Source organism: Trematomus bernacchii, unplaced genomic scaffold (assembly GCF_902827165.1).
Source record: "Trematomus bernacchii unplaced genomic scaffold, fTreBer1.1, whole genome shotgun sequence".
NCBI lineage: Eukaryota > Metazoa > Chordata > Actinopteri > Perciformes > Nototheniidae > Trematomus > Trematomus bernacchii.
Window position 1 is genome coordinate 375,406 of NW_022987723.1, and position 72,089 is coordinate 447,494.

The 72,089-nt window shown below is 40.4% G+C and overlaps 2 protein-coding genes across 3 annotated transcripts in view; both read right to left on the minus strand.

The window, feature by feature from the left end:
• Window positions 1-913: 913 nt before the first annotated feature.
• Window positions 914-47,809, minus strand: galnt16 (UDP-N-acetyl-alpha-D-galactosamine:polypeptide N-acetylgalactosaminyltransferase 16). Its single transcript, XM_034144400.1, has 15 exons — window positions 47,478-47,809; window positions 35,386-35,564; window positions 33,905-34,003; window positions 33,743-33,810; window positions 25,830-25,895; window positions 21,148-21,269; window positions 17,118-17,205; window positions 16,703-16,787; window positions 14,346-14,449; window positions 13,522-13,648; window positions 11,983-12,075; window positions 11,440-11,523; window positions 9,399-9,522; window positions 7,748-7,864; window positions 914-1,628 (listed from the first exon to the last, which is right to left on the minus strand). Exons 1-15 carry the CDS (start codon window positions 47,673-47,675, stop codon window positions 1,485-1,487), a joined length of 1,698 nt encoding a protein of 565 aa, XP_034000291.1. The 5' UTR covers window positions 47,676-47,809; the 3' UTR covers window positions 914-1,484.
• A 7,335-nt stretch (window positions 47,810-55,144) lies between these two features.
• vps39 (VPS39 subunit of HOPS complex) overlaps window positions 55,145-72,089 on the minus strand; it is a 44,420-nt gene continuing 27,475 nt past the window's right edge. For both annotated transcript variants that reach the window (XM_034144402.1, XM_034144401.1), the window contains exons 20-24: window positions 70,156-70,201; window positions 68,760-68,909; window positions 60,006-60,140; window positions 59,822-59,913; window positions 55,145-57,388 (exon numbers count right to left, since the gene is read on the minus strand). In XM_034144402.1, the coding sequence (XP_034000293.1) occupies window positions 57,307-57,388; window positions 59,822-59,913; window positions 60,006-60,140; window positions 68,760-68,909; window positions 70,156-70,201 (505 nt within the window). In that variant the 3' untranslated portion in view covers window positions 55,145-57,306. The remainder of the gene's footprint in view (window positions 57,389-59,821; window positions 59,914-60,005; window positions 60,141-68,759; window positions 68,910-70,155; window positions 70,202-72,089) is intronic.

Below are 72,089 nucleotides of genomic sequence, written 5' to 3' on the forward strand. Positions count from 1 at the left end.
AGGTGTATATCAGTATGTAGTGTCTCTACTTTAAAGAGTCCTCTCCTGCTGATGTTCAGGTGTATATCAGAATGTAGTCCCTCTACTTTAAAGAGTCCTCTCCTGCTGATGTTCAGGTGTATATCAATATGTAGTGTCTCTACTTAAAGAGTCCTTTCTTGCTGATGTTCAGGTGTATATCAGTATGTAGTGTCTCTACTTTAAAGAGTCCTCTCCTGCTGATGTTCAGGTGTATATCAGTATGTAGTGTCTCTACTTTAAAGAGTCCTCTCCTGCTGATGTTCAGGTGTATATCAGAATGTAGTGTCTCTACTTTAAAGAGTCCTCTCCTGCTGATGTTCAGGTGTATATCATAATGTAGTGTCTCTACTTTAAAGAGTCCTCTTCTGCTAATGTTCAGGTGTATATCAGTATGTAGTGTTTCTACTTTAAAGAGTCCTCTCCTGCTGATGTTCAGGTGTATATCAGTATGTAGTCTCTACTTTAAAGAGTCCTCTCCTGCTGATGTTCAGGTGTATATCAGTATGTAGTGTCTCTACTTTAAAGAGTCCTCTCCTGCTGATGTTCAGGTGTATATCAGTATGTAGTGTCTCTACTTTAAAGAGTCCTCTCCTGCTGATGTTCAGGTGTATATCAGTATGTAGTGTCTCTACTTTAAAGAGTCCTCTCCTGCTGATGTTCAGGTGTATATCAGAATGTAGTGTCTCTACTTTAAAGAGTCCTCTCCTGCTGATGTGCAGGTGTATATCGGTTTGTTTGGTATATTGTGTTGGATGAAATACGTTTCTATGGTGCTTATATTGGTTTATTGCATGGTACATCTCCAGGGGTTATACCCAATGTATAATCCCCAACATTGTACACCAAACAGCAAAACAATTCAAATGTATTTGGTGAAGAACCAGATCAATACTTCCTTTGTTACCACCATTTTATTTTTCAAACAACATATAGAGTACTGACACCAAAACCGAGCTCCAAATATTTACATGAAACTTTGACAGGAAAGAAAAACAACATTCTTTGGGTCTGACCATGCAAAACTATAAATAATGTTTCCTGACGGTGCTCTGCATGGTGCTTTAAAGAAACAAAAAGAGATCTGTAGTCAGTGTAGAGATTTGGCTAAACGTAACGCTGCCACAGAGAGAGCAGCGACTCCACCTCCACACACACTTCTGCTACATCAGTGTGTGTGGAGACCCTCACTACTCGTAAGCAAACTGCTGACCAGGATAGATACAGAACTGAAAAAGAAAGTGAGATGTGCAACCGTGAAGAGTTTAAGATTACGTAGAAGAAGAAATCCTCGAAGGATGGTACACAAAAAGACCCCGGGAAGGTCTTTAAAATGTCTTTACGCTCCGATACGCAGGATTCAGATCACAGAGTTCAGATTTCCTCCTTTGATCCCGAAGAGCTGCAGATGTGAGTCCTCCTGCTCCAGAATCCTCCCGTTTCTCCCCTCTCCCCTCTCCCCCCTCTCAGGAGATAATCTGAGGCTCCCAGGTCTGACTGGCCAGCTGGGGGCGACACTGGGTGATGATGGGGGGGCCGGCGGGGGCCTGGCTGTCCAAGCAGAGCCCCCCCACCATGTGCTGCAGAGCCGTGCCTTTGGGCTTCCACTTCTGCAGGAAAAAAGACAACAAAAACAGAAATGAACGACTGCATTCAATAGTTATCAAATCTAACTTTTTTTTATGCATTCAGAAAATCCAACAAAGTGTTTCACTAACCCGAAAACAACAAAACAACAAAACAGCAAAAATAATAATAATATTAAAAACATAAAGGTAATAATGACACATGACTTCTTGATTAAAACACTGAATACCAACAAAGGTCATTAAAGGTAGGGTAGGTAAGAATGGAGAAACCAGCTCGAGTGCACTAGAATTTGAAAATACACAACCGCAAAAAATCTGCCCCTTCCTTCAGACTTCCTTACAGAGCCCCTCCTCCAACACACACGAACGTGCACATGACCAATGAGGGCACGAGATAAGTTTGTGCACAGATGGAAGGCTGACAGGCAGGTAGGCCATCCAGTTATTTTAGCCGGGCCGGCTCAGATGATTGGTCGTGCTTTTTACAGCGCCACGGCTTCCACAGATGAATTATTTGAATATATTTATTGTCAAAGCATTTAATATATTCATTGCTATGGGGATGTTAAGAGCATTCCATGGAATATAATAAAAAGTGTTTCTGAAGTGAATTACCTGCCCCTACCTTTAACAGGACTGAGTAAAACAAAAATAGAATAAGAATAAACATTCACCATTTTAATCCTACAGAAGTTCCAAGTTTTATTCCACAATCATTTCTGAGTTTCTTCTTGCAAATGTGTGATCACACTCTAAGATAATTCCTTAGTTTTAATATTATACATATTTGAGTTTTTCTTGTTTATTTAGAAATGTATTCTCAGTAAATGTGTGATTTAAATCTTAGATTATACGCAATTCTTTTAATTTTAAATTGGTAAATTCTTCTCAGTAAATGAACGAATTTCATATTTATTTCTCCATCATTTGTGACTTAAATCTCAGAGTGTGTGAGTCTGCGATCGTACATTTGTAAACATTTTCTTGTGGCATTCACTACTCAGATCTGAAAGAATATCCGTGTTTTTTTCTATAATTTTGTGTTTTCTTTCACTTTAACATTACCACTTACATATCAGGGAATTACTTATTTAGTTTGTGCAAATATATGACCATAATCTCAAAAAATGGTTTTGTTTTAATCTTGTAAACTACAGTTTTTCTCCTAAATGTACTTCTTAAAATTTCAACAAATATCAAAGTATTTTCTTTTAAATTTGTCGCTTACATTTGAAAGGTTTCCTTGCAAATGTATGACTATAACTCATGGAATATTAAAGTTTTAATCTTGTAAATTTCTGAGTTTTTCTTGTAAATGTGCTTCAATACCAGAGACTAGGTTTTTCTCTCATACATTAGCAACGATATCTTTAAAATATCCGGTATTTTATCTGAATATTCCCGCTCTCCTGACTTCTTTACCTTAAATAGCCTTTAGGATTTTTTATGAGTCTCCCTCGTGTCTTGTCACTGCTTGAGTTCAACAGAAACCTGATGCTGAAGTAAAGAAAGAGACAACATGTGCTCCCCATGAACAGCTGGTAGTAAATCACCAGGTATAAAGTGAGGTTTTATTAGCTTGCTGACTAGAAGGTTACATTTGAAGCAACAGCAGAGAGAGAGAGAGAGAGAGAGAGAGAGAGAGAGAGAGAGAGAGAGAGAGCTGAGTTCAGATCTCTGGAGCCACGAGGAGCTTATCAGAGGTCAGAGGTGAACGGGAGGTTAATCTGAAATCCACGAGGAGAGAGAGAGTCCTGCTGAGGGTTAGATACTGCAAACATGCTCTGATACATGTGGGGAGGAAGACATGAAACTCTCAGAGTAAACATGTTAAAGTTTAAGTAGAAGAAAAGGTGGGTTTTGATCTAAAAGTAGGTCCAATTTAACTCAAATTTGAGGAAAATCGGTAGACGAGAAAACACAAATTAAAGCTTTTTCCATCTACTATTGTCATGCAGTGTTGGACAGTAGCTAAGTATAATGTTGTAGTACTCTACTTGAGTATTTACATTTTATGCTACTTTATTCTTCTTATCCACAAGATTTTAGAGGGAAATAATGTACTTCCACTACATTTACGTGATGACTTAAGTTTCTTCGAAGATTGAGATATGACATAAAATGTTCATGTTCAGGCGTATATCAGTATGTAGTGTCTCTACTTTAAAGAGTCCTCTCCTGCTGATGTTCAGGTGTATATCAGTATGTAGTGTCTCTACTTTAAAGAGTCCTCTCCTGCTGATGTTCAGGTGTATATCAGTATGTAGTGTCTCTACTTTAAAGAGTCCTCTCCTGCTGATGTTCAGGTGTATATCAGTATGTAGTGTCTCTACTTTAAAGAGTCCTCTCCTGCTGATGTTCAGGTGTATATCAGTATGTAGTGTCTCTACTTTAAAGAGTCCTCTCCTGCTGATGTTCAGGTGTATATCAGTATGTAGTGTCTCTACTTTAAAGAGTCCTCTCCTGCTGATGTTCAGGTGTATATCAGTATGTAGTGTCTCTACTTTAAAGAGTCCTCTCCTGCTGATGTTCAGGTGTATATCAGTATGTGGTGTCTCTACTTTAAAGAGTCCTCTCCTGCTGATGTTCAGGTGTATATCAGTATGTAGTGTCTCTACTTTAAAGAGTCCTCTCCTGCTGATGTTCCGGTGTATATCAGTATGTAGTGTCTCTACTTTAAAGAGTCCTCTCCTGCTGATGTTCAGGTGTATATCAGTATGTAGTGTCTCTACTTTAAAGAGTCCTCTCCTGCTGATGTTCAGGTGTATATCAGTATGTAGTGTCTCTACTTTAAAGAGTCCTCTCCTGCTGATGTTCAGGTGTATATCAGTATGTAGTGCCTCTACTTTAAGAGTCCTCTCCTGCTGATGTTCAGGTGTATATCAGTATGTAGTGCCTCTACTTAAAGAGTCCTCCTGCTGATGTTCAGGGTATATCAGTATGTAGTGTCTCTACTTTAAAGAGTCCTCTCCTGCTGTTGTTCAGGTGTATATCAGTATGTAGTGTCTCTACTTTAAAGAGTTCCTCTCCTGCTGATGTTCAGGTGTATATCAGTATGTAGTGTCTCTACTTTAAAGAGTCCTCTCCTGCTGATGTTCAGGTGTATATCAGTATGTAGTGTCTCTACTTTAAAGAGTCCTCTCCTGCTGATGTTCAGGTGTATATCAGTATGTAGTGTCTCTACTTTAAAGAGTCCTCTCCTGCTGATGTTCAGGTGTATATCAGTATGTAGTGTCTCTACTGGGACATGTCTCCATTCTTTAATGTTCAAAAAGCTCTTTATTCTTCTCATACTGCCTGTGCTGCAGCTCCTCTTTTCACCCTCTGTCTGAAACCAGAGCCCAGTCTGCTCTGATTGGTTAGCTGGCCGGCTCTGTTGTGATTGGTCAACCGCTTAGAGATGTTTAAGTTTAAATAAGGTTTAACAGTTTTTTGAAGGCACATACAGAGGCCAATATACTTGTGAAGTTTTATAAATCTAATTTACGCCAAATAATTTCCAAGTATTTAATCACACTCTCTGGAGAATGTGATGTTGTGATGAGGATGTTAAACAAGTATAATTTTCAGGAAAATGTAAAGGGATACCATACGTAAAGGTCTTAAAGTGGTTCCAGAGGGAAACAAAGATTTGAAAATAGTTTTTCTCTACGGGATTAAACACTCAGGCCAAATGTCTCCCTCAGTAAGACAAGTCTCTGCTGATGGGAAGGCTGCAAGAAAATAAATGGGAGTCCTGCAGAGAGATGAGGACTGCACACACACACCTTCTCTCTCACACACACACACCCACACACACATGTTTCCAGTTATTAACTCCCTCTGCAGTGTCATTAATCAAGTGCGCAGCCAAAAGGCGTCCACATGGGACGAGTGATTCACAAAGAGGAGAGCTAGAGAGAGGTCTGAAGTCTGAAGTCATGGGAGCGCTTGTTTTACTAAAAACAACTCAAATGCATCAGTAGTGTTTCTACTTTACTTCAGTTTTTCCATTTCATTAAATCAACTTGTTTGATGATCCCTTCATGAAATCCACAAGATACCTGGCTAGTGGCTACATTTACAATTCAGATTGTATTAAAAATCATCTGCTAAACTTTAAAAAATAATGCATATCTAAAAGATGAAACTAGTGGAAAAACTGTTGAGGAACAAAAAGGTAAAATAATCAAAGATATTAAAAAAAGGTACGACCGAACTATGAGTAATTTGTTAAATGCTACTTGATGCAACATTATGAACAATCTAATAATGCCATATATCATAATATTTCATATATGTAGGCGAATTCTGCAGAATGACTACTTGTACTTTTGATACTTCAAGCACACTGTGCTGATAATCCTTCTGTACTTTGACCAAAGTGAGATTTAGAGCACAGACGTGAACGTGGTGCTTTACTCCATCTCGGTCAGCTCTCTGCATGTGTGCCGGCTCCACTTTAATCTGCAGATCCTTCATGTCTGAGTTCAGCTGCTGAGTGGCACATCAAGGATAAATAAAGCCCTTTATTCCAGACTGAAATGTGGAAAATGTGGGACCTCCGGCTGAAGTGACTGATAGTGGAGATTAAAGCAAATTCCTCCTTTCTTTCTTAACCCTTTGGCTGCGTTACACGGCATGTTTTATGGACATTGTTGCACATCCCTTCAAGAGACTATTACTCAAAACTGCATAGCTCTTTCATTTTTCAGATATTTTGTACATTTTTTATAGTATTTTATCTTTTTTTATTGAAATGTTTATTTATGTTTATGTAATTTTTAGTAATACGTGCTTTTATTTTTAAAGGTCCCCTATTATACTGTTTTTCATCAGTATATCACAGGTCTCAGATATATACAGAGCCTGTCTCTGATTGGCTGAAACACCAAACAGATCATTGCAGCATCCCATAATCCCCTCTGTTTCAGCCCTGTTTCAAAAGTGCTGATTCTCTGTCTGTTACTTTAGATGAAAATAAGGAGCCCCTCCCCACGCCCCTCTGAGAGATATTTGGTTACAAAGAACTCAATGGTGCTCTAGGAGGAGATTCAGGTGATAAGGTGGGGGGGGGGGGGGGTTACCTTGGTTGGTGATTGGCTAATGGTTACACAAGACAAAACATCGTTATGACATCATAAAGTGGCCAAACTCTGATCAGCTCATTTTGAGACAGGTTTTTATAAAAATGGATCAGGACAAAAAGAGAGAGAATCTTTGTTCCTCAAACTTTCAGAGTCTCTTTACACAGAGGGGACACATGTTGATGAAGAAGAGACATGAAGAAGAGGGGACACATGTTGATGTAGAAGAGACATGAAGAAGAGGGGACACATGTTGATGTAGAAGAGACATGAAGAAGAGGGGACACATGTTGATGTAGAAGAGACATGAAGAAGAGGGGACACATGGTGATGTAGAAGAGACATGAAGAAGAGGGGACACATGTTGATGTAGAAGAGACATGAAGAAGAGGGGACACATGTTGATGTAGAAGAGACATGAAGAAGAGGGGACACATGGTGATGTAGAAGAGACATGAAGAAGAGGGGACACATGTTGATGTAGAAGAGACATGAAGAAGAGGGGACACATGTTGATGTAGAAGAGACATGAAGAAGAGGGGACACATGTTGATGTAGAAGAGACATGAAGAAGAGGGGACACATGTTGATGTAGAAGAGACATGAAGAAGAGGGGACACATGTTGATGTAGAAGTGACATGAAGAAGAGGGGACACATGTTGATGTAGAAGAGACATGAAGAAGAGGGGACACATGTTGATGTAGAAGAGACATGAAGAAGAGGGGACACATGTTGATGTAGAAGAGACATGAAGAAGAGGGGACACATGTTGATGAAGAAGAGACATGAAGAAGAGGGGACACATGTTGATGTAGAAGAGACATGAAGAAGAGGGGACACATGTTGATGTAGAAGAGACATGAAGAAGAGGGGACACATGTTGATGTAGAAGAGACATGAAGAAGAGGGGACACATGTTGATGTAGAAGAGACATGAAGAAGTGGATTTTGCATAATAGGTGACCTTTAAATGTTATTCCCTCTTACTACATTTATGTTATGCACCAATACTGCAAATCTAATTCCTTATATATTATAACCTTCTTGTAAATAATCATGGTCTCCTTCTCACCTGTCGGGGCTCTTTAGAGCTGCAGCTCTCCATCACGACCTTCGACCCCGCCGTGAAGCCTGAGATGGTGAGGCAGAGGTCCTGCTGTCGGATGTGAGGCTCTATCAGCTCCCATCTCTGAGAAACACACACAAAAACGTAATGATAGTCTCAACTGCAAACCAGTATTCTCCAGATGTCTGCTCCAGCAAACATTAAACAGGACAAACCGGGACATTTTCATCAAAGTTCATTTTATATATTTGGGAACTGCTGCTGCTCCAGATTAGAGTTTGGTTACACAAATGTGCCAAATGATTGCGAGTCCCTGGATGTTGATCAGAGCATTTCCAAATCTTTTGGGGTAGAAATCAAAAGGAAGGGGGTTTAAGTACTTGGATTAAGTTAAAGCAACCTTTATTAATCATACCTTTTAAGTAACCCTCATAGCCCTGTTTATGTTACCTTCACTACCTAAAAAGGACAGAGTTTATATATAGTATTTTCATTACTGGTGTCACTTTGTTTTGAAAAGTGTTGGGTGCACATTACTTTTACCCAATGCAGTGCCTTTTCCAACAGGAATGTTGTTTCCTTTTTTAAATTTCTATTCTAAGTTTGTTAATATAAAATGTGTCACATGTCCAATTACATTACACTTGGGGCCCCAGAAATACACCAACCAAGTGTGAAGGAATGAGCACTTCTCCAGATGTTACATGTTATATTTTTAAGAAATTATACTTTTAAAAACTGACAGGGACAAGTTTGTAATTTCCAAAAGTGGTGAGCACATCTTAAATGACGCCTATGGTCTTTACATTTCGTACACATCGAAGCATTCAAGTATTTGTTCACGGTCAGAGGTGGGAAGTAATGGAGTACAAATACTTCGTTACTGTACTTACTTACAGTAAGTACATGTTTCTGGTATCAGTACTTTACTCCACTACTTATTTTTCTGACGTCTTTTTACTTTGACTTCTTACATTTTGAACCCAAATACCTGTACTTTCTACTTCTTACATTTCTAACACAAATACCTGTACTTTCTACTTCTTACATTTTTAACACAAATACCTGAACTTTCTACTTCTTACATTTTCCAAACAGGCTGGTTCCTTTAGTTTGAATGTGTGTTTGGTGGCGTGATCATTATTATTTAGAGTCATTGCGTGCCTATTGATTTGAACACGATCCGTGTATCCATCATTTCCTGGTCTTCTCTAAAGAAGAGGGACCAATGAAAACGTTGTCATGTTGCCGTTGTTCAGCATGGAAACATTCATTAGCTAACAATGACATTATTGTTCTATTAATATAAAGGGAGGTCAGGTACTCTTTAAAACAGCTGGTAGTTATGGGTACTTTTTACTTAAGTACATTTTGAAGCCCATCCTTCTTTACTTTTACTTGAGTAAATAAGTCGGTACTTCTACTTTTACCAGAGTATTTTTAAACATGAGTATCTGTACTTCTACTTGAGTAAAGGATGTGTGTACTTTTGCCATCACTGCTCACGGTCACATTCAAATCCTCACTTTTGTTTTGGACCCTCTTTCACATCGTCCCTAAGGTATCTATAAAATGACACCTGCGTCATCAGGTACATTTCCTGTATATTTAAAGGTGTAATCTTCCCCACAGCCCCCCCTGGTGGCAGAGTCCTGACCTGTGGCTGCGGCCTGTTGACCCCGAGGCCCCGGCACTCTGCCAGGATGAGGTCGGGCCCCCGGGTCTCCAGACAGAGACCCCCCTGCTTCATCACACTGGAAACCGCATCCTGCTCCGGGACCCTGGGGGCCAAACAGAGGTCTGGTTACCACAGTACAGAACAGATGGAGTTATTGATTGATTTGGTACGGAGTTTCTTATTTTTATTTTTATTTATTTGTATATATATTTGTATTTTTGTATTCTGGATTGTGGGAAACGGTATTTCGATCTCTCTGTCTGTACACACAGACTGGAAGATTGACAATAAAGTTGGCTTTGATTTTGCAGAAATATAACACACAAATAACTCAATATTTAATCGTATCATTTTCAAACATGACTATTTGTTTCTGTATATTTTTTTAACATTAGTGGAAAAACCGGAGCAATAAGTAAATGAATAATGAAAAAAAGATTTAAAATAAATAACAAGTGCAATGTATATATGCAAAAACAAAAAACTACATTTCTTTAATAGTGTTCTTTGTATTTATTATTCCACATTTATATGTTCTTTAATTTACTTCTCTTTTTATTTCAAATGTCTTTATCAACTATTTAATTATTTAATTCATTTCTTCATATATTTCCACATTTTTGCAATGAATTCATTTATTTTTTATGTTAACGTCTTTATTTTTCCACATTTATTTCCTTATCTTTTTACACATTTATAGTTTTTTATTTAAAAAATAAACTATGACCCAATACTTTGTTAAAATGTCAGAGGAAGGGGAGGGGTCTGAGCCGCTGGGATAGACACTGGCCCAATCCCAAACCACGCCCTACACCCTACCCCTACACCCTACCCCTCCGTGACGGAGTGAACTCCGTGGAGTGACACTCGCAGCTCGAGGCTCCCTCCTGTCAGATGGAGGGAGTAAATACAGCGGCAAGCTTTGGGACAAACTCCCCTCTCTCCGGCAGAAACAGGAAATGCCGTAACTGTATGTAACAACGGTTTCAAATCAGCATCTCTTAGACAAAAAATGTAAATGAATAACTAAAATAAAACTCCAAACATCTTTAATTGTGTTACTTTTTTGTAAAGCTCTTTTAGTTTTAAACCTGATGTTTATAAGCTTCTTAGTTTTTGCAACAGTCTGTAAATATACACAACTTTATAATAAAATGCACACATTTACCTTTTTCTAGACTAAACACAGGTATATGATCCTAAATTACAAACATATGAGGTTATCATGAGGTTTTTAACATCGCAATTTATCAGTGGATGTTTGCTGGAACTACTTGTAAACAGCGTGTTTCCTGACGGACACACACAGCGTTGAGCCCGGTCAGGTAGAGACCGGTCTCAAGTCAGCACCGATGCAGACTCGCTGTTTGAGGGCTTGATAGCCCACTCCCCCTCCACACCGCTCCACACTCGTTGGTTTGGAACAGCACTTAATGTGGCGGACCCTCCGCGCGAACGGAGGGGTAGTGTGTAGGGGTAGGGTGTAGGGGGCGGTTTGGAATTGGGCCACTGACACCGCCATCATGTTCCCATCAAATCAGATATATTTAGATCATTGGTTCGGATTTTCGGGGTCAACACAACCCCAAGGATTTGCAAGATATCTTATTAAGTGCGTGGGAATAAGACATTTGGACTTCATTCATGATATAAATAAAAGCCAAGTTTTTTCTAAAAGTGGCTTTTAAACTTATTGATATTTCATCCATAAATAATCAAAGAAACATAGCTTGAAAAGATATAAAAATGTGTACAGAAATATCAAATACAAGGGAAAATAAATAAAAACATTTATAATTAGCATTTGATATTGTGTTATTTGTCTTGAATTGTTTTAATATTTATTTAGACTTTTATTTATTTTTTATTATAAAAATTATTACTTTTAGTTTCTCTTTATATATGCATTTTTGTCCAGTCCATGCACTGCGAATGGACTTGAATTAAAGTAGTAGACATCTGATATCCATATTTAAATATTTAGTAAAACATGAAATCAAATCAGTTCAGGTTGAGTTACCTGAGCTCAGGATAGACGTTCTCCATGTACCAGCGGAACGGTTTGCAGTTTAACTTCCTCCGCAGCGTCAGGCGGTCTGCGATGCTGCACGAAGGAAACACAGGGGGAGGAAGTGACATTAAATACTAAGAATAACATGAATCTGAAGCGACAGACTCAACTAATTTGGTCGAGAACAAACTGTTTTATGATTATTTCTGTCGTACTCCACAACCACTGAGTCTATCTTCAACTTCTCTGCTCTTGTGCTTTGATACAAATAAAGTTGCATTATCTAGAAGTCAAATGACAATATCTGATTTAATTAATGTTTCTATAGAAAAAGCCAATCATATCTCTCTGACACGGTTTTTTGTGTAATGATGAGCATTGTTAGAACTTGTATTTTAATGTCTGCCTGAGTGAAACATTACATTATGTATATAAAACATGATATCTGAGGAGAACAAGGAGACAAAATCAAAGAACGTGTCTGAACAATAAGCGAACAGGCACTCTGTACTGAACGCTGAGAGAGGAAGGTCATATTTAAATAGTACAAACCTGCCGAAAGCCTTTCCCTGAGCAGACGGCCGTGCAGAGTAATAGTACTGTTTGTACTCGTCCATCCAAACCTCTGCAGCACGCCGCGTGTTCCTACACACACACACACACACACACACACACACACACACACACCACACACACACACACACACACACACACACACACACACACACACACACACACACACACACACACACACACACACACACACACACACACACACACATACACACACACACACACACACACACACACACACACACACACACACACACACACACAGTAATGACAGTGCTGATGGCATTCCTACAGGCTTCTCTTAATGACACACACAAACATCTCCATCAGGAATTCAACGCTCCTTTAGAGCTGCATGTGCGGAGGTGAAGACAGACGGGCGGGTGAGAAAGGATTTGCAAACTCCAATAAAATCAAAGGTCATCTCACATTGGCAATTTAGTCAAAACCTTAATTAAAATTCATCAATGCAATTAGCCATTTCTGACAATGTGAATTAAAAAGCCAATTGACATTTCGTTTTGAAACATCAACCTCACTTGATGATATTATATTCAAATTGTAATTGGTATTTGACCATTACAATTTAACATGGATAATGTAACTTGATTTGTCCTTTTTTAGACAGATAATTAAAGTGACATTTTGAATTAGAATGCCACACAATGCCATTTTATTTTCAAATGCCATTATGCAAAAATCTCTAACAATTAAACAAAGTAAAAATGTAATTTTCTAAATAACCTAGATTAATTGTTGACACATTTCATTTTAATTGAGTCTGCCAAATGCTTTCCAACCAGTCTGCTCTGTATTTATTGTGGTAACTTAATAATTAAACAAAAAATAGAAAAAAGATCTTAAAGAAACACATATTTTATTGCATACTAACAAAACACTGTAGGTTAATATCGGTATACCGTTCAAGCATTTTCAAAACCTTTCACAAACCCTGTGATGACTAGTTTTTATACCAATAATAAGTTGTGTTTTTATGTCTGGGTGTTTAAATATGTTCAAAATTCAGTAACCTCATCTGTTGTTTGATTAAAAACTTGTGGAAATATTTCAAAGTTTCTCGGAGACGCTCTTAACTTGACCTGTGCGTGATCATGTGACACTTAAGATTTGAATACTGACTATCAGATGAACCCCTTTAGCGCTGTACTAACAACATGTTGGGAAAATACTGAATGTGCTCTTCCAATATCAGAGTACACATGATAACAAAGGTATCCCAACTGAGTTTTTGAGGAACAATTCAGAATTTTGAGATTTTGAGAAAAAGTCAGAATTTTCAGACAAATTCAGAATTTTGAGATTTTGAGAAAAAGTCAGTATTTTGTACATGACTGGATGTATGATTACCTAGAAGAACTGGTACTCCTGCATCCAGTGACTTGTGTAACTCCCTCTCTTGTATATCAGCATGTGAAGGACACTGTTCAGGAACGAGTGATATATTTCGAACACAACACAAACAGGAAGTCAGGTATCCTAACCGATGGACCCACTCACTTGATGTAGGTGAGAGCGTTGCCTTCTGGGAAGTCGTACGGGTGCCTCTTCCTGAACACGTGGCCCACGCGGCTGCAGGGGAGGATCTCCAGGCTTCCTCCGCACATCCACACCCGGAAAGAGAGCTCTGCAGGCGGACAGAAGCAGAAGCAGGTCAGCATCAGGCAGGTACTTCTGATCCTGCAGCTGGCTGAGTTCACCTGACACACTCTGTATGCAGCAGATGCAACACGCTGTAAATCAGCAGAATGAAAGCTGTCGTAGTGGATAATTTAATGCTTGGCTGCCTTTGCAGATTCCAAGGACACGATTGGTATTTCAGAGAGCGGCAGCTGGACCTCTGCAGCATCCAGAAGCTTCTGCAGAGCCAACACCACTAAAACCCTGACATGAAGACATTAAAATGCCTAACTTTTATAACTTTTATCGGATTCTTTTCAATATGACTCGTGTTTGCATGACAGCCGTGTCATTGGAAACTGCAGCGCATTGACTTTTATTCATTCTTTGTGTTTTAAACTGCTATGAAAGATGTATTTAGATATGTAGAAGTACAAATACATGTACAAATACTCTGTTACAAGTCAAAGTCTGGCAGGGAAAATGTTACTGTAGTAAAAGTATGTAAGAATGATACAAAATATACTCAAAGTTCTCATTGCATGAAAAAGCTTAACTGTTATACTATACTATTATTATATATCATGTATTAATGTTACAGTAGGATTGCACTGTTGTAGCTGTTTGAGGTGGAGCTCATTTTGAATATTACAACTTCCAAAAAGTCCTAAAAACAACGTTGTTATAATAATAATGGATCTCACCAAAGTTCTCCCCCCCCCAGATGTCCATGTGAGTGTCGTACTGTCCCAGGTGGTTGAACCAGCTGCGGTCCATGACGAAGATCCCGCCGGCGATCACTGGAGTCCTGAAGAGAAGAGAGGAGTCATTCCCTTTATATTGTTTTATTTATTTTATAGGTCTTAATCTTTGTATTTGTACTTCTGTTGTACCTATATATTCACTTTGTTCAAGGTTCAAGGTTCAAGGTTCTTTATTGTCAATCTGACATAGCTACAGAGTAATTATGTAGTTGAAAATCTTATGTCACAGGCTTCTCCAACAATGCAACATAATAACATAATAACAATAAGAGCAAGAGCAATACAAAAAGAATAATAGTTATAAAATAAAGTGATGATGTGGAATAGTGCAGTACAAGTCTATATACAAGTTATTGGAATGATATATATATATTAGGTATTAGATACATAATACTGAGTAGCAGATGAATGTTTTGAAGTTGTTTCAACAGTTCAATTTTTTAACAGTCTTTTATGGGGTTTTATATTTTATATTGTTGCATCGACTCAGTCGTCTCGTGTCTTATCTGTCAGAGAGAAAGCATTATTTATTTATTTGTATTTGTATCATCATACATTTGATCTCCTTGTGTCTCTTAACCTGATAACATGTTATATTTTGCTGCATGTACCTTTAAAGTTCTTAACAAACAATCTGAGGGGAACTTCTTGTTGTTTATTTTTAACTTGTGATGTGTCATTTTGTAAAGCACTTTGAGCTGCATGTGTGGTATGAAAAGTGCTATATAAATAAAGCTTTATTATTATTATTATTATTATTATGACATCCAGAGGAGAGGAGTCAATACCTCCCACACACTTACTGCAACTCACTGTCGTATTAAAGGAGGTTTTAGTGCACAAAGAGGAGTTTGGAACGGTTTTTACGAGCCTCAAGATGGCATGGGGATGCAGATAGGATTGCCAGACTTCAATTGATGCTACATAGCTGTAATTCAGGCGCTGCGATTCCTTCCCTGCATCTGATTGGTAGACCTTAAACAAATCAGCTTATTATCTGCTTCACCCTGCCTACCATTTTGTGCTTCCTCTGGTAGCCACTAAATGATCCACCTCCACCCCAGCTCCCGCATTTTTTCAAGCTGTAACTAACTTATCAAATGGCGTTTCTGTTGTCGTCGATGCTGCTCCATTCTGAACCCTATGGGGTCTTCTGAAGCTGCTTTTCCTGTCATAGGTTTTCCAGGTGTGCGCGTGTTCAAGGTCACCTATTATGCTACATCACCATGTGTCCCCTCTGTGTAAAGAGACTCTGAAAGTTTCAGGAACAAAGATTCTCTCTCTTTTTCTCCTGATCCATTTCTATAAAAACCTGTCTGAAAATGAGCTGATCAGATTTTGGCCACTTTATGATGTCATAACGATGTTTTGGCTTCTGTAACCATTAGCCAATCAGCAACCAAGGTAACCCCCCCCCCCCCTTATCACCTGAATCTCCTCCTAGAGCACCATTAGCCGCGTTCACACCGGAGTACTTTTCACCGTACTTTTCGCGTTTAGTTGCGTTAGTACCCCTTATGTCGCGTTCACACCAAAAAGAGCACTTCATCTCGGGAACTTTTACCCCCATTTTTAGTGCCTGCTGTGAGATCGTACTTTCCTGGGGGAAAAAAGTGCCCCAGTTCTGATTGGCTGGGCGAATTGCAAACCACGCCCCGTACAACTCTGAAATGTTTTGTAGAGCCGCCATTTTATTATCCTGGCATTAGCATTATTAGCATTAGCATTCGCCCGGCGCAGAAACGGAGAGAGACTAATTTATGGCAACACAAAAGAAAACATGGGAGCGGTGGAGATGAGGAGGTGTCGGCGTTCTGGCGATTTACTCTGAAGGCTTCAGTAGAAGCTGCTGGGAGTCCCAGCAGCTTCTACTGAAGCCAGTCCCCAACTCCGGGGACTTCCGGCCGGGGACCCCGGGTGGCAGTATACGCCGTGAAGTTGTTTGCGGCCTGCCAGTAAACCCAAAGCAGAAGAAGAAGAAGTGACGTCAGCGGCTCATTTGCGTAATCTTCCCTCAGGGAAAAGTAGTCCGGTGTGAACGCGATCTGTACTAAATGCACTGGGGTAATAAGTGCCGGGGCACTGAGTGACGGCACTAAAAACGGCAAAGTACTTGGTGTGAACGCGGCTAATGTGTTCTTTTTAACCAAATATCTCTCAGATATTTGAGCAGTGCTTATTGGCTCCTACAATTATCCGAATACATCATTGTACACAACACCAGGTTTATGATGATATGTCGAGGTACTGTGGATCTGAACACCACATATAAAGAGGGTTATGAATGTGAAGTGGACCTGATCGCCTGTGTGGGGTCGCTCCTCGCCATCTTCTGCTCGATGGGAATCTGCTCCCATTTGAAGTGAAGACTCCAGTCGAACCCTGAAGATAAAGAGATCCAAACACACACACAAAACATCAGATCTAAGTGTTTAATTCAAAAACACTTTGTCTAGACATGCGATCTAAAGAGGAACACTTTCACATCTTCACAAACTTCCAGACTGACTTTAATCCGTTCAGGAATTTCTCTCATGAGCTTCGAATTATTCTGGCAGGGTGTGGGGAGGAGGGGGCTGTCCCTGAATGCAGCTGTGTGTGTGTGTGTGTGTGTGTGTGTGTGTGTGTGTGTGTGTGTGTGTGTGTGTGTGTGTGTGTGTGTGTGTGTGTGTGTGTGTGTGTGTGTGTGTGTGTGTGTGTGTGTGTTCTGACCTCCTCTCAGGTCAGCAGAGGCAGCCAGATAGGCGAAGTTATCCAGGCTGATGACGTCTATGATGGGGCTGACCACTCGCGTACGATCCTGCAGACACACACACATTATTATTATTAATGATACATAAATCCAACATTTTATATTTAAAGCGTTATACTCTGCGATCATGGACAAAAACAGGTTTAAGTCAGTGTAAATATACATGTGTTATGCTCTATTTAAATGTAAAATCGGATGCCATAGACACTAAACACCTGGCAAATTAATGCGATAATCCAATCAATAATATTATTGTTATTCATTTTTTAGTTAACATAAGAGATTTTTCGCTTTAATTAACCTTTTAAATCTTGTATCTGACAATGGCTCCTTCCAACTCATCACAAAAAAATATCTTAACATGAACCAGCCATATGGTTTATGACGAATAAACACCATTTTACGTAAACTTCCGAGAGTTTTTGTGTGCTTTTTTTCCTCAAAGATTACATTTCAGATAATATTCAAATATGTTTCTTGTATTTATTTTTCTTGCTTCTTCCCACAGTTTTCCGGCAACATGAGTTCCCGATGAATAAACCGTTAAATCACCTCCTGCTGGAGATGCAACACTACCCCTACAGTAAACACAGTGCAGAGTGTGTGTGTGTGTGTTTGTTTATGTGTGTGTGTGTGTGTGGGTGTGTGTGTGTGTTTGTGTGTGTGTGTGTGTGTGTGTGTGTGTGTGTGTGTTTCTGCATCTGTCTGTGATTGTGAGTCAGTGCCAACACTGCTGTTTGCCCATCAGGCATCTGTGTGTGTGTGTGTGTGTGTGTGTGTGTGTGTGTGTGTGTGTGTGTGTGTGTGTGTGTGTGTGTGTGTGTGTGTGTGTGTGTGTGTGTGTGTGTGTGTTTCTGCATCTGTCTGTGATTGTGAGTCAGTGCCAACACTGCTGTTTGCCCATCAGGCATCTGTGTGTGTGTGTGTGTGTGTGTGTGTGTGTGTGTGTGTGTGTGTGTGTGTGTGTGTGTGTGTGTGTGTGTGTGTGTGTGTGTGTGTGTGTGTGTGTGTGTGTGAGAAAGCTTTGCATCAGGACTATCCCACTGACTGTTTCCAATTAGATTTCTGGTGTTCACTGCACCACAGTGTTGGAGAGCGGTTAGGAGTGACGCTCTGCACAGCTTTAAGCGGTAGACATTTATGAGGCGTTTAATGACCCTCTGTGATGATGCATGAAGAGGCTGCACTTCCAGAGTGAATGTCATTGATGATCTCTCAATACTCCACTCCTCTGTTCCTCTTGCTGTTCTCCGTGTCAGGAGTGCCGTCTCTCACATCCGGTTGCTTTTCATTTAGCTGATGAGGCGTTCAAGATCGTTATTCTAATTTGGGATAGTACATTTTTGTGAAACTGCGTGAAAATACTTTTTAATGTCGCCCACGCCTATAACGCATTTGAATATAATTAAATGCAGCATAAAGCACTGTAAATTATAGTCATAATCACTTTTAAATATGCATAATGCTTTCAAACAATAATCCACATTATAATGCCTCATAAAGTCAATTATCATATTACTTAGAGCTGGTCAGTGTCTTTGCAATACAATAATCATCACTAATCATGAATAGTCAACATACTTCATAACTAATAACATTACACACTTTTATCATGTTTTATAATGACTTAAAAAAAGGTCAATTATTAACATACTTAAAAAATGCTGGTAACTCCCTGACATTTAGATGACCGACAACATTTGAATACTGCTTTTACTTGAATGGATCAGCAATATTTGTTTTATATATGATTTAATATTGTAAGGACACAGTAACTGGGGCTTCTTTCAACCATAATTAGTACTTTTGAAACTTTAAAAAGGGGCCTATTCTGCTCATTCTCATGTTCATATTAGTATTTAGGGTCTCTACTGTGACATGTCTCCATACTGGCCGGCTCTGTTGTGATTGGTCAACCGCTGTAAGATGTCCCGCCCATTAGCCTATCCCGTACAATGTGATCGAGCGCATAGTTACGGGGTGTTTCTCAATGTCGAGTGAAGCTGCTCCAGAGCCACTATTTCAAGCATACTACGTCATCGAGTGCCGCCAAAGGACTGTTCCAATGTCCAGCATACTTGGAATTCTACCGAGCCCGGCGTACCTAGTAGCGCGAAATTTCGAGGCTGCACGTGTGTAGACTCCGCGGTCTTAAAATCCCCACAATGCTTTGCGCACGGACCAATTTCCCCAAATCTGTGGCGGAAAATGTAAGGCGGGGCCTCTCATATGACGCACACCTGCACACTTGCTAGCCTGTTCCACTCTTCGTTTTCCGAATGCCAGGAAGGATTCTTGCCTCGCTTCTGAAGCAAGTGGCTCGGAAGACATGTGCTACCAAGCAAGCGTACTCGAGATTGAGAAACACCCACGGTATGTCAGTATGTTCCGGAAAGGAGCGTTCATAAATGCGCGCTCTCTCTGTTAATTAAACTAATGAATTGTGAATAATTAAATAGAAATGCAAGAGAAAGAAGGGAGAGGGTCATCATGCAACTATTTCTGATAAATTATTATTAGCTAAGTGTTTAACTGCTGTAGCTTAATTTATTACGAACATTACAATAATTCTCCACGGTTTAAAAGAAGGTAATGACTTCTAATAAGGTATTAAATGTGAGTGATAGGCTGTAGCGTCCCTGAACTTAAATCTCTAAACCCCCAATATCCGCGACCTGAAAGCTCATTAAAGGTGCTTAATTACACATTCAATTCAAGTGGTTTCATTTGCTCTGAATTGCCAGATGAAGGTGTCATTATGCAGCATTAGGAACGAGGGACAGCGACGGAGCTTCATCAGTATTCCTGCTCTCAGAGGCCGAGCAGCGGGGAATTATCTGTGAAGCCGGACTGGAGGATTGTAATGAAAGCTGCATGAGTCAGACGGCCCGGGGCCAGGAGGAGAGCACACACTCACAAACAAGATGTGCACACACTCACAAACAAGATGTGCACACACTGTGTTCAGACTGATAAATAAAACATTGAGGGGCTTGTACAGCAGAGGCTTCTGGATAGTTGTTGCATTGTTTTTTAGTTTAAAAGCAGGCTTTTGTCATTCAGTAAACAAAGACAGGCTCCCCGTCTCCAGTCTTTATGCTAAGCTGACCATCTCCTGACTGTAGTTCATATTAAAGAAACAGACATAAGAATGGTAATGATCTTCTCATATATCTAACCAGTATATCTCCCATTAAAGAGGCGCTGTTATGTTTGGGGTTTCCCTCTCCTGTAGTGTGTTCTATAGGTTTTAGTGCATGTAAATGGTCTGCAAAGGCTAAAATCCCTGTGTTCCCTCCAGAGGGAGTTTCTCTTGCATATACTTTGTGTACAAGATACAGGCAGAGACTGTGGGCCAAGACGCCCTTGAAAATCCCAGTGAAATTAAAAAAGCTACAGAAAACCCCACCCCCTGATAATTAAACGTGTCTGGTTTCACATTTCATCATGGTAACACTTTTTTGTATTATGAAACATTCATATGCGAACATAAAGTGTCCCTGGGGGGCTGCATAATTTAATTAGGAGGGTGAGGTGAAAGCGGGACAATCTTCCCATGCTGCATTTAAAAAGACTGTTTTTGATTAGAAGTGAATCCAGCATGCAGCCTGCGGCGGGAAGAAGACGCTGCCGCCATGCGACACACGGATCTGTGCAGAGAGACCACAGAACGGGGGGGGAGAAGGGATTTCCAGCAGGGGCAAAGGGGAGTGGGTTTAGTATGACTTCAATCTCAGCTGAACAAATTGAGTGTTTATTTAGCAACATGCTCTGCCAATGTATTACATCACAGCCAATAAAAGTCAAGCATGTAAAATCCCCCGGCGTCTTACATCACAGGCGCTGAAAAGCAACTGTTCCACCTCCAACATATGAGTGTGTGTGTGTGTGTGTGTGTGTGTGTGTTTGTGTGTGTGTGTGTGTATGTGTGTGTGTTGTATTAGGTGTCTAATTGCAGAGTGTGAACGATGGCAGCCTGTGAGTCTGTACCTCCTTCACTCTCTGGATCATCGGCTGCAGCCAATCAGTGTTGACCTCGCAGTGGCTGTCCAGGAAGGTCAAGATTAAGGCTGTGGCCGAGTTGGCTCCTTTCACACGGGATCGGATCAGACCTGAGGAGGGAAACACACGGAGGAAATTACAGAAAAGTCTAAAAAACTGTCAAATATCTCAAAAGAAATTCTCTTTTAAACATAGACGGCTTTACAGAAGATGACAGATTTGACCGGTGAAACAGAAGACAGTACTAGACAGGAATGTACAAACACAATGCATTCAAAAGTATAAAAACATCTATAGAGTGGTTAAGGAATGAGTCCTAAAACCTGGAACTTAGTCAGCTTTCAACAATTCTGCTTCTCTTGACTCCAAGCAAACTGTTTTCTGAATATGTTTTTGGTTGTAAGCCTGAATTAAGATCTGTGGTTAACACAAGCTGAAGAGATTTATATTCTACGACAAAAAAATACGCCAGTAAATACCCCACTGGTGAATTTAAAAACTGTGGTATAAATGTCTAAATGAGACGACTAAACGTCATCATTCCCAACGTTAGCCGCCTTTAGCTTCGCGGTGGTGACGTGAAGTCATGTGACCGTGCTGTAGTTCCTTTATAGCCCAACATTAGCCGCCTTTAGCTTAGCGGTGGTGATGTGAAGTCATGTGACCGTGCTGTAGTTTCTTTATAGCCCAACATTAGCCACCTTTAGCTTAGCGGTGGTGACGTGAAGTCATGTGACCGGGCTGTAGTTCCTTTATAGCCCAACATTAGCCACCTTTAGCTTAGCGGTGGTGACGTGAAGTCATGTGACCGTGCTGTAGTTCCTTTATAGCCTAACGTTAGCTTTTTACTTCAAAAATGATAAAGTGGTATTAATATTTGGAGATGTGGAGAAAACATGTTTGTTTGACACAGATTATTTTTTGCAATATTCTAAAATAAAATGGAAACATCACATTGGCCTTTTGTGGAAGGAACCGGGGAGATGCTAACTTCCAGGTCGGCCTACAAAGAGGCACAAAATACAAATATGAACCTGAAAATGAACAGAATAGGGCCCCTTTGAGTAAAAGGTGAGAGCTTCAAAGCGCATGAATTCTCTAATTCACTATTCTTCTACTGGGTGATGTTTGGGGAATATCTACAATTTGATAACAGTTGTTTTTGCTTCACTGGAGGTAGGGATGAACACATTTATGAGACTCCAGGCGTGAAACTAAAGTATTATTTGTGTCTGGTTATTGAAGCTGCACTCCACTGATTGAACAAGTCATATTCAATTTACTTTTCACAATAACTACTTCTCCTCCATCTTTCATGGATCTGTAGGAGCTTTGTCAAGTTTCAGAAAACTTCTGATTAGTTTTTTTTTATTTATTTGATTGTTTTAAAAAAAAATCAGAGCTGGTTAATTGGATACGTGTGAATTTGTTAACAGAATTAGGCTGGAGCCACACGAGGACGATAACGCAAACGGACCGAAATCGATATCAAAAAAGTCTTCCGTCCACACGCAACAGGCACCAGAAACGTGTCCGTTCACACGAGACCGCTCGAAAGCGCTGGAGACGCTGTAGTACATATGCCAGGCTTGTAAGTGGCGCAGTACTCCTGCCACAAAAGCAGCGAAGAAGACTTCCCGCGCATGGTTGCCCTTCTGTTTATTCTCCGCTGTGGACGCTCTGGCTCTTTTTCTCCCTCCCCGAGGCAAGCGTTTGCTCCTGCTGTAGTTCTCTCCGGTAGTCCACCAGCAGATGACAAACACCCACCTCTCCACCTCTTCCAAGGAACGAGGGGACCGTGCAGCAGAGTTTCAGTTAGATTTTTTTTCGCCGGTCAACATGTCCGTTAAAGTTTAAATCTTCCGGACAAAATTTGAAAAGTGCCGGTCAGAGGTCTTCTTTGTTATTTATTGAGCTTTAAAACAAATTGATAACGACCCTATATAATAATATAAGAATAATAAACGGAGCCTCTCTTTTCCTCCCCCTCTTCTGACAGCCCAGCAGCTGATCTCTGAGCAAGGGGGGGTGGGAGAGGCGGGGCTATTTCATCGTTATCAGGAAATTATCGTATAGGCGTAAACACGGAGCCGTTTGCCCCCCAGAGCGTTTCGTTTGCAGATCTACCCACCTTTGGACCCGTTATCGTTATCGTTTTATGCGTTTCCATGTCGGCCTCGTGTGGCCGAACCGTCTATCTGATAGAGAACTGTAGCGGATACGACCGTTATCGTCCTCGTGTGGCTGGGGCCTTAGTCTCACTTTTCTCCTAACCGTGAAAAAAGTTCTGATTTGAAGCTGTTAAAGGTACTGTAGGGTAGGTACGTTTGAGAAACCGGCTCGAGATACACTTTTTGTTATATTCCATGGAATGCTCTTAACATCCCGATAGCAATGAATATCTTAAGTGCTTTGACAATAAATCCATTAAAAAATGTCATCTGTGGAAGCCGTAATACTGTAAAAAGCACGACCAATCATTTTAGCCGGCCCGGCTGAAATAACTGGATGGCCTACCTGCCTGTCAGCCTTCCATCTGTGCACAAACTTATCTCGTGCCCTCATTGGTCATGTGCGCGTTCGTGTGTGTTGGAGGAGGGGCTCTGTAAGGAAGTGGCAGATTTTTTCCGGTTGTGTATTTTCAAATTCTAGCGCACTCGAGCTGGTTTCTCCAAAATTACCTACCCTACCTTTAATTAAAGCTATTTAAATAGAGAGAACAGAATAGCAACAGCAGGGGGAGGAAAAGCTAAAAAGGTTTTTTTTTCAATCAAAAGTAATCAGCATTTAGCACAGAAAAAGGTAGAGGAGGGTAATTGTTTTTCCTGCAGCATCTACAGTAAATTAAAGAGAGGCATCTGTTTGTTCAGAGTTCATTAAAACAACGGAAACTTTACAGGATAAATGTTTAAATAGCACAAAAAGCAGCCTTGAAGTTTGACTTTGAGATAGTAATTTGTACCTGAGTGTATCCGTATGAAACCTCGAAGAGGAGGTCATGTTTCTCGTGTTAATTACTCAAACAGCTTGCAGCATCAACAGGGATTAATTCACGTTGTATAGAAATATGATTCATCGGGATAGAGCGATTATTTTCTTTTTTTTAATCCAATTCCTCAGAGGTGCACTTTGTAGCGAGGCTCAAACAGCTTTAAACAACAAGTTTAAGGAGGAGGAGAATAAACAGGATTTCACAAACACTTGTATGAAGAAGCTTGACTCCAAACAGCAGTTTATACAAACAGTGAAAGGATAAATAACCCGCAGTACAATGAACACCATGCTGCTAACACATGGAGCCTTTTTCAAACCTTTATTAAAAGGATTAAGCTTTCGTTATAATCAGTTGATTCCATTATGGATTAAAATAACAATGTGTGAGTCATAGTTTATATTGAATACATTAAAGGTCACCTATCATGCTATTTTTAGCATTAACACAGTATTCTTGTGTTGTGTCAGCATGTGGTGGGCAGACCAAAACAAATCAGCGAAGAGCATCAACCTGAGTAAGACGGATTAATGTTAAGACATCAAAACAAATTAGCAGCGCTGCTTCTTTTGGCTTTCAGCTTGGCTGAACTTTGTTGTGGAGGTCGAGGATTTAATCTCATTCAGGGATTAATTTAATCCAATTCAGAAACTGTGGGAGAGGAAAAAAATAACAATGCTCACACGCTTTCTACAGTTTGTGGGTTTTAAAAATGGGATACAACTTTTTAATGCACCTGGCTATAGGAATTCAATGTTCTATAAACGACAATACTTACAGAATTATTCAATAAGTAATATCACTAATTCACTATTTCACTTTTTTAAAACAATTTTTCTTTTTGTATTACTATTTACTATTTACTTGCACTATATATATTTTTTCTGTTTATCTGTGTTTTGTGTTGCTCTGCTGGAGAAGCCTGTGACACAAGATTTTCATCGGCATAACTACACTGTAGCTATGTTCGTATGACTAAATAAAGAACCTTGAACCTCAAGTAATTTAAAGAAATGTATCAAGAAAAATTATATATATTCTCTCTGTCAATCTTCTAAAAATGTGATAATTTGAGGCTTTTATCTATTTCAATGTAATTTTTTTAAGAATAGGCTCATAGATCTTGTCATGGCTATATACGTTTACATTTAGTTTCTTAGTGAGATCTAGTGAGTCCAAATGGTGCCACGTAATGACATCACCGATTTTCTCTGCAACGCTGCTCACAACAGAAACAATGGAGGACTGCGTCGGGTCGATGCTCATGTGGGTTTTAATTGTGCTAAGCCAACGGGTGGACATTAAAAGTATAGTCAAACAAAATAGTATCAACGTATGCTTGGTTAGTGTTTCCGACATTGTATATGTGTGTTTTTGTGTGTTGGTCGCGTCCTAGTCACTTTGCGATCCGCTTTATTTTCTTCGCCATACTCGCCATGATCTGTTATTGCTCAGGTTCATCTCAGAAGTATCTGGTTCTTGCCTAGCAGTTTTTTGGTTCAAACTACAAACCGTTTTTTGGGGCTGAGTGGAATAAGGGTATTTGAGTTGTGATCATATGGCATTTATACCTTTGTGTTGGTTTGCTTGAAAAATAAATAACATATTTGGCACATTTAAGATCTTGCATCACGCCAGTTTTCCTCCCCCTTTGTCTCCCCCGTCCCTCCACACTCACCCTCTCTCCGTTCGTTCCTCAGGCAGCGCACTTTGGGGATCTGAGAGGGCAGCTGGCAGTCCTCAGCTGCAGGAGGAAAAGAGAGGAGAGGAGATGGGATGTTATGGAGAAGCAGAACACACACTGAGAAACACAACCTCCGTCACTTAAAACACACACACTAACACTGTCACTCAAACAGATAGCTGCACAGATACAAACCCTCAGTATAACATAAACAAATCACAAACAGTCCAACAAATAACCAGAAACACACAAAAGCAGTTCTTAGTGACTCAAACAAAAAGGGCTTCATTTCATTGGGAAATCAATCCAGCTTTTTCCCATCCTCCACTCCCTTTTTGTACACAAACAATCTCTTTTTGTTGATGCATACAGTATGGACATCATTACAAACACAGGTACACACACACTTCCTTGAGAGGATTAGCAGTAGCGTAGAGAGTGAGTGTGACCTTGCTGAGGGATTGTAGGTAGACATGTTGTAATGCACCTTGATTACATTTGATGTGCGTACAAACCATATCATAGGGGACGTGTGTGTGAGAGCAAGGGTGTGTTAGCGCTTTAGAGAAGCTCATAAGGACAGCTGGTGGGTGTGTGTGTGTGTGTGTGTGTGTGTATGAGTCTGTTTAGTTAGGAGGAGGGGGGTTTAAAGCAGATGTTTTATACTTGTAGCCAGATTGTGTGTGTGTGTGTGTGTGCGTGTGCGTGTGCGTGTGTGTGTGTGTGTGTGTGTGTGTGTGTGTGTGTGTGTGTGTGTGTACATTATAAAGTCACATGCATTATGTGTGCTACTTATGTCCATGTTTTGAATATATAATATGTTCATGCACAAAAAAAATTACTTAATGAAGAATCATTTAAAAAGTCTGACTCTATGGTGAAAAAAAATTACATATGTAGGTTTATTGTCCGTGTAGCTCCTGTCCCAAAAATCGGAATAAATATCCCTATTTTCCGAAAAATGTACGCATGAATTTGTTCAATTTCACATTTGCATTATTGATCTGGAGTTGCAGATAGACTGGTGTCATTTGTGCCTCTCTCCTGCCAGGACAACAGCATAAAAGTCATTAATTTCTCGTACCCTAACTGCCAAAACATTGCTCCATAGCTCCAGCATGAGGTCTCCTCGTCCTGCTGCTATGAGAGTCACATGCTGCGGTCTGACCTCACAGCAAAGATCACCTAAAGTGAGGACGGTGTGATTAAAGCGATCCTTAACAGGATTACACTCAGGCCGGATCATCCCTCGACATTCTCCTCCTCCTCCTTCAGCCTGCATGACGGGACAAACTGAGCTCACACTCTCACTGACTGACTAAATGTTGATCATACATAAGAAGACGTATGCTGTCAAAAGCTCAAATATAGAAACTGAAACTGTGACACATTTCTGACCTCTCCACATTCAAGCTTTCACTGTAAGATCACTGACTGAGTTTGCAAACACACTTACAGTATATCTCACTATTGTGGCTAATATGACAATACATAGAATTTGATGTGGGTATGAAAAGGGTATTTTAAACAGCACCTTATATATTTGAATATTGCAAATTAGGTGTTATAACGAATGTTTGAATTACCCGATAAAATGTGTGATATGCTATTTTTATGTAGGTTTTAAGAGAACTCTTTGGATATGTATACAACATATTAAGTATATGTGTCTCAAAGGGTTTTGCAGCAGTTCACATTTCTAACATTGTATAATAAGATTTTAAATATTATTAAAACATGGATATAAACTTATTTAAGAGAATTTAAAGTGGACCTATTATGCTATATTGGAAAAATATATTGTAGGGCCATACCTATACAAAACATGTCTGTGAAGTGTTTTGCTTAAAATAGCAAACAGATCCCCCGTTGTAGCCATGCTTCATACTGCTCATACCCCTCTTTGCAGCCCTGTTAGAGAAACGCGGATTTTGGGTCCTTAGCTTAAAAAAAAAGAAAGGAGGAGGCGGAGCTAATGCCTGATCAGAATTCTACCGGAGATAAAGTTAAATTCTGCGTTGATAAAACGCCATCCTGTTATAAATCACATCAAGGATTATTTCTGAAACAGTATGGAGCTCAAATGCTTTTTCTATTGCAGGTTTATCACAAGGTGAGTTCCTTTTTTTATTTCCTGCTTTTTAAACACATGCTCTCTCCAGTACAGGTTAGCTCTGAGTGTTAGCGAGGCTTGCTAATGTAAAGAAAGACGAGATTACGTCCAAAACACGTCAGGCATTGTTTCTGATACCAACTCTCTGTGGGTCCACCGCCGATTTGACGTCATATCGGCAGCAAATCTGTATCCGCTCGTTGTACCCCCGTTTTTAAAAGATTTGGGTACGGAGGAAAAGAGGTTTTATTTTCTGACGCTGCGTGAGTTCCCCGACGCACCGGGGACACATAGTTATGTATAAAAGACATCAAAAAGTGCATTTTGCATGATAGGTCCCCTTTAAGTAAATCTAGTTTGCACGGCTGCATCTAAGGCACATGTGTCAAAATCAAGGCCCGGGGGCCAAATCAGGCCCTTGGTGGATTTAATTTCAGGAGGATAATTTCTAATTACTATTAGATCTGGCCCGCCGGTATATTGCACGCACACCTTCACTCAATCCTGAGGGTTTCCTCAGCTCAGAGCCTGAGCCCAAACATTGATGAACTTGCACCCAAGATGAGATGCCAAGTATCTGGCTTGAACGAGCATCACAGAGCAGCACACTGAGTTTACATGGATGTTTCCTTCTGCACTTTTTCTCTCACGTCAACAGGGCATGTTTGGTTTTCTCTTTGAGGGAAATAGTTTTTTTGAAGCTGCTGTTGGCCTGTGGAAAAATGTAATCATGAGAAATGACTCTGGAAAAGCTGCAGATAGAGCCATAAGAAATTAATACAACTGATTATTTAATGTTTAATGTTGTTTTTATAGGCAATAATTTAAGCTTTGTTAGTTCTAGGTTTAATATGTGCAATAAGTTCATTTCAATAAGTTTTGCAATAAACATTGAACCAGTCCGGCCCTCGACTTGTACCCATTTTTTTATTTTGGCCCACTGTGTATTTGAGTTTGACACCCCTGCTCTAAGGGAATATTATTCAAATCTGAATTGTCACTTGCCAAGAATTATTAGAATATTTGGGGAATTAAGGCAGAAATGTAATATTTGATTCATTTAAATGCAGTCAGTGGTTTACAGTAGAAACATGTCATCATAAAAATCAGATTTTTATATGAATACAATAATTATTTTGTACATTTTTTTAAGGTTTTCAGTGAGGGGGTCCATTTTCATTATATACATAAAAACCTTCTTTAGCATACTAGGTTTTTTACCTCAAAGTATTTCAGTGTGGTTGTATTAACCAAGGTTACAATAGAGGTTGTTTATCTTTCTTTATATATACATAATGCATTAAATAATCATAAAAATAACTATAAAGAATGTCTGCTTTCAGTTTTGATTTGCAAATTGTGGACTAATTAATGGGCTGTGTACAAGCAAACCAAAAGAGAAACACCTCATAAAGGCAAAACAGCCCACATTATTTGGCATATAAAGCAGGCTGTCTCTCCCCTCAGTGTGTGTGCAGTCTGACAGAAAAGAAAACAACATGTTGAGTAACAGCCTGCAGTGATTTGAGGTTTTAGAGAACACGCTGCTCGACCTCCTGCCTTCAAACCACATCTTAAACAGCAATTTTATTCTCCTTTCACTAATAGGAGATTACTGAGACTTTAAATAAAACGCAGCGTTAGAAAGTGGAGAGGAGGAGACCGCAGAGGAGCAGCAGGAGGAAACCAAACCGATAATGAGAGGGTTATCCTCTTCACAGTCAAAACTAGAAACCACAAACTGCAGCAAGCATTTACAGACCTCAGTTGGTTTTGTGGTAAAAACTGAATGGCACATTTATGGAAAGATAGTTAAGATAATCAGGGCCGCCCCTCCCTACAGGCTGCATGGGGCCTCACATTGCGCAGGGGCCTCGGCTTATGAGCTTGGCTTGTGCGCAGTTCGTGCTCATCTCACAATGTTGCTTGTTGGCCAGGGACGGCCCTGAAGATAATGCACACTTCTCACTGGATAACAAGGATGTAATCAAAGCCATAAGAAAGGATAACTTAAAGGCTAAATATCACAAATATATATCTTTTTTAAATGTAATTGTTGTATTTTTATCACAAGGTAAACCACATAATATCTAATGAATTTACATGAGTTTGCAGTTATTATTATTATTACCATTTAAACTGTTTCTATGGATTATGTTTATTTGATTACTCATTATCTGCCTCTGTTGCACGATATAAAGAAAATACATGACATGTGATAACGTTGTTTACTATCAAAAATATGACCTGGATAATTTAACAGATATTAAAGTGTATTCAGTTCTGCCTTTTGGCTGCTTTCAGTACACTGCTAACAACCACTAAATGCCTCTTAAATTGAAGACAAATTAAGGGAGATATTAAATGTTGAAGAAATTCAACATTTAATTTAACAAAAATAATAGATATAGTCTCAGTCGTATCTTAATATCTTTACCTGGTTTTAAAGGACACATGACAGTTAATTTAGATCTAGTTGTTCTATGATTTACCTTGTCCAACTGAGTCATTAAACCCACATCACTGATGAGTTTTATCAACATTTTCATTAGGTATCAAACCTACAATATCGTCACGATGCTGAAAGAGGTCAGTCAGAAATAGTGTGCTATTTGATTTTCTTCCTATCGCTCAACCCTAAAGTAATGCTGAAATGTAAAAGCCATTACAGGGAGGAGGTTAAAGTCTTGCTGCAGGACAAGAAACAGGCGGCCATGTTGGCTCTAAAGTCATCATGGTGCCAGTGCAGCGTCAGTGCAGCAAAGCGTCCGCAGCACAGGGAGAGTAAACAAGCATTAGTGAGATAATAGAGCTCCACTGCTGCTGCCACTGACACACACTGCTAAGAAGTCTGGACACCTCAGAGTGTGTGTGTGAGAGTGTGTGCGTCATGGCCTGAGTACACAGTGAAAGTAGGTCACTGTGCTGTTCCCACACACACACACACACAAGATGCATGTGTTGGTGATTACACACAGAGCTGTGGACAGTGTAAACATGAGCTCATGTAATTCTTCTGCCTAATGCTGACAAAGGGGAATGATTACTGAAAATGTGTTTATCTTCAGTCGTGGTGCGCTACATAAAAAAGCTGCACTTTATGGTGCAATTAACTCTAAAATGTCAAGGTCAATTACACCACTTATCTGCTTTTTGCATACAAAATAATCAGTTCCTCATGGCAGTGGCAGCAGCTCCAGATTTTTCTTGTTGATAATTTTTCAGGGAATACACAGATCAGCAGTTAAGGCTTTAAGATTTTCCGAACAGGGAAATGTACATTTTTAAATAACTATGCATGGAGAGAAGAGAGGAATGAGTACTGAGAATTAAAATGAAGACAACAAAATATATATATTCAATAATAATAATAATATTAAAGGGGACCTATCATGCAAAATGTACTTTTTGATGTCTTTTCTGCATAAAGATGTGTCCCCGGTGTGTCAGGGAACTCACGCAGCGTCAGAAAATAAAACCCTCTCTCTTTTCCTCCGTACCCAAATCTCTAAAAACGGGGCTACAACGGAGCTGATCTAGATTTGCGTCCGATATGACGTAATATCGGAAATGTGGACCCACGGCCCTATCAGAAACGTCGCTATCAGAAACAATGCCCGACTGTTTTGGACGTAATATGGTCGGTGTTTACATTAGCATCGCTAACACTCAGAGCTAACCTGTACTGGAGAGCATGTGTGTGAAGAAGCAGGAAATAAAAAGGAACTCACCTTGTGGTATAACCGGCAAGAGAGAAAGCCTTTGAGCTCCATACTGTTTCAGAAACAATCCTTGATAATCCATGATATGGCGTTTCATCACGGCAGCATTTAGTTTAGACAGTAGCTGCCGGGTCCCGCATGAGCTCAGACCCCTCCTTTTTTATGTTTATCAATTCTTTTTTTTTTTTAAAGCCTTATACCCAAATCATCACTTTTGAAACAGGAAGTGAAATAGAGGGATATGAGGCATGGCTAGAATGGGTGATCTGTTTGGTATTTTGAGCAAAACACTTCATAGACATGTTTTTTATATATTATTATATATCTGAGACCTATGCTATTGCCTAAAAATAGCATGATAGGTGCACTTTAATCATTAATAGATATATAAAATACAAAAAAGATTTAAAAAAAATAATTACATATTAAATTAACTATTTAAAATGTTTTAATCAATATAAATATTACCCTAAAACTGAAATCAAGATGATAAAATATAAAAATGTACATAAATTAAAAAAGTAAAAAACCTATAAATATGGAACATTTTTAAATAATATAAAAATACATAATAGTAGATACTAAAACTATAGATAAAAAAACTGCATATGGAGAAAATTGATACAATTGATACAATGTTTTCTAAATCAACAGCAGATTGCTGTGTTGTGTTTCCATCCCTCAGCGGCATCACTGATCATCACAAAAGACCAAATCCTCAGGAAAATCTCAACTCCAAAATTCAATCTGATTTCCTGTGATATCCGACATCAGTGTGACTCACTTTCAAAGCCACTCCTGTCTCTTGACATTATCCTCGCCCTACATTTTCTCCTTTTTTTTTTGGCTTTCTCATGTGCTGGAAAATTCCTTTGACATTTGCATCACACGTATTCACAGCAGAATGAAGAGCTTTATACAAAGGGCTGCAGACAAGATTTGGGAAAAGCTGAAGTTTAAAGATCCCCTATTATAATCTTCTTCAACATTATACTACAGGTTTCAGATATATACAGAACCTGTCTCTGATTGTCTGAAACACCAAAACAGATCATTGCAGCATCCCATAATCCCCTCTGTTTCAGCCCTGTTCCAAAAGTGCTGATTCTGTGTCTGTAGCTTTAAATGCTAATGAGCTGCTGCTGGCCACGCCCCTCTGAGAGATGATTGGTTTAAAAATAACACAATGGTGCTCTAGGAGGATATTCAGGTGATAAGGTGGGTTAATGGCTAATGGTTGCCTAAGTATTTTTTAACACGGGTCAATTTTACCCGCAGCTGTTTTTTGATCGTATGTAACTTTTTTTCAATAAAATATTAAAGTCTCCCAGTCCGTGACTTTTCCTGAAAGTGTGTTATGTAGCACCCTCTGTTGTTAACAATTGTCAATATGAAGTCAGATTGAAAAAAATCGCCAGCGGGTAATATTTACCTCATAGAAAATGCAGCGTAAACATGACGTGTTGCTATAGCAACGCCTTTTGTCTACTGTGGTTCCTTATAGATAGAGAGATAGATTGAGAGAGAGATAGATAGATAGATAGATAGAGAGAGAGAGAGAGATAGAGAGAGAGAGATAGAGAGATAGACCGATAGATAGTTATAGATAGACAGAGAGAGAGATAGATAGATAGAGAGATTTGTACCTAAACAAAACACAAGTCTAACACCAAGCGTTTAAATCAGCACTGGTAGCGATATTTTATACTTCATGCTATCTGCACAAACTATATCATATGAAAAGTTGAGAGTCCACAGATTCTATTGGTATAAGTTTCATCCCTGTGCGATCAAAACTCACTGTTCTACATGATAAATAAAATAACATTGTACCTTGAAAATCAATAGCGGGTCAATTTGACCCGTTGCCGGTTTTAGGTATACAGCGACCTCTGGCGGTTCTAGTGTTAAAGGAGTATTTTTTTACATTAGCATTCCTAATCTTGAAAATATACACATTAGTTAAAATTAAGCATTTTCCAAGCCCGAGAATTAGGAAAATTAAGCATTTTCTCAACCCCGCAACTACATTTCTAACCACAGCATTAACCAGCAATGAAAAAGAAACTCACGGTCATCGCTGAAGTCGTCTATCAGGATGATTTCTTGAATCAGAGAATAAGGACTTCGCATCAGGACACTGGGAGGGAGGAAACAGAGGGACGTGGGTCAGAAAAAATAAGTCGGTTTCATTCCTCCGGATTTATGGTGCTGCTTATGTTCGACCTCATTACCTCTTGATGGTGCGCAGGAGAGTGGAGCGAGCCTCATTGTGGAAAGTGATGATGATGCTCGTGGAGGGAAGGTCTGAGTCATATTTCAGAGACGCACACCTGCAAAGAGGAGGGTTTATCACACAATCATCACACAGTGAGGGAAGCTTTACCTCGCTTCTCTCCAGGAACAACATGTATGTGTTAAACTGGCACATCGGCCCTTGAACACGCACACACACACACACACACACACACACACACACACACACACACACACACACACACACACACACACACACACACACACACACACACACACACACACACACACACACACACACACACACACACACACACACACACACACACAGCTGTGATTAGCAGAAGTGCAGTGTGGAGTCGCCTCAGTGTTGTTGCTGGAAATATCCGGTTGCCGGGTAACAGTTGCACAGATTTCTAACGCTTTCTGCTTTAATGTGCTTCCTGTGGCTCGGAGCTTTAAGGCCTTGCCTCATATAGTGAATAACTAAAGTAAAGGCTGCAAAGAACATACAATGAGGACTCATGATTTAAAATCTGCATGATGGGTTTTTATTGTATTTAATTTTGCTCAGTGCAGACTGGAAAAGGGCAAAGAGAAGGGACAACATCCGGCAAAAGACTGCAAGCTTGACGCCGGTCCGCTGCAGTATGGGCTCAACTTTAGTACAATTTCCCAATTTGGAATCAATAAAGTTAATCTAATCTAATCTAGTTAGTTCAATTTTTGTCTAAAAAATTAAATAAATCATTAGAAGGACACAATCAGGACACACCACATTCTTTTACAGCCATTGCTGGTTTGTAAGAATATGATTTTATCCAAATCCCTCATAAATGGACCTGAAATTATTTAATATGTTTCGCCGGAGATGCACAAAATAGCTTAAGATTCCACCTAGTGCTGCTGGGTCTCAGCTGTAGGAGATGGGCTATCTGGGCCGCCCATCAAAGCAAGTGTTTACAATATTTTGTCCACCCCCTGTGTGTGAGGGATACCACGTATATACCCAGCAGGCAGGACAGTCAGCTCTCTCTTAAACTTTGCAATACAATCTATCTATTTCACCCTCACACAACCTTTAAGATCAACACACTTCTCTCACCTCACTTACTCCAACCTGTAAGATTGAATCTAAATCCACTTGCAGCACAAGCAAGATTAATCCTCTATCAGCTGGTGCAGGTGAAAGCAGACGGACACACACACACACACACACACACACACACACACACACACACACACACACACACACACACACACACACACACACACACACACACACACACACACACACACACACACACACACACACACACACACACACACACACACACACACACACACACACACACACACACACACACACACACACACACACACACACACACACACTCTATTGCTTCAACGTAATGGCAACAGATGGTGCAGGTGAAAGCTGACACACACACACACACACCTGTAGTGTCGGGTGTCTCTGATGGACCGCTCGCTGCCCAGCCGGTCGCTCTCCTGCAGGTTGAAGGCGTGCTCTCGGTACGGGTCTTCCCCCGGCTTCAGCTGCTTTGCTGACAGGTAAGCCTTCTCATCGAAGCCCCCCAACAGCTGACTCTGCTCTGTCCGCGGGGGCTGGGTCACCTGCAGAGCACACCACCATCAATAAACACGGACACACCTGGGCGTGTCAGTAGAAATAAAAGGATAAAAAAACAATTAACGTCAGTCATTTCAAGGATATACAAAACCACTCCCTGACGATAACAGGTCTAAAACCACCAGACTCAGGGACAGTTTCATCCCACAGGCCATAAGACTGTTAAACACCTGAACTTATGAAAGAACATCCATCTGTTTGCAACTTACAAATTATTTATCTAATATATCATATTCCAATAACGTGTATATAGACTCTCCTTGCACTATTTCTATCCTATTTTATTTGTATTTACTTGCACTATTTTATCCACTGTTGGAGGAGCCTGTGACCTAAGATTTCCATTGATATATCTACACCGTAGCTATGTACACATGACAATAAAAGCCTTGAATCTTGAATCTACAGAGGTGCAAACACAGCAGCACAAATATATGTTACACCACCCTCCTTCACTGCCAACACACTATTCTTCTGCATCATTAAATAATACTGTGAAATGGCTGCATACAACATCCTCATTTGTTGTTAGCCGTCTGTCGTGATGCGTTGTTCATAAAAAACAGACAGCAATTCATTTTTAAAAGTTCACTGTTGGAATTTTATAAGAATTAACAGTCCTTCTGGTCAAAAATCGTACTCGTAAAAACACAAATATTGTAGCAGCCCATTATTTTATATCAGAAAGACTTCTTCTTGCAGATGAGACATAGAAAATAAGAACTGAGCAAGACAAGTTATTCTTCTTAACTTGAAATGACATGTCCTGAAATGTGACTATTGCTCCTGCAGCAATGTGTCGATGCTGAACTGTTCGTCAACAGCCCTTATAAAAAATGCTGCCGATTAAATTCCTGTTGATTATCTTATTGATTAAAAGTCATTGAACCTTTCAGAGAATTCGTCTGTCTTTGCTAATAAAACACTTTACACACATACTATGCCAAGTGGTGTTCTGGCCGTTTGGGGTTCAATTTAATTCTCAAGGACACTGACAAAGGAGCAGGGAATCACACAACTAAGCATGAGATTTGCTTCACATCCTCTACATTTAAGCAATGTGTGTAAGTAGTTATCTCTTCTTCTGTGGTGCTGCACTGCAATCCCACAGCAACACCCATGCAGGACTCATTCCTGAACCACTCCATTGCATTAGAATCAGCCTAATGATTGAAATGTAAATCCAAATGTTCTTATTCAAGTCACAGTGTCAGTGCTAACAAAGCAAAATGGGACGGGCTGTCGTCAAATCAGAATACAAAGTCCATGTAATCCTCAGTGCTTAATGGGTTTTTTCTGAAAGTAGCTTTAACACTGCTGAGTGGGAGGTAAATACAGTTAATGAATACATAAAAGCAGATGAGAGAGGCTGTTATTAAAGAGAAGCTTTTGACAGATGGGATAAAAGGACGGAAAGGTTTTAAATAAAGGACGGAGCTTTGTTCTGTGCTGCTTTATTAAGCTCACATCCAGGTTCAGGTGAGAGTGACCTCCTTTTCAGTCTCTCAGGGGGAGCGCTGGGAACATTTCAATGATTCACAGAAAGAAACATGTCTGACACTGAGACAGAAGGTACATTTAGATATCTCTTTGTTACCTCCACAGACTATAGCTCTGAAAAACCCATTGTATACTTCCTACACAAAGTGAGCATCTGGCAGTGAATGAAGTGGAGCATTGAGCAGCTAAATGAACTGATTTCTCAAGAGATGCAAAACAGAGATAATTGAAAGTGAATATTGTACTAAAATGCATAAGATGGAAAGAAATAAGACACTGAATGATCTGTGCTTAAATAACCAGTGGTGCAAAGTAACTGAGTCAATATTCTCAAGTACTGTGTACATTTTTAAGTAATTGTACATTAATTGAGGATTTCCATTTTTCTGCTACGTTATTATATTTCAAATGCAAATATTGTTATTTTAACGGCACTGCATTTATTTATAAGTTGAATAACTTTTCGATTGAGATGAGAATACAAAATATATTAAAAATCGATTTTTCAGAAACTCAAATATGGAGATAAACTGCTTTTCTCTATTTTATGATATTAAAGCGAATTATTTTAGGATTTAGACTTACAAAACAAAACATTTACAGACATAACCTAAGACTTTAAGAGACACATATATTCATGAACACACATGTTATTTAATCTCAGTGTTAGTAGCCAACATAAAACACAAGCTAATAGCTAGCTGTTTACATTAATTAGCAGCATTTTAACGCTCTTTTCCGGCTCATTAACACAGATTAACACACGTTGTTTCGGTAAATTAAATCATCCTACCAAGGTGACGACGACCAAGAACACACAGCTTGTTAGAAAACATAGATTAGGTTGTGAAAAAGTAAGCTAACGGAGTTTTTAGCTGACATGTAAATACCGTTAGAAGGTGTAAACAGGCTAATTTAGCATAGCAACGCCCTAGCAACAACTCTTAAAGGGACAGGCACACAAAGATTGTCTGTATTCATGTATTTTATTTTATTAAATTAGTTAAAAACGATCAAAAACCACATTATTTTTTCTGGAATCTGAATTATCAACATTTAACAAAACACAAATCTTTTCTTCCAACTATATAATATAATATACAGTATATTGTATTGATGATATATAGATAATGTATGTGTAAGTTATGGTATTTTTTATATATTTGTCATGTTTTTATTGTAGCTATACTATTCTAAATGTATGTTCTTTTCATTACATGTTTTAGTAAACATTTTTATATTTTTATTGTATTTCTCACTCTTTTTTATAGTATAAATATTTATTGTTATATTTCTGTTATTGTTATATATTTTTTAAATTTGCATTGCACATTTTTTATTTTAAATGTATGTTCTTGACTTTTGCAGAGTGGATATCCTACAGTACCTCGCCATAAACTCTTCTGATTCTAATTCAGTCACAATATCTGATAATGACACAGAAATAGGAACTCATTCTGTCACCATTACAGTGACACGACCAGCTGATCTCAGTGCTGCTCTGTGGGGAAACTAATCTAATTATCACCGCTTTGCAAATAGCCTTAGAGCACAGAGTTTAGCTCCCAGAGGAAAGTCCCTCATTTTTCCCAGCTCTGTCAATTCTTCACACTCAGTTATTAAAGAAAACTTGTCAGATGTTCGCTAGAAATGTAGGCGTAGTGATCACAAGCAGCAGATGTCAACATATTCTTATCCTGGGGGAGACAGGAGGTTGGAAGTTGAACATAAAGGCAAGGAAACATGTTAGAGGCACAAAATACAAATATGAACCTGAAAAAAGAGCGGGATAGGGTCCTTTTAAATAAAAAACATATGTATTGTTAATGTTTTTCTTTATAATGTTATAAAAGTTGCTATATAAATAAAGCTTATGATTATATCTTCCACAATAATCTACATGTCATCAGAGCCTCTCTCACCAGTATAACATATCAAAGAGGTTTTGATGCTCGTCACAGTTAAGACTCTCTTTCTGTATTTTATATCCCCGGGTAATCCCCAAGTGTCAGCTTGACTGCATTTTAAAAGCTATACAAAAATAAATGGTACTCCGAAGATAATAAGACAAAAATAACAGAAGGCTCTTCGAGGCTCGGCCTGCTGAATTAAATATGAAGCTCGTCTGGAAGATGAACACGTCTGCTGACTTCTTCCAGCCGAAAAATCTGTGAAATCTGCCCAAAAGGCTGGAGATAAATCCCTGCTGTGGTCGTCTTCATGATCTATTTACACACTTACTGTATATATCTCAGGCCATAGATACTGTATTGATGTGTGCAAGCTTAGAGACAAGTATTTACATGTTTTGCCTAAATAAGTTAAATAGCAAAGTGAGTCATCACAAGCTCAAGCTGTGCAGCTGCATTTGTGCAAACTTCCAACACTTTATTTTTAATTGCAGTGTAGATCCTAAAGTTTCCAGAGAAGGCGATTCTCTTGGACTGAGTTTGGGAGGATGTGTTAAAAAAAAAGGTATGTAGAATATTCCCATTGGTTTAAAAAATGTGCTCAATGCGAATTTAAATGATTTAAAAGGGGAAATAAACGGGGAATACTGGATGTCAAAGTATTCTGCTCATTAGGCGCTTTCACACCGGAGTACTTTTCCCAGGAATAGTTCCGATAGTTCCTGGGATTTTGCGTTCACACCAAAAAGATCTGGAACTAGAACTTTTTTTCTGGAACCTTTTCCTCCCAAGGAAAGTACCTGCTCTCTAGCAGGGACAATCCATTTCTGATTGGCTGGGCGAATTGCAAACCACGCCCCGTAAAACTATGAAAAGTTTTGTGAAGCCGCCATTTTATTTGCTCGCATTAGCATTATTAGCATTAGCCCAGCGCACCAACAGAGAGAGACTAACTTATGACAACACAAAAGAAAACATGGGAGCGGTGGAGTGATGAGGAGGTGTCGGCGCTTCTGGCGATTTACTCGGAAGGCTTCAGTAGAAGCTGCTGGGAGTCCCAGCAGCTTCTACTGCGGGGACTTCCGGCCGGGGACTTCAGGTGGCAGTATACGCCGTGAAGTTGTTTGCGGCCTGCCAGTAAACCCAAAGCAGAAGAAGAAGAAGTGATGTCAGCGGCTTCATTTGCCTAATCCTCCCTCAGGGAACTTATTCCGGTGTGAACGCGATCTACTAGTTAGTTCCGGAACTAAAGATTTCCGGGGAACTATTCCTGGGAAAAGTACTTGGTGTGAAAGCACCTATTGTGCCTGTCCTGCAGCACCTCTTTTCACCCTCTGTCTGAAACCAGAGCTCAGTCTGCTCTGATTGGTTGGATGGCCGGCTCTGTTGTGATTGGTCAACCACTTAGAGATGTCCCGCCTCTTAGCCTATCACAAACAATGTGTTGAAGCGCTAGCCAATAGGAGCGTGAGTGTTCCATTTACATGCAAAAACACCTGTAGAACACACTACAGGAGAGGTAACACCACAAAAACCCATAATAGGGTTTGATTATTGTGAAAAGAGGTGCTGCAGCACAGGCAGTATGAGAACAATAAAGAGCTTTTTGAACATTAAAGCATGGAGACATGTCCCAGTAGAGACACTAGATACTGATATACACCTGAACATCAGCAGGAGAGGACTCTTTAAAGTAGAGACACTACATACTGATATACACCTGAACATCAGTAGGAGAGGACTCTTTAAAGTAGAGACACTAGATACTGATATACACCTGCACATCAGCAGGAGAGGACTCTTTAAAGTAGAGACACTACATACTGATATACACCTGAACATCAGCAGGAGAGGACTCTTTAAAGTAGAGACACTACATACTGATATACACCTGAACATCAGCAGGAGAGGACTCTTTAAAGTAGAGACACAACATACTGATATACACCTGAACATCAGCAGGAGAGAACTCTTTAAAGTAGAGACACTACATACTGATATACACCTGAACATCAGCAGGAGAGGACTCTTTAAAGTAGAGACACTACATACTGATATACACCTGAACATCAGCAGGAGAGGACTCTTTAAAGTAGAGACACTACATACTGATATACACCTGAACATCAGCAGGAGAGGACTCTTTAAAGTAGAGACACTACATACTGATATACACCTGAACATCAGCAGGAGAGGACTCTTTAAAGTAGAGACACTACTTACTGTACATACTGATATGGAACCAGAAAACAAGCAAAATAGGGCCCCTTTAAAATAATGAAAAACTGACTTGAAACTAAGCTTAAATTAAAAAAATTGGATGGTGATTTGGGAGCCATAAAGTTAAAAAGCATTAGTGGAGGTTTTATAGATTCAACTTCAGGTTCTGCACGTGTTGCAGTAATGGAAAGAGAAGCTCACCCATGTCCAGACCCAATGGTTAATAGCACATTTAACCCAGTTCTCTCATGAAGTGTTTATATGGTGACGTGTTGGGTGTAAAAAAAAAAATGGTGACAGTGTTAGTCAGAAACAAGTCTGAGCGAGAGAACCAGCCTCATCTGAAGACATGGTGATGGATGTGTATCTGAGGTCAGATGTTTACGGATGTGCTGATTATTGCTAATGTTACAGAGAGATTAACTGTGTTTCTGTACGGAGAGTTCAGGTGTTGCTGGGAAATGAGAGCACTCAACGCAGGATATGAGAGGAAAAAATGGAGCCAGTGCAAACAGATTTCACAGATGAGGTCATTAGTGAAACAAATGCTGCTAATGAAAGGGCTTATGGGAAAAAAGGGAGAGGGAGAGAGGGAGAGAGAGGGGGAGAGGGAGAGAGAGGGGGAGATACTGTAATGAAAGTAATGGATGAAAAAAATGGAAGAGAAAAACAGAAGGGAGGGACAAAATAATATATAAAAAAGGGAGCAATGATTGAGAATACACAGATAAGAGAATAATTAATGATGTAACGAAGGAGGGAAGGTGTATGGATATAGGAAGGGTTGACATGTGGAAAAGAAGGGAGGGAGACACAATGATAAAAGAGAAGGGTGGACACATGGAGAAGATATGATAGAAAATGAGAAAATGAAATGAAAAACAACAAAAGGGAAAGTCAAAAGTATAAATAAATAAGATTTAAGTTGGCTGGATGTTTAATGATGTCCTTTGCATTTGTAAAGTGTCTTAAAAGCACTCTGTAAATAGATAAATAGTAAGTATATAAATACTAAGAAAGTCATGATTAAAGATGAGAAAGACAGAGAAACATACAGGAAATCAAAAAGCATAAAGCAAGAAACATACTAAGAAAGCCAAAGTCTCTTTACTCCCTCTCCTCTCTGACCTGTCGCTGAACAAACTGCTGCAGAAATCTCAGTTTGGTGACGGAGGGCAACGACCCGCTGAGCAAATCAAAGATTACCACAGAAGAAGAAACCCTAAAGCACACAGTTCAAAGATCGCTCTGATTAAAGTCCTGCAGCGGAGATAAAACCCCTCTATTCCACGATCAGACACTCAAAGTGCTTCCACATTGCATCCTCTGATCATCCCCACATTGTTGGCCTGCGTTCACACACTCATGCAGACGTTTTATTCCAATATAAAACATGATGTGACTTCCTAAGCAGGCGTAAATGCAACAACTGCTTTCACCTTGAATTATTGAATCAGCGTTTAATGAGCGTGCTGCAGCAGAGAGGAGCTTCCTGACATGTTGGCACACATCCCCGCCGCACATGAGATGGGCTTGTAAATGTGAAAGAGGCTCCAGCATGTTGTATTTCCACAACAGCCCGTCTCATAAAAGTACAGCTGGATACGGCTGTGAGTAATTATTATCTAAATATTTAATTTGCAGGTTTTTTTCTAAAGTAGTGGTTCCCCCTTTCCCTGAAGGAACTCCTTTCTGTCATTGAGTAGACTAAAAACCCGATTAGGCGACATATTTAATGCATGTTTTTATATTTAATTCAGTGCACAACAAAAACAGCTGAAATACAAATGGATATAAAACAACAAGAAGCAGCAAATCCTCACATTTGAGCATGTTGCATTAAAGGTCCCATGTCATGCTTTTCCGGTTATTACCCGTCCCCTTGTGTGTTATGAAGGTTTTTCTGCATGTAAACGGTCTGCAGAGTCACAAACCCTCAAAGTACACCCTGTAGCGAGTAAAACTCTAACACAGAAAATACCTGTCTATGCTGCCCCAGAACGCCTCGTTGGGGATTTCTCCCATTGACTTGCATAGAGCTCCCTGAACGCTGGTAATAGACGAGTTGGGATCGTGGAGAAATGCTCTCCGCAGACCCATTCTCACAGCGTTATAAACCTTTTTCTTATTCAATATCAAGCCACACTTATTGTTTTTACTTCGGCTGTGAGTCTTTGTGTGTGCTCAGGATGAGTTTCGCTTGTTCTCGCTGTATCGCCGACCCGGAAACCTGTCCGCTCCTCGCAGCAGCGGCGAGCAGCAACGAGCCTCGCAACGAGCCTCGCAACGAGCCTCGCAACGAGCCTCGCAACGAGCCTCCAACGTCCCGACCAATCAGAGCACACTGGGCTCACAGGGAGGGGGGGGGCAGGAGCTCCAACAAGCCGTTTAGGACAGAGAGTGAATACACATACTATACAGAGATGCTGTATGAGAAACCAATGTGAGTTTAGAACATTGCACAATATACATCTGACCTCAACAATGGAATTATGATCAGTAGAAATGGCCATGACATGGGACCTTTAAGCATTTGCACCAGAATGTACCTAAAGTACAACAAATAAAGTACTTTATTGCCCAATAATCAATGAATAAACCCCTGACTAAGGTCTTTTTTGGGATATTTTGATATTATATTCAATGCATAACAAACAATTGCATAACAAAAAAAGTGTGCAAATAACCCAAATGATAATTAAGGATTTAAACAGCAGAAAAGCTACAAATCTTCACTTAAGCATTTTGTCACGTTTTAGGATTAAAATGTACTCAAAGTACTTAAAGTAAAAGTACTCCTTCAGCACAACAGCCCGTTTTCAGAACAATACTATTGGATCATACGACCCCGGACTGAGGTCGAGTGACATCTTTTATGGATATTCCATATTATATTCAATGCATAACAACAACAGTGAGGAATAACTGATACATTGTACAATTAACTGAAGTATTGATTACAATACACTGCAGGAAGTTTGTGTAAAACGAGAGATTTTGGTGAATTTAGAGCTTTTGCTGTTATCGTCTAGGAACTTTTTATACAATTATGTGTAGATATTATGTTTTAAGATGAATTATGTAATGGTTTGGTCTTTATAAAGTCAGAAAATAAGGGGAAATGTCTATCACAGTTTCTTAAAGTCTTTAAATGTCTTGTTCTGTCAGTCCAAAACCCAAGATATTCTCTTTAATTTGATATCAGGGTATATGCAGGAATCCTGAAGTCAAATGTAAAACCTTTTAAGACCTTTTTTAAGAGCCTTTCCATACATTTTAAGACCTCATCGCCACTTCGAGTTTGAACCGGTTACATTGGCGACACACTTTACCTCACATTGACTATATACAGTATTGATTGTCCTTCCTCCTTATCTTCCAACCATTTGGACGCAGACTTGCATTTCCCCATAACGATGTTGTTTAACAACCGGCGTAAACGGGCCTTCGCGCGCTATCAAGCAGTGAGCGTGCGATGTCCTGTTCAGGTGACGTCAAATCCAACGGGATGCCATAAATAAACTACACAGAATCACACTACACACCTACGCAATGATTACATTCAGGCACACTGTAGAATACAACCTCTTTGGACAATTTATATACTTATTGAAAACAAGCTACAAAATGTAATAACCTTGGAAAATGCCGTTTAATACTTTTTAATAGCCTTCATTTTCGCAAAATTGATTTATCAACTTTTAATACTTTTTAAGACCCTGCGGACACCCTGGATAGAGAACAGAGAAAAGCAGGCTAACGTGAAGCTTGTTTGTTTACTATAGCTTGCAGGCACGTGCACACATACAGTACACATCAAAGTGGGCTTGAGCCCCTGCCCTTTTTCTTCCTCCAGAGAAAGTGCCCTTTTTTTCCCCTTTTTTATTTTTTAAATAAATGAATATATATATATATCTACTGCTGTTTGCGCACTGTTTCCCTTTCCACAAATATATTGATTGAATACAAAATAAAAAATATCAGGTCAGGAGATTAGACTGTGAAGTTCCGTAGCTCTCCCCCCCTCCACGTCTCCTGCACAGCGGTGCGGACATCGGCAGTTACTTCTGACAGACAGGTAGCAGCACCTCCCACTTTACTGTCACTTCAGACAGACAGGTAGCAGCACCTCCCACTTTACTGTCCCTTCAGACAGACAGGTAGCAGCACCTCCCACTTTACTGTCCCTTCAGACAGACAGGTAGCAGCACCTCTCACTTTACTGTCCCTTCAGACAGACAGGTAGCAGCACCTCCCACTTTACAGTCCCTTCAGACAGACAGGTAGCAGCACCTCCCACTTTACTGTCCCTTCAGACAGACAGGTAGCAGCACCTCCCACTTTACTGTCCCTTCAGACAGACAGGTAGCAGCACCTCCCACTTTACTGTCCCTTCAGACAGACAGGTAGCAGCACCTCCCACTTTACTGTCCCTTCAGACAGACAGGTAGCAGCACCTCCCAATTTACTGTGCCATGTTATGCCGGCTTTTCTTGGCTTGTTTGAAGGTGACTGGTGATGAACAAATGACTAAACTGCCAGTGCCTCGAGTTTACAGCTAATTAGCTAAAAGACAAAAACAAATATAGTTAACTAAGGTAGGCTACTAGCTAATGGATAAGTTAGCTCAAGGTTTAGCTAAGACAATTTATCATGGGCATACAGGCTAATGTGCTGTACTTAAGGGGAGACAGACACTTAAAGTGAATACAGTAAAATGTGTATCTAATAACGTCATCACAATCGCCACATTGATATGCAAATTAGGTGTTAACTAGTACACTATTAATAAAGTACTATTTGATCTCTTATCTTATCTTGATTAAAATGTGCTAATTTGCATGCAGTTACCAAGGCATTGCAGGTGAAAAGGATAAAACAAAAAACAAACAAAAAAACATATCACCTCACAACTTCCCCAGATAGTTACTTACGTCAAGTCAGTATTTTCCCCTGAAATGTTGTGTTTAAATCTATAGATAACTTCATCCTTTTGATTGTTGGCTGCTCATTTAATAACTATTAATGTTACTAGTTTGTTGTCTGCTCTTGTGCTTTGTGAATAAAGAAGACCATTGTCTCTGTGTTAGCTGATTATTTTGTAGAATTCTGTTGAGTATTAAACAATTGCGTGAGTGTGAGGGTATTAAAATAAATTGGTCAGTAAGTCAGAGATGTGCAACTATATTTAACTTTTTGTTTTACATTTTTTTTTATAAATGATTATGGGAAGTGCCCTTTTTCTCACTTGAGCTCCCGCCCCCCAAAATGTCTGTGCACGTCCCTGCTTAAGTACAATCGTTGAGTAAGTGCACTTGATGTCCACCACTGCATTTAACAAGCTGTAACCACACAACAAACTCTAATTTATGCTAAATAAATGACTTAAATCCCTCTCTATGGGCAAACTGATTACCCTGCAGCACCAGGGTCCCTTCACCTTATCGCTCATTTCAGTACAGAAGAGAAAAGCTACAGGTTTTATATCTCTTCCACTTTACGCATCACAAAACCCTGCAGCCAAGGAGCCACATCTCCTAATGTGAGCTGGCGTGCACCCAGCGGCAGGCACACACACACACACACACACACACACACACACACACACACACACACACACACACACACACACACACACACACACACACACACACACACACAACACACACACACACACACACACACACACACACACACACACACACACACACACACACACACACACACACATGATGCTGTGATGCAACCACCACCACACCTACAGCTTCTACCAGAGGTTGTTCCTCTCCGCCCTGTGCATGCGGCAGCAGGCGGATACAGACCTGGGCTGACAGAAGCAGGCATTTAATGACAGTGTGAGTGTGTATCCGTGCGTGTGTGTGTGTGTGTGGATGCTTCCTCTCTCCCGCATGTTTCCCACCTCGCATCTACGGAAAGGTTGTCAACGCATAATGTGCTGTGTGGGCTGTGAGGTGTTTGCGCACAGGACTTATGGAAAGCCTCTTACGTGTGCTTGAAGCTGCGGGAGGGAAGGAAAACGAAAACACGCACACGCACACGCACACACACGCACACACACACACACACACACACACACACACACACACGCGATAAAGCAGTGGAATAATACACGTCTACCCGGGATTGAATAGCAACATATTCCCGCTGTGACACCCAGCTGTGCGCCACCACCACCATCACCCCACACACACACATCAACATGCAGCACACACACTCTCCCGCAGCCTCCTCCTCACACACACTCACTATGAGCGGGATGGTCCTGTCGTCCCGGTGCATCTCCAGCCGGCCGGGGACCCCCCCCTTCGGCCCCCCATGGCCCCTGCCGCGCGTCACGGACGACGGCGACGACTGCGGCTTGTTGTCCTGCCACAGGTAATAGAACGTGCCCAGGATCCACGCGACGGTGAGAATGGCGATGGCGTTGGCCCGTATCCTGCGCATGGTGAGTCCATATGGAAGCGCTCCGGACTGGAGGCTCGGGTTCACGGAGGACCTTCCGCCGCCGAGATGCGCTGATTGTCGGACAGACTGCCTGCTCTCCTCCGTCTCTCTCTGGCTCTCCTCCTCTCACTGAGCCAAGGTCCTAGCGCCGAGGTATATCATCCCTCTGCACACACACACAAATACACACATATACACACACACACGTATACACACACACACGTATACACACACACACACACACACACACACTATAAAAAACACACACACACACTATAAAAACACACACACACTATAAACAAACACACACACACACACACACACACACACACACACACACACACACACACACACACACACACACGCACACACCATGGGCGGTTCTATAGGGAGGAAACAGGGGTCCTGTATCACTGAGCTTGGACACAGGTATTATCAGCTAAAATAACTTAGTAAAAGTAGACGTACTGTGCAAATAAATGATTCCTTTCACAGTGTTTATATATATTTTTAGAAACAGAAATACGTAATGTATCTCTAGCAGGAAATTGGAATGTGCAATAATAAAATAAAATAAAAATAATATTAAAATAAAATAAGAGAAGTAAATACAACAAGTTAATGTTTTATCCATAGGGAGACAATTTAAGATACTTTGCTATCTATAAATTAACAATAAATTAAAATAATGTATACAAATATGTGCACATTGTGTATAATACAATATAAAACAGTAATAATAAAAAAAGAGGGGACTATTTATTCTGTAAAAAAATATATATTTCTGTCATAAAACATATTAAACTAAAACTACCTGTATGGCTTAAACCCACCAACATGTTCATTTCAGTGAAGTGACCCTTTCGCTCCCGTGCTGCTCCCCCCGTCCGGCAGCCAGAACCACATCTGCTGCTTATTTATTATCCCGGCTATAAGAAGACTTATTATTCAGCCTATGCATTTTAATTATACATTTAACCGAGCCGCCTGCAGCTCACACAGAGAATAAGAAGCAGCTGAACTGATCATGGAGAACAAGGAAGAAAAAACAGTCTTTGAACAGCAGCGGCATGAATATTCAAAGGAGATAATTCTGGATTTAAACAGGTGACCTCCTGCTGCTTTGACTTATTCAGTGCAGGAATAATTACATTACACAGAAAGTTAGAATATATTAGACTGAGAGGAAACTTCTCTAAAAATCTTTAACAGCTTTGAAAAGTCTGCAAAGAAATCAGACTGGAGCAAAAACCCCCCCAGAGAGTAGAGGGAAGGAGGCTGAAATATTTTCATTTGATTGTGAAATAAATAATAAAAACGCCCCTCAGTATGAGCTCATGCAACCCCACCTATATACTGAGTGTGTGTGTGTGTGTGTGTGTGTGTGTGCATGTGCGTGTGCGTGCGTGCGTGCGTGTGTGTGTGTGGTGATACAAGTTTTCTTTACTTGGTCACACATTCAGAATATCCCTTGAGTGAAAGTACAGAAAGTAGAAGTAGTTGTTCTGCAGAAAAATTGCCTCCATTATGTGTTATTAAATATACCAGAGCCCAGTTTGCTCTGATTTGTTAGCTGGCCGGCTGTGATGTGATTGGTCAACCTCTAAAGGCCCCTACACACCAGGCCGATATCGGCCGTCTTGCGTTGTTGGGCGAAAACGGGTTCCTTGTCGCCCAAAGTCAATTTGGTGTGTCCCGAACCCTCGGCCGTGACACGCCTTATTTGGCCTTTCACGATCGACACCCGGCCGATTCAACATGTTGAATCGGCCGGGTGTCGGACACAAGCTATCGGGCCAAGAAACCACTCCGATCAGCTGTTCAGCTAGCAAATGAGAAGCGAAACGGAAGTGAGGGACGTAAACAAACGATTTAAGGCACAAGACAGCAGCTAAACACCAGCAGGTGATACTTAAAGACATCAAACATAGCCCTTAAATGTCCTCTCTTACCTCCCACACATAGCAGGGACATCTCTGATATCGGCGGGAGCGTCCCCGGCTGTCCTCTGCTGAGAGCTCCGTGATTTGTTTGGTCAAGTCCGGTTTTTCATCTCATCGTAAATCTAGCAAGAAGTGGCCATTATTACATTACATACATTACTACATTGCTGACTCAATAAACTACACACCCGCCAGAACACTGCGATCATCAGATGCAGGTCTATTAACTGTGATTTTATAGTATGTCTGCACTTTATGTGCTCATTTCATCATTCATGTATTTTTATATTCTAAAACATGTTTTCGATGGACGAGAGTGAAAATGGAACGCACACGCTATTGGTTTGTTTATATCAGTCTGTTCTTCTTCTCTGTCTTCCGGTTGTTGCCTATTTTGAATGACGAATACACACTACCGCCGCCTGCTGGTAAGGAGAGTTATTGCCACTCACGCATGCGCAGTTCGTACGTGCTCGGCTGAAGTCTTTGCGGTGATTTCCAGTGCGACACACGGCCAATACGCAGGAGAACTCGTCGATGGAACTGTCGGTGTCGGGTGTCGGCGAGTTCTCTGGTGACTGCCTGGTGTGTCAGGGCCTTTAGAGATGTCCCGTCCCTTAGCCTATCACGTACAATGTGCTGGAGCGCTAGCCAATAGGAGCGTGAGTGTTACAAAGTGATGTCACTATGTTCCTGAAGTAAACAAAGGGGTCCAATTGAGGCGTTTCTGGCGGAGGCATGTCAATTTGCCTTTGCAGACCATTTACATGCACTAAAACCTATAAAATACACTACATGAAGTGAGCATCATAGGGACCCTAGAAGGTTTTAGATCACTGTCAAATCTGGTTGTTTTTTCGATCAAACTCCTTAGCTGCCTATATTTCACCTTCAAAATGCAAACGCAATTTCAGAGCAACAAAATATGCCCAGAAATGAAAACGATAAATGCATTTAAATGTTTCTGGTTTGACATCATCAAACACATCTGTTGAAAATAACACAGGAGACACAGGACTTGGTGTTCACGTATAAACAGATATGAGTGGAGATAATTCTGAATATGAACAAATATATTGACATGACTATCTTCAAGTGCTGGTCCAAACCTCCTGATGTAATCCCTTTATAAATGCATGCACTGTAGAAATTAAAAAGTGCTTCACAAATCAAATCTGAAAATGCTGCTGGTTTTAGATTAAACAAATCACTTGTTCTAATCTCATCCACACGGTCAGATGCATGTCGTGTAAAACTGAAAGAGTGAAACACATCTCTCCTCTGTCCTCTCTCTCTGCAGCTCTTGGAGGTTAATCTCATTATGCATGTAGCCCCCCCCCCCACTGTGTTTATAGAGAGGGAGGTCACGGGGTCACAGCCATCTGGCTCAGGGCTGCAGATGTTCGTCTTCATCAGGTCGGACAGAGCTGCTCCTCTCGAGGCAGCTGCTGTCAACATTATCTGTGGGAATACAAACGGAAACATAAAATAATGCATTATGTCACTGTTTTCTTTCAGAATATGAACCAAAACATTACAGAAAACACTCTATTGTGACTGTTATCTGTTATAATATGGACCACACACATAAAATAAAGCATTATGTCACTGTTTTCTCTTGAAATAAGGTCCAAAACATAGTAAAATAACACAAAAGATGGCACGGTGTCACTGTTATCTCTGGGATTATAACCCAAAACATTAAATAATGTCACATGTGGTCACATTTTTCTGTTAGAATATGAATAAAAACATGAAATAATGCACATGTGGTCATTGTTATATCTGGAAATATGATAATAAACACAAAATAATACTCTTTGTAACAGTTTTCTCTGGAAATGTGATCCAAAACATACAAAAAAGTGCACTGTCAATTTTATCACTGGGATTAAAACCCAAAACCTAAAATAGTTCACATGTTTTCACTGTTATCTCTTAAAAAATTCGAAAATACATGAAATAAAAACTTGAAATAAAGCATTATGTCACGGTTTTCTGTGAACATGTGATCCAAAACACGACAGCACTACCGTATATAACTATTATCTCTGAGAATATAAACCAAATAAAAAATGAGTAGAAGGGAATATGGACCAAAGCACAATACTGCTGTCACTGTTTCCTCTGGGGATATATCCAAAACATACAAACATGCCCTGCTGTCACTGTGACATCTGAGACTATGGACCTAAACTCAAATAACACACACACACACACACACACACACACACACACACACACACACACACACACACACACAACACACACACACACACACACCACACACACACACACACACACACACACACACACACACACACACACACACACACACACTAATCCCACAAAGCCTTCCTTGTGACAACACTGTCTTTTCTTCTCCTCTGGCATAGCAGACATGAAACGTGTTTCCTTCCAAACAAAGTAGATTTAATTTCACTTGTAAATATTTGGTGTGTGTGTTAGCCTCAGGTGAGTGTGTGTGAGTGTGTGTGTGTGTGTGTGTGTGTGTGTGTGTGTGTGGTGTGTGTGTGTGTGTGTGTGTGTGTGTGTGTGTGTGTGTGTGTGTGTGTGGGTTTAAAGCAGGACACACTTGAGGCCGGTGTTTGAGGATATCTCCATGTGTCCTGCAGCTCCACCCGTCTTGAGACAAACGCAGCTTTGTTCCAGCAGACGTCACTTGGAAAGAAGCTGTATCTGCTGACTGACAGCCCACTGATTAGGAAAACAGTCAGACTTATTTAGGGGTGGTGATGATGTCGGTGGTGCCGCAACTTAAAGAGCGGAGAAAAACAGCTGCTGTGGTGCGGAAACCTCCATCTGTTGGGGTTGGTTTGTTTGGTTGTCTTACATGAACTGGCTTCACTGGTGGAAATGGATTCCTGCAGGACTGAGCTCAGAGACATGGAGTGACCACACAGAGACTGACTATGACTAGAAAGAGACATACAATTAACAGAAAGAGATGTGAAGGAAATACAAACAGACATGAAATGCCTACAGATTCATGAACTAACCACAAAGAGATGTGCAAAGACACAAGGAAGAACTACAAAGAGATGCTAAATGACCGCTAATGCTAATGTGTGAAGAAACACAGCTGGTAGTGGTGTGGTTTCATTTCGATTTTGTGATATTTCTTCACTCTTTCTTGCTGGTAACTGGCAAAAGTACAAGTAAAAGTACAAGTGGATAAAAGATCATAATTTAAAAAAATCCATTTGATATAGGCCTAACTAAAAACGTAATATCCACTCCGCTAAACTCCTGAAAAACTGATTTAATTTCATTTTGGGTCAAACGTTAAACCAGGTTTGGAGTTTGACCCGCATCCATTTGTTGCATCTCATTTCCTCTTAATCACACTTTCCCTGCTCACTGTCACGAAAGACAAAACCTGAGGTTGGTAGTGACCGTTAAGGAGAACAATCACACATCTCTTTCTGTCAATGGAGTCTGGGTGTTTTGAAGAGATATCACTTCAGTTCCCCGTCATACGAGCAAGGTCAAGCTGCTAAAATATCCAGAATATAAATGTGTATAGTTGGACTGATGGATCATTGCTTTACTCCCTGCTGCTCTGCTTCTACACATTGCATCCAATGTAGGTAAAACACGATATATGGAAAAAGACCTCATGCAACCTCACTAAAATAACCATCCTCACAGCTGTGTGTTTCCCCCTGCTTTAAAACGTTTCAGACATTGAATCTGCTTAAAGTGTACAATTTCTGATGAAGGAACCATAAAAATACAGGTTTTTAAGCGTACAGGGAGTTCTTCGTCCTAAAAATAATAGATGGGAAAACCTGTGAGCTATACAGTCACACCAGGACACAGGACGAAGGATTCCTACATTCTGTGTGTGTGTGTGTGTGTGTGTGTGTGTGTTATGCAAACATTGACTGTAAGAGAGTACACACACACACACACACACACACACACACACACGACTGTACATGCAGAGCTCGATGATCACTGGTTACAGCTGCGAGGTGATTGGCTGAGTTTCCACTATTATCATAGAGGAATTCCTTACAGGCTTACAGGAGAGGAGAAAGTGTGTGTGTGTGTGTGTGCGTTTCTTCTCATGTTATTTGAAGATGAGTGTGCAAACAACCAGACTGAGACCTCTGTGTGTCTTTGTTTTTGGCGTTCCTGAAGGCAAGATAAGTGCCCGTTTCTGTGTGTGTGTATTTTGTGTGGTGTGTGTTTGTTTTGGCATAGTCGTCTGAAATGCCAGCAGTGTTTCTAGGCGGAACTAAAAAGTCTCCGAAAACACACACACACACACACACACACACGATATTCATTTATTCATGTGAATATCATAACCTGGTCAGGATATTTCCATCATTTTGAGTTCATTATCAGCCTGTCTTGTACTATGTATGTAGCTTTTATAAAAAGGACTTTCCGATTGAGTCTCCATGAGAAGACCAAAGTGGAGGAAAGCTTCTTCACTCATGGGAGGAGAAAGAGCCCTAAAAGAGGCTCCATTCTGCTTTTTTTTGGCGTTTTCCTTCTCCTGTAGTGTGTTATATAGGTGTTAGTGCATGTCAATGGTCTGCAGAGGCTAAAATCCCAAAGTTGGAATCCTTGTTGTCGACCAACGTACAGGTGCATTCATTTTAATGTAATATTAGGGGTGTCGGATGCGTTTTCTTCTGCTATTTGCTAGTTTTCTTTTTACAATAAAACATCATGTTGCATCAACATTTTGTGCAAAAAACTTGATCCATAAAGTAAATACTAATTAAAGCTGTTGAATAATTGTAGTTAAAGGTCCCATGTCATGGCCATTTCTACTGATCATAATTCCATTGTTGAGGTCTACTAGAATAAACGTATATTGTGCAATTTTCCAAACTCACATTGGTTTCTCATACAGCATCTCTGTATAGTATGAGTATTCACTCTCTGTCCTAAACGGCTTGTTGGAGCTCCTGCCCCCCCCCTCCCTGTGAGCCCAGTGGCCGTCTGCGAGACAGCGAGACACAGCGAAACCCAGCCCGAAACACACACACACCCGCAACCTGGCTGGGAGTTTGTGTGTGTCCAGGCTGAGTTCCGCTGTGTCTCGCCGACCCCACACCAGTGAGCCAGCTCACAGTGTCCCGCTCCTCGCAGCAGCGAGCCTCGCAACGTCCCGCCGAGTGTGTGTGTGTGAGGAAGTCCGCAGATTGGTCCAAACGTAACAGCTCCGCGTCCATTTGGACCAATCTGCAGAGCCGTTACGTTACTATACCTGAAATACGTCACTATACCCAAGAAGTAAACAATGGAAAATGAAAAATGTCCAACGAGGCGTTCTGGGGCAGCATAGACAGGTCTTTTCTGTGTTAGAGTTTTACTCGCTACAGGGTGTACTTTGAGGGTTTGTGACTCTGCAGACCGTTTACATGCAGAACAAGCTACATAACACACAAGGGGACGGGTAAGAACCAGAAAAGCATGACATGGGACCTTTAAGCTAAAAGTGCAATATTTCCCTTACCTCAAATGAGTAGATGTGCACAAACATGAGTGGAAATCTTTCTTTATTCTGGTTAAAACCACACACACAGACACTCTGTCTTTATACAGTATACACACAGCGGGATAAATACTCCCTCTGAATACAAATGAGATTATTTCAGGAACAGTCGTAGCGAGGAAGTGTGCAAACTTTTAAAGAGAACAGGAGGAGGAGGAGGGTGTTTTCAAGCAGTAGGAGACGAAGGTAATGCTACAACTTGTGGGGAAAACTTGCGTGATTCAGCGGCTAAAACACACATTTAATTCATGAAAACCAACTGAAAACACTTTCATCTGAATTACTCGTGAGCGGGGGACTCCTGCGTCTCGTGTTCAGGCGGTAAAGAGACACTTTTTATAATTGTATTGCCTTTAAAACACAGATTCACTTTCCTTTCAGGTTAGTTTTTCATACACTCGTGTGATTTGACAACAAATAAAACACCCGTCTCGTTAAAGTGCTGTACGTAACTTTGAGAACTGTCTTACAGCGGGACTATGTAACTTTTAGAAGATGTGACACAATATTATTATTCATTATAAGCCTCGATGAAACACTTGTGCTACTCTTAACAACGCTGCAAGTCGTCATTATTGTAACTATTTTTGACTAAGTGATCTCGTGATTTTATGCGATCAAGTCACCCGAATATATTCAATTTAATGTCAAATTTGAGATGTGAAACCCGTCAACTTTGCCGTCAATAACCCAAATTATTTTTTATTTACTGTCAGTGAAAGTTTTAAAAAGCGGTAAAATGTAAACTTTGAAGAAGCTGGAAGACGGGAATTTGGGCTTTTTTGATAATAAAAAGACAGAGGATTCATTGATTATCAAAATGGATGCTGTTTTATTTTGTGACGGTTGATTAAATAGTGATTTTTCAGTTACTCGATTGACTTGATTGTTCAAAAGTTACATAGCCCCGCTTTAAAGGAGTTTAACTTCATAAACATTCAATGTCTTGGTAACACACAAATGAATACAGAGTAAGACAAATGGTGGATTATTAGGTTATTAATTATTTGGAAATCTAGATATTAAAGTGGTCATTTTAAGTCTTTTATAAGGGTTTTACTGCACTAAGTACTTCTCAAAGCTCAGAGTGTTTCAGAGGTTTTCTTCAATAACTAAGACTTAATATTCTAAGAGAGTATTTTAAAGACATTTTGAATTCACAACAAGTTTCTGGTGAATTATTGATATAATTATTGATATTTGTACCGTAATATGACCCTCATGTTTGATTTCTTATAGCTACAATAACAGTAATACGTACGTGAAGAAGACACATGTGAATACTTTAAAAAAAAAGGCCTTAAAGAGACGTTGAAGGACAGAAATCATCCACAAACTGAGGATTTAAGAGGTTTTTTCGGACACATTTATGACTATAATCTCAGAGAGTATTCTAAATATTTTCTTGAATTTACTTTTTTAAACTCAAGAGTAATTTAGAGTTGTTCCTCACACATGTATGTCTTTAAAGTCTCAGAGAATATGTTTTAAAATCTTGTTTATTTACTAATTTAATCTCAGACAATATTTAAGTTTTTCTCTGATAAATGATTATTTTGTTGTTCCAGTAGTATGACCGCTACACACCTTATAAAGCAGACACAGGAAAACTTTAAAAAAACTTGACAGAGATGAAGATGACTGTTAGAACATCGCTGTGAAAGATGTTAGTTGTAGAAGTCGCAATTTCAATTAAAAACAGTAACGCGAGACGGACGCTGCGTTGTCAGTGTCGACACATGCTAACACACATCATGTGAGTACAATCTTCAGAGTCACAGAAAGGCCTTTAAAGTGAACTCCTGCAGAGCGAGGCGCACACAGCGTCACAGGAGGAGGAGGAGGAGATAAAACTCAAATAAAACATCTCAAGGTGAGAACGAGCCTCGTCTTCCTCTCGGCGTCCGTCAAAAGCGATGAGAAGTGAGTCTCTTCTGGCGTTTCATGCTTTTTAAATGTCAGCCTGTGATTGTCCGGCACATTCCTCGTGTTCCTTCATGCAGGGAGCCTGTGATCCAGGAGGAGGTCTTGCTCTGAGGGTAAAGAAACGTCTGCACTCCTGTGAGGTGCTGCATCCTGAAACCTCCTCCAAAACATCCACACAGCAGGACAGGAGCTTGTTTATTAGTAAACAGTTGTTGTGTTGGTGTTACTGCTCGGTGGGACACACGGTGCGGTCTTTGCAGCAGAAGTAATGCACCACCACGCCGTTTGGGTACCTGGCAAACGCACTGCAGAGAGGAAGAGATAGTTAGATACAGGGCTTCATGTTGATGCTGAACAGCAGATAAAAAAATCTTAATTAAGAGAGGACATTTTAAATGAAGAATACTGTTATTTTACACCAGGAATGTCATAATGAGGTTTGATGATAACCCTTCTAGGAAAGACACTTCAGTGAGTGTAAAATGATAAGTTATTTGTCATGAACTCATATTTTGAAAGGGTTTTAAGGGCTGAAACTTCACTGAAACTAAGACTACATCAATAACTATATAATTAAATGGTTGAAAAACCTATTTTGTATTTGGAAGCTTATTTATTTATGTCTTTATATGGATATAAGGACCATGCATTATTACATTGCATTTAGCTGACGCTTTTATCCAAAGCGACTTACAATAAGTGCATTCGACCAAGAAGATACAAACTTGAAGAAAACAATCATATAAGTAATCCCTACTTATATGATTGTTTTCTTCAAGTTTGTATTATGTATGTAGAAATTATTAAAGACCGTGGTACCGTTAAGCTCCGAGAGATCTCTCTCCCCCGTCTGTGTGTGAGGGGGCGGGGCCGTTTACACACACGCAGCTGCTACATGCAGCAACACACACACACACACACACACACACACACACACACACACACGGCGGAGAGAACGCGCTCCGAGGTGTGGTTAAACTTTACCCGTCTCGCTCGTTGCCAAAAGTGCAATAAGAGTTTAGCATGTCAGGGCGGTAACACGAGCAATTTGTCTAAACATTTAGCAAAAGTGCTCCACATCCAGACGGAGAAATGCAACGGGTTCGACTGTCTTTCTAGCAGCTCTGTAGCCCCGTCCACGAGTAACGTTTCCACGTCAGGTGTTATGTATGCTAGCAGCAACACACGGAGCTAACTCAATGATACAAACATGGGTTAATGATTAGAGGTAAATTAGTTATTTATTTTGTTAAAGTTTCAGCTATTCTGTTTACAGTTCTGTCATCAGATTATTTAATACGATTTGTTAAAACATTGTTGTTTCTTTTGATGTGAAATATTATTTATTGAATTTTTTTTGTTTAGTTAATTTACCTTTTTTTTTCTTCAAAAGAACCGATAAGAGTACCGTTAAAGGACCGGATCGATAAGCGTTATCAATAAAACTAGTAGCACCATTAAAACCTTAACGATACCCATCCCTAAAGTACATACAAGTACATCAGGTTTCATAGAGCCAAAACATTTCAAGTGCTACTCAACAGGCTTTAGATAAGCCAGTCCTTAGTTAGTATATAAGTGCTTTGTTAGTAATTCTATCGCTCGAAGTGGAGTCGAAAGAGATGAGTTTTCAGTCTGCTCTGGAAGATGTGTAAGCTTTCTGCTGTCCTGATGTCAATGGGGAGCTCATTCCACCATGTTGGAGCCAGGAGAGCAAACCCACATGTTTTTGCTGATGGGAACTTGGGTCCCCCTCGCAGTGCGGGTGCAGCGAGCCGTTTGGCTGATGCAGAGCGGGGTGCACGTGCTGGGGTGTACGGTTTAATTGCATTAATCTCAGAAAAGAGATGATTTATTCCAGATTTGAGCTAATAGCTAATAGCTAATATCCATCTGCTGTCTTTAGGCTTAATGTCACAGTAAGTACATTTATCCCAAATCAAACATCATTAAAAGTCATTTAAATGTATTTGTGTACATATTATTATTTTATGAATTCCAGTTTATTTATTTTGTCTCCACCTTCTTAAGACAAGGTTGAATAATGATACATTTTAATAAAAGTGAAAAAATAAGGATTAGGAAAAACAAATATATAATACAAAAATTGATAAATGAATGCTTTTTAAGAATTAAATAGTTAGAGTGCATACATGAGTAACACATGCGTCACTTCCGGGCAAAAATGACGGCTCCGCCCACTTTTGGGGGAAAACAACGCTGTCATTTGAATGGCGATCGAGCCTGAAGCCACAGAGCTCTTCTGTTACTGTCCTTTGTTCTTAGAGGAAGTACAGAAACACTGAACTCTGGATTTGTTTTAATGTTTGAGGTGCAATAAACGACCCAGCAGCTTGTTGGCATGATACAACTATTATTTTCCGCCTCGCTCATGAGAGTAACAGCTGGCGAAATTACGGCCTCGCCTACTGATTTTAATTTAACCATATATCGAGCCTGATCGTCGATTTCCAATGATTTAATGTGATTGTTTGCCTGACCGGCCATCGTAATCGGGCTCTTTGAAGATCCAAAAATCCACGGTTTTCTTAATTTCTGATCGGATTGGCAAAAACTTCAGAATTGGTATCGACCGCCGTTCAAATGACAGCTTTGTTTTCCCCCAAAAGTGGGCGGGGCCGTCATTTTCGCCCGGAAGTGACGTAGGTGTTACTCTCATCTATACTGTTATTCATAAAGAATGGTAGAAAAAGGAATAAAGGATAATAATTTGTTACCTGTTTCCAATCTTCTTCTTGCAGACTCGGCAGGTCTTCTCCTCGGTGATGACACACTTCGCCTGCTGGTGGAAGATCCTCTCCTCCTGCACCTGCAACATCGAGACAGAGGAGTAAAAAAAAAAACAGCTTAATATATTGTTTTTATGGAAAAGAGTGAGCTGTAAATGTTCCAGAGTCTCACCCGGAGGAACTCTGCCTGCAGCAGGCTCTTCAGGACCTGGTTGCAGCGTTTCCTCTGAGCCTTCTCCTCCAGGACGCTCTCCAGGAACACGCGGATCTCTCTGATCTGAGTGTTAGCCGGGAGCAGGTTGATGGCCTGGGAGGAAAGCAACAAGTATTGGTTTGTCAGAGAGTGTTGAGCAGACTTTAGGAGTTTCAGTATTAGCAGGGACTTTAAAGAGCTGGGAGAGCGGTCACCAATCATGGTCAATCTGGGGGTTTACATTACCCACAATGCATTTCAGTCATGCATTTGGTGCAGGAGAATAATATCTATCGTTGTGCAAGGCAAGTTTATTTTTATGGCAAATGTGATGTCTTATGGCTGCAAAAGCATTAAGACATAGTGCAAAAGAAACACATTCTAAAATCATACTTTAATACATTTAATAACGGTGATGAAGAAGCCAAGAGACTAGACATTAGAACAAGAGAGAATAAGAAAGGTATAAAATACAAGAACAACATTGACAGGATGTGAAAACGAATTTGATTTAGGTGGTAGTTATCAGAATCCTTCCATCAGAATAAACAAGTTAGTTTATGAAACTAATATAGTGGGTAGACAAAGGCCCAATCCCAAACCACGCCCTACCCCTCCGTGACGGAGTGAACTCCATGGAGTGACACTCGCAGCTCAACGAGGCTCCCTCCTGTCAGATGGAGGGAGTAAATACAGCGGCAAGCTTTGGGACAAACTCCCCTCTCTCCGGCAGAAACAGGAAATGCCGTAACTGTATGTAACAACGGTTTCAAATCAGCATCTCTTTGACAAAAAATAAAAATGAATAACTAAAATAAAACTCCAAACATCTTTAATTGTGTTACTTTTTTGTAAAGCTCTTTTAGTTTTAAACCTGATGTTTATAAGCTTCTTAGTTTTTGCAACAGTCTGTAAATATACACAACTTTATAATAAAATGCACACATTTACCTTTTTCTAGACTAAACACAGGTATGATCCTAAGTTACAAATATATGAGGTTATCATGAGGTTGTTAACATCGCAATTTATCAGTGGATGTTTGCTAGAACTACTTGTTAACAGCGTGTTTCCTGACGGACACACAGCGTTGAGTCCGGTCAGGTAGAGACCGGTCTCAAGTCAGCACCGATGCAGACTCGCTGTTTGAGCGCTTGATAGCCCACTCCCCCTCCACACTGCTCCACACTCGTTGGTTTGGAACAGCACTTAATGAGGCGGACCCTCCGCGCGAACGCGCAAACGGAGGGGTAGTGTGTAGGGGTAGGGTGTAGGGGGTGGTTTGGGATTGGGCCTGAATGTGGGATTAGGATTGCATTCTGAGAAAGACTCCAGAGTAGAGTTGGAGTACATTTAGCAGAAAATAGCAAATAAATAAGAAGAAACTTGGATGGATCTGAGAAATAAAGTGATTACATTTAGAGATAAATTATTGGGAGTTTTAGCAGTAAATCCAGCGTCCTTTTATTAACTCACTTATTATTATGGAATTTGAAGCTTTAACTTTAGGTACATGTTGATAATAACACTTTTACTGAGGTTACATTTTGAATGCAGGATATTTACAGAGTATTTCCATACTGTATTGTTACTCTGTTTACTTTTACTTCTTCCACCACAGATCAATATTTAAATTAGCCACACGACAAACATTTGGCTGCTGTTTGTTTTGAACTCCCTCCCTGTTAGGCCTAGGCTCCATGGGAACGAAAACGGGTTGTATCCGCATATTTCTCTTGCGTATAGCCCTTTAAGCTACACGACGCCGTAACGGAACCGTAGAAACGGACCCTGCAAACGACAACGGGTCCAAAGGTGGATAGATCTGGGAACGGAGCGCTCTGGGGGGTCCAACGGGGCCGTGTGGTCGCCTATACGGTCATCCGTTTCTGATAATGACGACGCAATAGCCCCGCCTCTCCCCACCTCTGCTGCTCACCCCCGCAAAAGTACACTGCACACTGAATTCAGATTATTTATCTTTATCTCGATATGGACATAAACGCGAGTGAAGTCTAATCTGACTGGACGGAGACACGCAGCTGTGATGCAGCGGGAGCAAAACACACACTTCAAGTCAGATCACCACCCTTAGCTATTTTAATTACCTCTCAAACTACCTAAACTAGTTATAAATATGTTTATTTTTACTGTCGGGTTTACTTACTGGATCAGCTGCTGCATGAGGAAGCATGAAGATTTAAACTTTAACACACGTTGACCGGCGAAAAACTCTGCCCGGTTCCGTCGGCCCCCACCGCGGAGAATAAACAGAAGTGCAGCCATGACAACCATTCTTCTTCGCTGCTTTTGTGGAGGAAGTTGCTGCTTTTGTGGAGGAAGTTACAGCGCCACGTACAGGCTCGGCATATGTACTGCAGCTTTTCCAGCGGTTGGATGTAAACGGAGCCGTCTCGTGTAGCTTGACACAATCCGGTGTATATTGCGTGGGGACGGAAGCTTTTTGGCGTTTGTGTTAATCCTATGCGTTTTGCCGTATGCGTTCCCGTGGAGCCTGGGCCTTAGTGTGTGTGTGTGTGTGTGTCAGTGTGTGTGTGTGGCCTAGCATTACTATCCTTGTGGGGACCTAAATCTGTTTACACAGTCACGTGTGGGGACTCGTCTCCCTTATGGGGACATAATGGAGGTCCCCATGAGGGGGATCATTAATTTTAGGGTGAAGACTTGGTTAGGGTTAGGGTTAGGCATGTGTTGGTTATGGTTAAGGTTAGGATAAGTCTCCAGGAAATGCATGTAAGTCAATGTAAGTCAATGTAATGTCCCCTGAAGTGATGTATACATGGTATGTGTGTGTGTGTCAGTGTGTGAGAAAGGCATCGCTGATCTGTATTCAACTCGCAGGCCTTTCAGAATAAGAGTCTCTCAGTGGTTTTATTGGTGTTTTGTTCAGAAGCTCTCTCTGTTGTCTCTCTCTCTCTCTGCCTCTCTTTCTCCCTCATTGACTTTAATGTCTCTCTGCTTTCATTTCCTCGAGCCGCACTCCCACACTCAGACCCGACTGTACAAAACTCCTGGGAAAACTTCCAACAGGAAGCTTTTTGTGTGTGTCGGTCAATTTTGTATCTTTCATTTGTCTAAAGATTTAATTTAAGATGATATTCAAATGTCAAATGTTCTCAAGTAATGTAGTTATAATTTAGTCTATATAAGGCCTACAGATAGAGCAGCTATTTTCAGACTCCAGCTTACTGCTACCTGCCTGCTTCCTGCCAGCTACCTGCCAGCTACCTGCCAGCTACCTGCCTAAGACCTGCCAAAGACCAGTATCTGGGAATGTTAAGCCCTCCCACTATTTTCCAAGAGGGCGTTGCCAGATTTTCAATTTCAGGATTTAACCAGGAGATGGCGCTTCATTCACAAAAACAGGAAGACAACTTTCATGGACTTTCAGTTTTGTTTAGAAGAGCATTTGAACACATCAATATTTTAGATCAAATAAAGTATATCTAATCTTGTAATTCAATAATATATAGTCCCCTTTCAATGTCCCATGTATGTCCCTTGCAAAGTCCAGACGGGCACGTTTTTTTCCTCGAATAAATGTTTTGTTCTTTAAGCCCTTCTCTCGCAGATACCGTCTTATGGTTATTGGGCTGCAGTCATTCGTAACGGCCTTAATTTGAGTTGAGGATTGGCCTGTGTCTTTACAGACAGCCCGTAGCACAGGTGAATTTTTTTTGCGTCTTGTTTGTTTGTAGCCTTTATTTAACCAGGTTAAAAAATCCCATTGAGATCAACGATCTCTTTTTCAAGGGAGACCTGCGGTACATTGGTTACACATAAAAACAACAGAAAACAAAAAGGACATCACAACATAATTACAGGGGTATAAATTAGCAACCTATTCACAATGACAGGTATCTAATAACATTTCATCCAGCCGCGCTTTAAAATGATGCAAGGGAATCAAAATGCTCAGTTTCAAAATGTTTTGCATGGTGTTCCAAGCTAGAGGAGCAGCGCACATAAAAGCTTTAGTACCTAAAACAGTCCTAACACTTGGCACATGTAATAAAAACATATCCTGGGATCTCAGGCAATAGCTACTTGCCACTCTCTGTGAGATCAAAGAGCAGATATAAGTTGGGAATTTACCCAACATGGCTTTATAGATAAACATGTACCAGTGACTGAGCCTCCGTACAGTAAGTGAAGGCAGACCTGCCTTGGCATACAGGGTACAGTGATGAGTGGGTACTTTACAGTTTGTAACAAATCTCAGAGCACTGTGATAGGCGGCATCTAACCTTTCCAGGCAATGCATTCATATATATCAAATCACCATAGTCCAGCACAGCTAAAAAGGTCACAGTGACTAGCCTTTTGCTGGCTTCAAAAGAGAAACAGGACTTGTTTCTGAAAAAGAAACCTAGTCTAACCCTCAGCTTTTTAAGCAGATTAATGACCTGAAGTTTAAAAGTAAGACAATCATCAAGCCAGATACCAAGGTATTTATAACAGGTAACCACTTCGAGTACTTGTCCTTGCATAGTAACAATATCCAAAGCAGTCTCTGGAGTCTTTTTAGCTTTAGAAAAGAGCATTACCTTGGTTTTCTCAACATTTAAAAGAAGCTTAAGCTCAGCGAGCTGAGTCTGAATAATGTTAAAAACAGCCCGTAATTTAACAACCGCCTCCTTAATGGAGGGACCTGCACAGTACATCACAGTGTCATCCGCATAAAAATGCAAAGTAGCTTCATCCACATTTTCACCTAAACTATTGATGTAGATGGAGAATAAAAGTGGACCTAAAACAGAACCTTGAGGAACACCATTAGCAATGTTCAACCACTCAGAAGACAGCCCATCAAAGTGAACCCATTGGGACCTTTCAGAGAGGTAGTTCACAAACCACCCCACTGTATGGCTGGATATGCCAATACTGAGTAGCCTCTGCTTTAAGATGCGATGATCGACGGTGTCAAACGCTTTGGAAAGGTCAATAAATAGAGCTGCACAACTCTGCTTTTTATCTAAAATACTTGTAATGTCATTCACCACTTTCATTGTGGCAGTGATGGTGCTATGTTGCTTTCTGAAACCTGACTGATGTTTAGACAGGATGTCATTGTTACATAAAAACTCCTTTACTTGTTCACTCACTAGGCGTTCAAGAACCTTAGCCGGAACTGACAATTTAGAGATTGGCCTATAGTTATTTAAAACAGTTGCCTCCCCTCCTTTTAGTAGTGGCGGGACATACGCTGACTTCCATACTTTAGGAATTGTGTTTGTGCTGAGGGAGAGGTTAAAAAAAAAAAGAATAGTTGTTTCTTTTAAACAAACCAACGTTGCAGAAGAAGAGAGCTTCCCAGACCCACCACAGTGTTTGTCTGTCTGCTAATGAGAAGCCCCTCTTCCTCCTCCTCTTCCTCCTCCACCATGTTCAACTGCTCTTCACCACAATAGGAGTCCATGAAGAGGAATTCCCATTAAAAAGGTCCCAAACAGACAAATCTGTACCCGAACAAACATCCTGAAGCTACAGGTCGCTGCAGCCGGATCATTATTCTGTTAAAACGTCCCAAAAACGTATAAAATCGCATATTTTTCAACCTTGATTTTGTGAAGGAATCAGTAAAAGGAATATTCGGAGTCACAGTTTCCTGATAAAGCTTTGGAGAGGATGCGTTCCTCTTTAAATTTGCTTTGGACATGTAGTTACACTTAAGGTTTCAAATGGTCTTCACTGGTTAAGGGTCGATGTCCCCAAGTTCACTTCCAGAGAAATGGAAGGAAACTTCAGGATGTGATTCCCTCGAGGGAAAGAGCCGAGAGACGTTCAACGCCTCATGAATATGGATTAGCACCTCATATAACCCGACTTCAAATAATGCAAATGACCCCTTTAAGGGAAGTCTTCTTTACTAGAGAACAGGCTCAACAAGAAAAATAGGTCTTGAGCCGGTTTTGTACATAACAGCTTTTTATGCAAATTGTCTCTCTTCTGTTTTTCAGGTATTTGAAAGTATAAGAAAACAATTTTATAAAAGATTTTCACGTGTCTCTCGGGGGAGATCTGCTCCCTTGTTCTATCAGAAAGCAGCAGCTCGACTGCAAACCCCTGTAGTCTCGCTGTAAATACCAAACTAAATTAAATCTTTCTGTTCAGTTCATTCACTGCTTTAATTTCACGCTAAATGACTCATTTTGTGTGAGTTCCTGTCATTATTAATCATGTTGTTCCATCTCATCTCTTTTAATTGAGCCCTCTCTTATCTGTCCCACTTTCATGTTTTTTCTGAATTGACAAATCAAGTTATAATAACAAATCCCTGGGTTGAGTTAGAAACTAATGAATGCTTTGTGTATTAAGAGCAGGCTTGAGAACCAGATGGAGTTCAACAAGTGCGACAACTTTTGTGCTTGTGTCAGAAAAACGTTGGCAGCTTCACAACAGTTTAAGTGCTTTTCTGTGATAACTTCCTGTCACAGTTGATGCTGTTTTTATGCACTGAACATATGTTACACTGTTGTTGTTAAAGCCAGGCTCGCACTGCAGGAGTTTAGAAATCCTTACCGTATTTAAAATCTGGTTGCAACTGCAAGGATTATCTCGTCTCTAATCTGAAACATGCACACTTTGCAAGATATGAAAATAATGGCGCATCACACAGGATATTATTAGGTTATCGCTCCACAGGGGGATCGTACGGAGAAGCACATGTAAGCAAAAATAAAGACTGACGTGGTGCAACAACGAGCTGCAGTAAAGCTCTGCAGGAATAAAACAAAGAAGGATTCTGGATGTGAACACTGGTCTTCAGCGAGAACTGGAGGTGAGATAAGAGCCGTCAGTTTTAATCCCCATCAACAGGAGTATGCTAGCTTACGTTATAATACCTCTTATTTAAATTGTTCCCAATGGAGCTGCCTCAAAGTAGCTTATTTTCTTCTGAATGCACCACATCTTTTCAGAAAAGAGACAGTAATGTGACGGTAGAAAATGGACGTGAAGCTACATTTTGTCCCCGTCTGCATCATAACAACCACCGAATTGTACATTGTCTAATTGAGTGGTGATAAACATGTTTTGTGGACACAGCGCCTAATTATCCAGATTTGAATTCCTAAATATCAAAACATATTTGCAATTAAAACGGCAACAATGAGTCACTGAGAAGTTCAGGGGGTTTAAGACTGGATCTGTTAACTTCTCACATTAACACATCATCTGGGCCAAACATCAGTCACAACCAAGGAGTTTTCCTCCAGCTATAGGGAAAGTGTATCGGGTATAAATCTGCTGAACACCTTCTGTTCTGTCTACAGTGTTGAGTTTGCTGTGGTGTGTGCACCTTGGTGGAGTTGAGCTTGTTGTGGTGTTTTTACCTTGGTGGTGTTGAGCTAGCTGTAGTGTGTTTACCTTGGTGGTGATGAGCTTGCTGTGGTGTTTTTACCTTGGTGGTGTTGAGCTAGCTGTGGTGTTTTTACCTTGGTGGTGTTGAGCTAGCTGTGGTGTGTGTACCTTGGTGGTGTTGAGCTAGCTGTAGTGTGTGTACCTTGGTGGTGATGAGCTAGCTGTGGTGTGTGTACCTTGGTGGTGTTGAGCTAGCTGTGGTGTTTTTACCTTGGTGGTGTTGAGCTAGCTGTGGTGTGTGTACCTTGGTGGTGTTGAGCTAGCTGTGGTGTTTTTACCTTGGAGGTGTTGAGCTAGCTGTGGTGTTTTTACCTTGGTGGTGTTGAGCTAGCTGTGGTGTGTGTACCTTGGTGGTGTTGAGCTAGCTGTAGTGTGTGTACCTTGGTGGTGATGAGCTAGCTGTGGTGTGTGTACCTTGGTGGTGTTGAGCTAGCTGTGGTGTTTTTACCTTGGTGGTGTTGAGCTAGCTGTGGTGTGTGTACCTTGGTGGTGTTGAGCTAGCTGTGGTGTTTTTACCTTGGTGGTGTTGAGCTAGCTGTGGTATTTTTACCTTGGTGGTGTTGAGCTAGCTGTGGTGTTTTTACCTTGGTGGTGTTGAGCTAGCTGTGGTGTTTTTACCTTGGTGGTGTTGAGCTAGCTGTGGTGTGTGTACCTTGGTGGTGTTGAGCTTGCTGTGGTGTGTTTACCTTGGTGGTGTTGAGCTAGCTGTGGTGTGTGTACCTTGGTGGTGTTGAGCTTGCTATGGTGTTTTTACCTTGGTAGTGTTGAGCTAGCTGTGTTGTTTTTACCTTGGTGGTGTTGAGCTAGCTGTGGTGTTTTTACCTTGGTAGTGTTGAGCTAGCTGTGGTGTGTTTACCTTGGTGGTGTTGAGCTAGCTGTGTTGTTTTTACCTTGGTAGTGTTGAGCTTGCTGTGGTGATGAGCTAGCTGTGGTGTTTTTACCTTGGTGGTGTTGAGCTTGCTGTGGTGTGTGTACCTTGGTGGTGTTGAGCTTGCTGTGGTGTTGAGCTAGCTGTGGTGTTTTTACCTTGGTGGTGTTGAGCTTGCTGTGGTGTTTTTACCTTGGTGGTGTTGAGCTTGCTGTGGTGTGTTTACCTTGGTAGTGTTGAGCTAGCTGTGTTGTTTTTACCTTGGTGGAGTTGAGCTAGCTGTGGTGTTTTTACCTTGGTGGTGTTGAGCTTGCTGTGGTGTTTTTACCTTGGTGGTGTTGAGCTTGCTGTGGTGTGTTTACCTTGGTGGAGTTGAGCTAGCTGTAGTGTGTTTACCTTGGTGGTGTTGAGCTAGCTGTGGTGTTTTTTACCTTGGTGGTGTTGAGCTTGCTGTGGTGTTGAGCTAGCTGTGGTGTGTTTACCTTGGTGGTGTTGAGCTTGCTGTGGTGCAGCTCCAGGACATGTAGCGCCGCCTGCAGGTTGGCTTGAGGCTCCGACAGCTCCATCTTGATCGGCCCCAGGCAGTGAACATCAGGAGGGGAAAGGTACATCCGCAGCAACGACAGATACACCTGCAGGGAGGAAATATCAAGTTCAAGGTACAAGGCTTTTATTAGTCATACGTACATAGTTACAGTGTAGTTATGACGATGAAAATCTTAGGTCACAGGCCCCACCAACAGTGCATATATATATATATTAGAGTCATTGATATATCACTTGACCAGAAATGCGTCATGAGAATACTGATGAAGCAGCATAAAATCATGCAAGACAAAAATTCACCTAAAAAAACAACTATCAAGGATTTTACAGAATTGAAAAACAGGATAAATATACCGAAACAGCATAAGACAAGATATAACATTTGCCCACATTACAGCAGAAAAAAACTTAGATAAGAAACCAGACAAGAAATGATTAATAATTGTAATAGAAATTGTACATTTGAAGGTTTATGCACTAGACTCTAAACTGCATTTTGTTGTCTCGGTACTCAACGACAATACATTCTTCTTATCTAATCAAACAATACAAAATGATATACTTAAAGTTTCAGGAACCTACCTGACTAAGAACATGGTGACTTTAAATACAGAAGTAGCTGGACATTTGGGAAATTATGCTTTAGCTAAACGTAAAAACGTTAGATTTAAAACAAGAGTGAAGTAGCAATAGCTGCAATGAAATTAGCATATGTATCCATGCATACACACACAACCGCACAAACATTTGACATTGATATACCATGCAACGGTCTGAGAAATAGCTCAAAAATATGTACATAAATAACATCTTAATAACTGAACTGAAGCTATGTTGGTAGTCTAGCTCTTTCCCAGTCTTCATGCTAAGAATGCTTGAAATTAGGCTATTGGGCTTTTTTTTAAATTAAAAGTGGACTTTACACACCGGCATCTATTAAGGATTTCATTACTTTCTGACCTTCAAAGAAACAGCATTGATTCATTGATTTTTTCCTCCAACCAAACACTTGTTCACTCATTTTGACTTCTTTCATTTTGGTGTTTACTTGAAAATTCAAGCTACTTTTCAGACAAACATCAGACAACAACTCATATTCATGACGAATAAGGCTGTCTGTAGAGTTGTGTGCCTGTCATCTGGAAAGATAAATAATCCATTATATTTGTGAAGCTCTTTCTGAAGGTACTTAACCGTAAGAAGCCGAGTGTACATAATGAGAAAAGTGGTCATGAAACAACACAATGAAATCCAAGAGAACGAAGGTTAGAGAAACATATTGTCTCATCTGGAACATGAACAAAATGGAACAAAACATTAAAAGCTCCTTACATCTTTGTTCCCTTCCTCTGAACTGCTGTAGTGGCTGTGACAGTATCTGCAGAGAACAGAGGAAACATGAAAACATATTTATTTCTATAAAGCTCACAGCGCTGTAACAACATAGTGAGGATGACTGCGTAAAGTCAAAGCATCTTTCTGTCTTAGGGCGCATTCACACCAGCCGTTTATAGTCCGGTTGAATCGAACCCTGGTGCGTTTAGCCGCTTGGTGTGGTTCATTTGGGTCGGTGTGAACACAGTCCGAGACCTCTTAAGTGAACTAAACAACCGGACTCTGGTCCACTAAAATAGGTGGTACGATACGATACGATATACTTTATTGTCCCCGTAAGGAAATTTGTTCTGGACTCCGTCCTGCAGTGCATACATGTACATATACAAACATAGTGGACATTAAGAGACATACACATATCATCAGTCATACACCGTTTGAACAAACACAATACACACACGTACATACTGACAATGGCGACTATTGCACAACCCTCATGGCCAACACATGGTGGTCTCGGAACGCTTGCTTGCGAACTCTGGAGCGGTTCATTGCTGGTGTGAACGCAGTCCGCACCAAAACATAGGAAGCGTAGTATTTACGTGTCACAAGAACGCGGGTGTCTTCATTTCTTTAGTGAAAGAGTGAAGCAGAATGATGTGTTGAACAGTGTCGTGTAAAGTAAAAACAACTATCAAACTAAAAACTATACATAAAAGTCAGAGCCACCTGCCGCCGGTGAAACCCCCTCCTTACTGCAGAACGTCTCTCATTATATGTGTTATAATGTTTTGTATCGCACGTTGTCTGATTATATAATCATATGCGCCGTTGCTGTTGATATGCTCTCCAGATTAACAACAGCATGAAAATAACCTGCCGATGCTCCATGGTGGAGGCTCCGGTAGAAATTGCCGGGATTTGCGTTTTTACCCCCTTAAAAGGTGGGGTAGGTAAGTTTGAGAAACCGGCTCGAGATACACTTTTTGTTATATTCCATGGAATGCTCTTAACATCCCGATATCAATGAATATCTTAAGTGCTTTGACAAAAAAATCCATAAAAGAATGTCATCTGTGGAAGCCGTAATACTGTAAAAAGTACGACCAATCATTTTAGCCGGCCTGGCTAAAATAACTGGATGGCCTACCTGCCTGTCAGCCTTCCATCTGTGCACAAACTTATCTCGTGCCCTCATTGGTCATGTGCGCGTTCGTGTGTGTTGGAGGAGGGGCTCTGTCAGGAAGTGGCAGATTTTTTCCGGCTGTGTATTTTCAAATTCTAGCGAACTCGAGCTGGTTTCTCTGAAATTACCTACCCCACCTTTAATGTCTGACCAATTGTTGAACAGCATTTCCGAGCACATGACTTGTGTTTAAAATGTATAGTCCGTTTGAGTTTTGCCCGTGTGAACGCAAACCGAACCTTCTGAAAAATGAAACAATGCAACAAACTGTCGTCTGGTGCGCACCAGAGAAGCGGACTATTAGGTGTGAATGCACCCTTACAAACAAAGAAACAAATGACAAACTTTGTCACAAATGTACAGTTTCAGACCGTTTAACATTCAGAAAATTATATCTAATCATTAGCAGTGGTACTTAAGTATAATTTTGAGGTACCTGTACTTTACTTGAGTATTTCTATTTCCTGCTACTATACTTCTACTCCACTGGTACTTATTTGGAAGATTCAGATTCAGATAAATAGTGCAATATCTTACCACCAGATCATTTATCATGTAGGCTTCGTATTATTATTATTATTAGAGGTAGAGATTAAACTACTACAACTGTTTTTATTTCATTGTTTGGAAAGGAGAAAGTTACAGAGCAGGGGAGAATTGTAATATTCTGAGAAGAACTCCAGAGTTGGAGTATATTTAGAAGAAAATAGCAAATAAATAAGATGAACCTTGGAAATGTCTGAGA

What these genes read in the sequence shown, in the direction of transcription:
- galnt16 (XM_034144400.1), bottom strand. Translation starts at nt 47,675, where the DNA reads ATGCGCAGGATACGGGCCAACGCCATCGCCATTCTCACCGTCGCGTGG. An exon ending in GAGGAACGAACGGAGAGAGG is followed by an intron (nt 21,270 to 25,829) that starts GTGAGTGTGGAG and finishes TTCCCTCCTCAG; the next exon opens with GTCTGATCCGATCCCGTGTG. An exon ending in TCAACAGGCCGCAGCCACAG is followed by an intron (nt 7,865 to 9,398) that starts GTCAGGACTCTG and finishes TGTGTTTCTCAG; the next exon opens with AGATGGGAGCTGATAGAGCC.